Genomic DNA, 72,089 nt, shown 5'->3' on the forward strand with positions numbered 1-72,089 from the left:
TAATAATCAAAGAAGAAAATAATAACAAATCTTCAAAGGGAAAGGTGTGTTTACCATTTTTCGAGCAGCAAAATAGGACTTCAAGATTTCTTTGGTGTCTTGATCACCATCGGAGACCAATCTTTCAAGAACCCCGATTAGACTACCGCTTAAAATTTTTTACTAAAATAAAAATTTAACTCTTTACTCAAAAGTTTTTCCCTCTCCTTTGAAACTTGGTTTTCAACCAAAATGGTGGTAATATTTATAGGAAAGAACGGATATTTAATTCTTTTGATTCACCAATGTTGGAGAAAGAATTTAGGGGTGTTTTGGGAATTTGAAACTGAGGAAAAGGTTTATTGAGGGATAGGGTGAAGTGGAATTGTTCAATCTAGTACAAATTTGAATTTAAAAAAATAGAAAAAGGCCGAGGTTGGGGGAAATTGTACAATCTAGTACAAATTTTGAATTTTAAAAATAGAAAAAAGACAATGTTGAAGGGGAATTGTTCATTCTTGTATAAATTTTAAATTTCAAAATGAAAAAAGGACAAGGTTAAGAGGGAATTGTACAATCTAGTATAAAGTTTGAATTTCTAAACATAAAAAGGACAAGGTTGAGGTGGAATTAGGGATTTATGATTTTGAAGGAATTTTAGGAATTTGGCCAATTCTATTTAAGTTTTGGCCATATTGAAAATAAATTGGCCAATTGCATTGCAATTATTGCCAATTTGATTTCAATTGTGGCCATAGCTAATAGATTGACTAAATTAAATCAAAATTCAATACGAATTAATACCTCATTTAATCCCAAGCTTCTTGATTTAATAAAACCAAAAAAATATTTTTGGTCACGATCTGAACCGGGGCCCTGTCCGTAACGAGCATCCCGAACCATGAAGACCCGGGCGCCCTTGTCTCTCTGGTAATCATGCAGGATATTCATAAGTTATAATAGAAGATGCAGAATGGTAGATCATTACGGAAACATCGTCGTACTCTGAGTTCAATTAAACTATGAAAAATGAAATCCAATAACAACTACACAACATCTGAACTAGTCTGCAAAATCTCTACTACATCTGAAAATGACAACTATCTGAAACTGGGACAAGGCCCCCAGCAGACCTAAACAAAAATAAATAACATAATCTAAAAGACATAGGCCTTTTGTAATAAAGAAGGCTCACCAACTACACACATCACTGCTGTCTGAAAACTCTACGGCCTAGCAGGACCTCTGAACACAGCTTTAGACCCAAGGAGAAAGGGGGATCAATACAAATGTACTGGTATGTAAAGTAATCCAAAATAAAGCTTTTATATAAACAAAATAATAGAGAGTAATTTGTCCAAACATCATGCATAAAATAGTTTTCAAAAAACATGAGCATCATTTTGATAATCATGAAAACCTTTCTGGCAATGCAATTTCTGATCTTCGTATTACTTTTGAGTTAGGTGGTACACCCCTACAAGTCTAAAACCCCAGGCCTATATGGAGTCCGCCATTGACTTGATGGGGAAGCCCCCAACCCAAGTGTGATGCAAGGGTTGGAGTGTCTGAGTCTAATATGCCACAGGGCACTAAGCCAGCGTAATATAATATACCCGGATCGGCAAATCACAGTTCTGGGCAATGAGTTATCTGAACTCGTGCCTTCTTCGGGGGACCACCTAACATCTCTTTATGACCAATTTTATCCATTTCTAAACATATATAATTATGAAATCTTAAGTCATGAAAATCTAGTTTCTATGTTTGTCTGAGTCTTTTATGGCATTGTCTATTTTAGTATCGTCATAACAAGACTTGCAAGTCGTTATTCAAAGCCATAATGCATTAAGTATAATTCTTTCTTTAAAACTCAATTCTGACCACCCAACATTTGCAATAGTATGAGATGATTTCATGTTCCAAAACATAAGTCAAAACTATGCAAGAATTCTTCAAACATATGGTGGTCATGTGCTTTTGGCAAAATCATGCACTCTTTCATTATATGTATATTCAACATTTATCAACATGCATAACCCTCTCTTTTTATTTCAAAATCATATTCAAGTCATAGTATAAATCAAGACATTTCATATCGTGCTCTTCAAGATGCATTTCAAAACAATCCATAGTATATCATGAGTAAAGGAAAATCATAACAAGAGGGGAATTTTTCATGAGTCATGCTCTCAATTCAATCATCAATCTTTAAAACGCGTGCTTACATATATATACAATTTTCAATCAATTATGGAAAAGGTCTAAAGACCAAAACAATACTGTCAAAACTTCTAAAACATGATTATATTCATAAATCCAAAGCCCCATTCTTAAAGTCATGATTTTTATGCCCACGAGATTTTAGGAAAACCCCACATACCTTAATTTATAGCTCTTAAATGAACTCGTGCTTTAGGAATGATATTCGAATAATTGATGGGTGCTTCTTGTAGCCCTCGCAATGGGGATTCCGAATCTCGAAGAATTATTTAAAACCCATAGTGAAATCTTAGGATATTTGGGTTTTTAGTTTGAGACCCTAGAGAGAGTTTCTTGAAAATTTTTGAAGAAAAAATGAATAATATGGTCACTTCGGAGAAAAATCTCTTGTTTAAGCTGATAAGGGGGTAGAAATTACCCAATATACCCTTAATGAGACAGAGTAAAATATAACCAGGAGCCCGATTTTATGGGCCACCACGACGTACCACTATCGTGGTGCTCACTGGAAAATTACGAATGGGATTCTTGGGGTCACCGCGATGCAGAGCCATCGCGTTGTCCCATTGGTTGGGAACTGGAACTTTAGCGCGACGCGCCACAATTGTGCTAGGCTACTAGAATTTGACAATTGTTAAATAGATCCCCTCTGCGATGCACCAAGCACTAAAATAATGGTGTTTTATGACTAGGACTTAAATTAGCCATAACATCTTTCCCCGGTATTGGATTCTGGTGAATCTTATATCGACGTAAAGATCATTTAATTTTCCACACTACATAAATGATTAACATGGAAAATTTGTATAGGATTTATGGCTTTTTGGATCATCTACGCATAGAAATAACAGTTTTTATACTAGCCCAAAATGCGGGGTGTTACATTATTTCCCCCTTTGGATTAGACGTTCCAAAATGATGGGTAGGAACGTTGAAGCTTAAAAGTGTGAAATAACGCGGACATGATGTGTCTTCTAAGAAAGGATATAACTGATCTGAAACATTTAAACTCTTATCATGAAACTAAATTATGAACTGACTTGCCCGTACTTATTTTAAGGAGCTGATTCATGCTGAAAGTTTAGGATTTTCACTGAAGTGTTTATGTTCAAATCACACACATTGGATTTGGAAGTGATAACTTATGTAGGTACGAATCATGAGGCAACAAGATTTAGATCGTACAACGGTATTACTTTGTCTAAGCGAAAATAGCTAGAAAATTTAAGATAATGTGTTCAACTCTTATGAACTGAGTCATGAGTAAATAACTGAATGTGAAACATGATGCTTGGACTTAACTGAGTTCGCAACTTACACGGATGGAATAAATTATCTTTTGGAATGGTCATATGCATTGGACTTCAGATAGTAGGACTAGTTGAAAAGTTAGGAAACTGCAGCAACTTGTCTGCCTGACTATTAAGCTAAATTACTAGCTACACATACTTAAAACTTGTATTTAATTGAAGTATCTCTTAAACACTCTTTCTAAAGAAGTCCTAGTAGCATTAGGGAGCAAAGAATCTCTGACATGAGTTACACAAAACATCCAAATAAGGAATTACGACAATGATACTACTCTATGGCATGGAATATAGACATATAACTCGTAAACTAGGATAGAATTACCAAACCTTAAGCAATGGAACTTCTTACTTTCAAGATTAGCCACACTTCTAAAATATTCTCTCAACTATACTTTCCCCTTAAACACCATTCTCATTGATTCTACTTATTTTTTTCACATGGCCGCTGATATTTCCATCTACTAATGTCTAAACTGAGCTAAATCCCCTCATCATCTTCAAGCCTAACTCAAAATTACAAGACGCACCACATAATACTGTAGTACTAGTCCGAATCATAAATTTAGTACACTCTGCATTTCATAACTCTTCATCTCATGCCTAATTCTTCTTGCCATTCCAACACTCACCTTCAACTTCGTATTAGACATTCACACACACTCAAAGCATCCATCTGCATGTATACAGAAATGATATTCAAGCCTATCTTCATACCCACATATACACCTCTAAACAAACACTCATAAAGCTTTTTTCTCAGAATCCCTAATACTTCCATCCATAACAACTTCCCTGCACTACTCAAATGATACACATAAAATATTCTCAACTAACTAAACCATAAATTAAACTTCACCTCAAAATTCTTTCAACCTTAAAAGATTACATAAAACAAGCACACAACAATTTTTCCCAAATATAACACATAAAATTTCAACTAACCTTGACACGCATCAAGGACCCGGCTCAAATCTTACTCCACAATTACCGTCTTAACTCAAATAAACATACAACCATATTTTATCAACAAGAAATGTTTACTCTTTCCCATCTAAAAAACTGTTCATCATCACTATCTCGACCTAAGGGAAAATGTCACTGCAAATTGGAATATCGGGATCCAGAACATAAGGAGAGTACTAAGCATAACTTGATACCCTATTGAGGCGTGAGAAATAGAGCACTCACGGCATGGACTCATTAAAGACATCTAATCTGAGGATGTACCTGATATGAATCTGAATTTTCACTGATCTTTAAGAGTATCACATATGCACAAGAGTCATGAACTGCATGACCTGAATTTTTGGAATTCATAACTCATGGAAAGTGATTCTGACTGCTGAACAAACTGGGAACTCATCATACTAGGAACTAGGAGTGTACATTATTCCTTGTCATATGCGTGGACATGAGTTATGATCATGATGCTGAAACATAAAGCATGAGTATATATCGGAATAACTAAAGTAAACTGCTGAAATAAGAATAGTCTGAGCATCATTCTTTCTCACTGCCAATTCCACAACTTACTAGCACATCTATAAGCATCTGAAAACTTTACTTGGTTACTCGTTCTATCATCTCTCCCTTAGATTTAAGCCATTACTCTAAGTCTGTGAACCACTATATACACTTTGGTATAAACTAAAATTACTTTACTCTAGAGTCGGGGATATAACAATACACATAAAACTAAACTTACCCTGTAAGACAGTATTTTCATGTATAGTAACCAATGCTAATGCCTCCTTCTAAGATTCAACCCCTTAGGTTTATATAGCCCCAGAAGTCAAAATATAACATGTTAAACATTCACCACCTAGGATTCTTCAAACACTAATCATGGATATCTCCAAACCTTTGATAGATCATGCCACTTTTATCAGTCTACTAGCATCACGACTCCAAACTTATATTTCTAAACCATGAGAATCAAGATTATGCAAAAAGGCTCAACATCATTAATCATAACTCCAGAACTTAGCTATCAAGAAAATCACATATTATCTAACTAGTCTTTCTCTACCTAGAAGCTCAACGGTACAACTAACCATACAACATGCAATGATCCTTGAAAATAATGTAACCCCATAGCACCTTGGGCGTACTTCTTCATCATACTTACAACATCAGACTTGATTACAAATCAAATAAACTTAAGCCCTTGTATACAATGTTCGATCCTACTAGATCACTTTCACACAACTAACACCCACCACATCAATTAATTCTATCTACCTTGATCATAATTTACTATTCCAACTTAGTGTCTAGTTCTAGCTATGATGAACCATCACATCATATAATTTTCTTACATGCCAAAACATGTAGAAACATTAATCCTCCAAAACTTCATAATAGTAAGGATCAATCACAATCCTATGATCTATCTTACTTCAAATCTATTAACACATCTTCCTTCTACACATCCTTACTATCTACCCCTTTTATATAGCTAAACTTAATTCATGACTCCATAAGTACCAACTAAACTCCCTCTTGCAACCTCAGGGGTATTAAAATTAATACCACTCATCCACCAAGTTCCTTCATCAATAACCTCTAATTTCCTTGCTTGACAAAAACTGTCAATAACTCTTTTCATACTTCAAGTAAACAATAATTCACCTTAACTAATAACTCCTTCTCTACCTTACCTTCTACTAATCTAACACATAGGGAAGTATCACTTCATTACCAACTCAATCATATGCAAAAAGATTTGGCCATACATGTATTTAATAAATCTCCCTTACCACTTTTCTTGCCATTACGCCACTAAACCCAATTCCAACCAACACAAGAACAACAAGATGAACAAGTTTCTAGTGAATTGAAATAGGCCCCACACTGCTCCACTAGACTTTTATTTTGTGTTTTGAATAAGAAATAAGATAAATAATAAGGAAACTATGCTAGAGAATCAAAAGAGCCTCACACGGCTTCACTAGACTTTCAGTTTCAATGACACAATGATAACAAGATTACAAGAGATAGAAACTTGGCACACATCATTCCATGATCTAAGAATACACATCTTACTCTATATGTAAAAAATAAATCTGAGTCAAACACTCTCCTCATAGACTACCGTACAATCCACACATGCTACTAGCTACCATATTAGTCTATCACTATAAATGGTAAATTATTCTCAAACATTAGTTATTCAACTAAACATATTCATCTACACAAAAGTCACCCTCACTCTGATTTCTATCCTTGTGACTTCACATCACCAAATCTTTGTCCAATATCATTACCAATAGGTCTTGACACCGTCACTTTAACTTATACTACTACTCGGGTGGAAATACAGTTCCAACATTTTGCTACACATCATTCCCCTTGAAGCATGATGTCTGTAACATAAATTTTGAAAAAGACTGAATACTCTTAATACTGCAGGCTGAAAAGCATAATTTTATTAGAATCAAAGTTCACACTAGAATCAATACACCTTGGAGTACTAATGGGCTCTTCTCAATTCCTTGCACAAATTTTAAACTCTTATATGACTTAATCAGAAAGGACCTTACCGTTTAGACTCTAAGCTTCTGCACTTAAATTACCCCAATAATGAGACATATTTGAGCATATCAAAGTAAGAAAAGAATTGGGATAACTTTAATTCCGTATGGGTGATACCATAGCATGAATCAGAGTATGTAAGAGGAACATTCTGATGCCATAGCATAAACTAGAATATGAAGAAAGGGAAATATTTCTAAGGTCCTAGTAGCCTCTTGTTTATAAGTGTGGCACCCTACACACCCATAAATAAGACTCTACCCGATGCGATTTCACAAAAACCCTGGGACCATGAACCGTGCTTTGATACCAAGGTTGTCATGACCCAAATTGGGGCCCTGGCCCTGACAAGCATCCCAAATCATGAAGGCCTGGAATCCCTTGTCTCTCTAGTGATCATGAAAAATATTCATAATTTTTAATAGAAGATGCAGAATTGTAAATCATTATGGAAACATGGTCATACTCTGAGTTCAATTAAACTATAAAAAATGAAATCTAATATCAACTACATAAAATCTGAACCAGTTAGCGAAGTCTCTACTACATCTAAAAATTACAACTGTCTGAAACTGGGATAAGGCCCCCAGTGGACCTAAACCAAAATAAATAACACAATCTAAAAGACATAGGCCTTCTCAAACATAAAAGGTTCACCAACTGTACACATCACTGCTGTTTGAAAACTCTACGGCCTAGCAGGACCTCTGAACTAAGCTTTAGACACTGGGAGAAAGGGGGGTTAATACAAATGTACTGGTACGCAAAGTAATACAAAATAAATCTTTTATATAAATAAAATAATAGTGAACAATTTTTCCAAAAATCATACATAAAATAGTTTTCAAAACACATGAGCATCATTTTATAATCATAAAAACCATTCTGTCAATATAATTTCTGATCTTCATATTATTTTTTAGTTAGGTGGTACACCCCTACAAGTCTAAAACCCCAAGGGCTATATGGAGTCCGCCATTGACTTGGTGGGGAAGCCCCCAACCCAAGTATGCTGCAAGGGTTGAAGTATCTGATTCTAATACATCACAGGGCACTAAGCTAGCGTAATATAATATACCCGAATTGACAAATCATGGTTTTGAGAAATGTGTTTTCTGGACTCGTGCCTTCTTCAGGGGACCACCAACATCTCTTTATGCCTTATTTTATCCATTTTTAAACATGTATCATTCTGAAATCTTAACTCATGAAAATCTAGTTTCTATGTTTGTGTAAGTTTGTTATGGCATTATCTATTTTGGTATCGTCATATCGAGACTTGCAAGTCGTAATTCTGAGCCATAATGCATTAAGCACAATTTTTTCTTTAAAACTCAATTCTGACCACCCAACATTTGCAATAGTATGAGATGATTTCATGTTCCAAAACATAAGTCAAAACTATGCAAGAATTCTTCAAACATATGGTGGTCATGTGCTCTTGGCAAAACCATGCACTCTTTTATTATATGTATATTCAACATTTATCAGCATACATAACCCTCTCTTTTTATTTCAAAATCATATTCAAGTCATAGTATAAATCAAGATATTTCGTATCGTGCTCTTCAAGATGCATTTCAAAACAATCCATAGTATATCATGAGTAAAGGAAAATCATAACAAGAGAGGGATTTTTCATGAGTCATGCTCTCAATTCAATCATCAATCTTTAAAATGCGTGCTTACATATATATACAATTTTCAATCAATTAGGGAAAAGGTCTAAAGACCAAAACAATACAGTCAAAACTTCTAAAACATGATTATATTCATAAATCCAAAGCCCCATTCTTAAAGTCATAATTTTTATGCGCACGAGATTTTAGGAAAACCCCGCGTACCTTAATTTATAACTCTTAAATGAACTCGTGCTTTAGGAATGATATTCAAATAATTGATGGGTGCTTCTTGTAGCCCTCGCAATGTGGATTCCGAATCTCAAAGAATTATTTAAAACCCATAGTGAAATCTTAGGATATTTGGGTTTTTAGTTTGAAACCCTAGAGAGAGTTTCTTGAAAATTTTTGTAGAAAAAATGAATAATATGGTCACTTCGGAGAAAAATCCCTTGTTTAAGATGATAAGGGGGTGGAAATCACCCAATATACCCTTAATGAGACAAAATAAAATATAACCAGGAGCCCGATTTTATGGGCCACCGCGACGTACCACTATCGTGGTGGCTCACTGGAAAATTAAGAATGGGATTCTTGGGGTCACCGCGATACGGAGCCATCGCGTTGTCCTATTGGTTGGGAACTGGAACTTTAGCGCGATGCGCCACAATTGTGCTAGGCTACTGGAATTTGACAATTGTTAAATAGATCCCCTCTGCGACGCACCAAGCACTAAGATAATGGTGTTTTATGACTAGGACTTAAATTAGCCATAACATCTTTCCCGGGTATTGGATTATGGTGAATCTTATATCAACGTAAAGGTCATTCAATTTTCACACTACATAAATGATTAACATGGAAAATTTGTATAGGATTTATGGCTTTTTGGATCATCTACGCATAGAAATAACAGTTTTCATTCTAGACCAAAATGCGGGGTGTTACATTTATCCTAATAAATTATTTTTGAGAATAAACTATATTTAAATCAAGAGAGTAACCATTCAAATCAATTTTCAAGATAATACTTGATAATACTCCAGTTTTGATAAAAATGTTCATTCAAGAAACAAAATATATAAAATCTCGTATATATAAATACAAAAACATACAATCATCATTTAAATAAAAAAATTAACCCAAATAAATATTTTGGAGCCTATTTATTCAGATTAAATAAATATTTTAATTTTATTAAAAATTAAAGAAACTCAAGATTAACTTTAGTAATGGAGGACAAAAATTAGGTGTCAACAACTGACCCATTCCTTTGGATAGGGTGGATGCAAGTACCTTGTGCGAAGGAAGTTTGACATTTCTAATTTTTATTCGACTATAAATTCATTTATGAAAGAGATTGTTTTTCACATGAGTCTCATGGAGCCATGGTCGGACCCTGGTATCAGTTTTTCTATATATCTTTGGCTAGATGAGAACTTAGGCCACTTTTTCATAACGCTTGATTTTTAAGCATGATTTTTTAAAAAAATCACAAGCTATTCTAGTTTTTGAGTTTTTGAAAAAATCAAAAGGCTGAGGAATAAGGGGATTTGTGAGAAGGTTGGAAAGCAGTCGAGGTTTCAACATAGAGACCGGCCTATATATCCTTGAGACTCATGGAATCAGACTACTTGTAGTTCGACTCAATTGGTAGAAAAGATATTTTTTAGATGATCTTTGGTTTGGGATGAATGATAAGTCAATTGAGTTGCAAAAATGAGGCTTGCAACCTCTTAACCATGAATGTCAAGCTCTTCACATCTATTGGTAAGAATTTATTCGGATTTAATTTCCAAAGCTGTAGGTGTCCTACCACTTGAATTTAATGGAAAGAGAAGATCAACCATGGTTAGAAATATCCCAAAGTGAAGCTAAAATTGAAATATACCAAGTAAATTCATGACTTATAACAGGGGTGTGGTTTGATGGTGGTGGAAATCATCTTTTAGCATGCATGCAAAGAGTATGACACCCCTCTCTAGTCTATATCCTATTTTTCTGCTAATAAAACATTCTATGTTGTGTTGTACCCTTTTTGAAGTCGTTCGTACTTGTGGTTTTAATTTGAGATTTCATGCTTTCGAATAATCTCAACAATATCTTAAACAAAATGATTAGTAGTAAATGTAGCATTACACTAACGTAAATTGGTGCAAACCTGTTTGAGCATGTTGTGGTAAGATAGTCAATGAACTAATTCATACAACCTATTCTAAAAATATTATGCCACTTTGAACGGGGTGACAACCCAATATGTACCAGTAAAAGTGAATGACTTATTTTGAATATAACATGTAACTTTGACTAGAGTGACAGTTCAATGTGTCTCATTAAAAGGCAGATGACCCATTTTGAATGTAATATGCCACTTTGAATAGAGTGATGATCCAACATGTATCATTGAAGGGCAGACAACCTAATTTAAATGTAACATGCCACTTTAAATGTAGTGATGGTCCAACGAGTCTCGTTGAAGGGTAGACGATCCAATTTAAATGTAACATGCTACTTTGAACGGAATGATGGTACAACATATTTCATTGAAGGGTTAACGAACCAATTTAAATATAACATGCCACTTTGAATGGAGTAACGGTCCAACGTGTCTCACTAAAAAGATGATGACCCAATTTAAATGTAACATGCCATTTTGATTGGAGTGACGATCAAACGTGTCTCATTGAAGGGCAGATGAACCAATTTAAATGTAACATGCCACTTTGAATAGAGTGATGGTCCAACGTATCTTGTTGAAGGGAAGAAGACCCAATTTAAATGTAACATGTCACTTTGAACAGAGTGATAATCCAACGTGTCTCATTGAAGTGCAAACAACCCAATTTAAAAGTAATGTGCCCCTTTGAATGGAGTGACGGTCTAACGTGTCTCATTGAAGGGCGGATGACCACATTTAAATGTAATATCCACTTTAAATAGAGTGACGGTCTAATGTTTCTCATTGAAGGGTGGACGACCCAATTTAAATGAAACATGCCACTTTGAACGAAGTGATGGTCCAACGTGTCTTATTGAAGGGAGGATGACCCAATTTAAATATAACGTACCACTTTGAATGGAGTGATGATCCAACGTGTCTCATTGAAATAAGGACAACCTAATTTAAATATAACATGCCACTTTGAATGGAGTGATGGTCCAACATGTACCAGTGAAGGGCGGCTAACCTAATTTAAATGTAACATGCCACTTTGAATAGAGTGATGGTCCAACATGTCTCGTTGATGGGCAAACGACCCAATTTAAATGTAATATGCCACTTTGATTGGAGTGACAGTCCAATGTGTCCATTAATCACCTGCACTAAACTTATTAGTATCAAATAAAATATATGGGCAATAGTGCATACCTTGTTTTAGTATGCCACACTGAATGAGGTGAAAATTAATTATGTAGTAATATATTATGTTGAAAGAGATGCCAATCCATATAATAGCTTGTCACTCTAAAGAATATACCATCTAATAACATAATAACATGTCACTCTAAAGGAGGTGCCGATCAATAACATAATAATGTCATTCTGAAAGAGGTGATGGTTCATAACATGATAATATGTCATTCTGAAGGAGGTGACATTCTATAACATGATAACATGTCACGCTGGAGGAGGTGACAATCCACATAATAACATGTCACTCGGAAAGAGGTGACGATCCATAATAATATGTCACTCTAAAGGAGGTCCATAGCATAATAACATGTCACTCTAAAGGAGGTGAAGGTCCATAACATAATAACATGCCACTCTGAAGGAGGTGACGGTCCATAACCTAAAAACATGTAACTCTAAAGGAGGTGACAGTCCATAATATAATAACATATCTTGTTGAAAGAGGTGCCAATCTATAACATAATAACATGTCATGCTAAAGGAGGTGATGGTCCATAACTTAATGACGTGTCACTCTAAAGGAGGTGATGATCCATAATAATATGTCACGTTGAAGGAGGTGACAATCCATAACATAATAATGTGTCACTCTGAAGGAGGTGACAATCCATAATAATTTGTAATGCTGAAAGAGGTGACAATCATTAACATAATAATACGTCTCAAATAAAGCAATGGTCTAATGCATCTTTTTAAAGGATGGAAAACCAAATACAAGAATATATGTCCTTTTGAAATGGTGGACGACCTAAATATAATAAGATATACCACCTCGAATAGGATGACAATCCAATAAGTTTCGTGAAGGGTAGAAAATCCTAATATATAAGAAAAATAGAAGATGATTTATTGAACTTAATCCTTTGAACAAAAAATCCTCAATAGGACTTGTGCACGTCCTAAACTTCTGGATTGAATCCTCAAACTTTGAGAGGATTGGTTTGTGTTAGTTCATAGAGACAGTCTTGCATACATCACCTAGATAACTCAAATAACACTCATTAATAATATGATAATTTATTAAAACTAAGTTAAGAGTGCAACAGAAGATAAAGTCGTTTGACTCATTATGATTTGGAATAGTGTTTTGAGTGATATCCCCATATCTTATTCGTTCTGCTCAGTCATTTCCCTATAAAATTAGATAAATTGTTTGACATCGTAACGAAGTATAGAAATATAAATACAGAGAAAAAAGGAGAAGAGAAGTTATCTGGATTATTATGCAAAGGCCATAGTGGATATGGTAATGCCCTTTATCAAGCTTAACATTGTCAATGTAGTGACTTTATTGGGCCTGCATCCAAAGAAAAATTCTTTGTATTGAGATTATGACTGTGTTGGTTTTCCTTTCTCGCTTAATCCCCCTTGTTGATCATCAATTTGTAGGGTTGAAGTGTAGTCTTTGTGGAATTTTTGAGTATCTCCCTAAAAAATTCTGCCCTAGTCTAGTGTGGTGCTCACAAATTCTATTGAGGTACGAATCATACCAAACATAAATCCACCATAAGATAGAAAAACAATTTTTCTAAGGGATTGACCAAAGTCGATATAGGCAGCCTACATATTCCATTCTTGGAAATTCATGTCAAACAAAATTTGTATAACTAAAAGAAATACTTAATATTTTTTATAACATGACCAAAGCCAATACAGGCTGCCTATGTATTCCACTAGGAAAATCAAGTCATACGTAGTTCATTACAACTAAAAGTAGTGATTACAAGGAAATCAAACTTAAAATTGTGATTATAAGGAAAGTATGATTACAAGAAAAGAAAACGATAACTTCAATATGCAAGATAGAAGGATGTCAAAAGTGCACCTTTGAGAAAGCTTCATTCTTCTCCTCAACTGATTATGCCAATGAGTACTGTGCTTTTAGTCTTTGTGAAGCAAGCAAGTTTGATTACAGACACAAATTAGTCTCTCTCTAAAAAAATAAATAACACTCAGAAAGTAAAATGTTAGTTCATAAATTGACCAAAGTAATGAGAAAAATCAATCAAACATAGTCAAAGAAAAATAATGAAGCACTTTAGCACATAAATAATTTTTAACTCTTCCTAACATACTTGGGACCTTTTAAGCCAAAGGTAAGCCTAACATTTGAAGATGTTCCATTACCCCCAAAGTATTATACAAACTTCATTAATACATTAAACGGGGATACAAAATGAGGGAAAAGAGAAATACGTGATATCAAACCAATGTAGGGGAGAAAATCTAAACTAAGCCTTCTTGGAAGCCCTTCGATCTTTGAACTTCTTGAAATGTCTGCATATACTTTTGATAAAGAACTTCTTTGAATTAGAAAAATCTATCTAAATAAAACTCTCAAACCCAAGGGGCAATGGTCTGCACAATCCTGCATTATATCTTTTAGTTTAACATATAAAGAATGATCATTTGTTATGACTCGTGCTCAAATAGACGTAAGACAGATTTCCTAATGGGCCCAATACCCCCTCAAGTATTAGCTCATGCTAGGCTTAAAACTAAACAGGGTTTTGGTTTCGCTCTATCTTAGGTGTCTAGAATGGATTTCGACCAGGTTTCTAAGTGGACGACTTGGGTTTTGAAATATGACAACCATCAAATGCCTAACGTTCTAATAAACCGTCGTATTCCCAACACTTGATTTGGAATTAAACAATAGGGGCTGGGATATCCACAAAACCCCAAACAATTTATATATTTCAAATGGGAAGCATGCCATGAAATGCAATAGTTTAATTTCGTAGAATTTAAAAATATAAGCACAAAGAGTTCAAACATTAAACCACTTAGTCAACAAAGCTAATTCAAATTTTCGGTAAAAACCTAGTAAAAATCCCGAACAGTTTCGCCATTTCTGTTTTACCCTTTTTTTTATTCGAAAGGCTGGAAAACATTATTTTCAAATTTTAAAACTTTTACAAAAACGTAAAGAAAAATTCAAAACAAATTAAGAAATTTCAGAATAGCCACTTGATTTTTGAGAAAATATCAAGAAAAACTAAAAAATATTACTTAAAAGATTCAAAACAGAAAAAAATCTTTTATGTTTAGAGATTTCGATTAAATGGTTCCTATTAATACTCTTGAAAAATTGTTAAGGGACCAAGAGTATCTGCTAACTTGCAGTTATCCGGACTCTTTGAAAATAATTTTTTGACTAACTTTAAAAGGGAAAGTAAATTTTGAAAAGAAGTCAATTAAGAAAAATTTATTTTCAAGATTTGTGGAAAACAAATTTTGACGACTTAGCAGTGATTTTAAACTAAGTTTAAGAAAACTAAAAACAATTAACATATAAAGAGGAAAGGGAGAGACTAAAAGACTTATACCATTAGGTCCAAATCCATAAACCTTGTCCTAAGCTAATTTGGGCTTTTAGGTCATATTCATCTGCCATAATCTAAATACTTGGGGTTTTGGCCTATAACCTATCCTAAACTAGTTTTTAGACCTCTGATGTTCAAAATCAGTTTCACCTGTATTAAATTACAACTTTGGATTCGAGGCCCAAATGAATGAACAAATTGATAAATAAATTAATAAATAAAGAATAAGACAATAATAAAAATCAATACTTTTGAAGTATCTTTGCAATCTCATCAATGGGGCTTGACCCATTTTTCTACTTCTTCTTCTTCTTCTTCTTCTTCTTCTTCTTCTTCTTCTTCTTCTTCACCCGTACGTCATATAATCCACTTTGGACATAAACTTTGAACTTGACTCGGCGATGTGGGTGTTACTGGCCCATTATGAAATGAAAGAGGAAAGGATTCCATTTAGACTTCAAAATAGATTCATGCAAAGAACGGGATAAAAGAAAAATAATTAATATGTGTTAAAAAATTCTACACTTGATAGATAAATGACGAGATGGAAAAATAGTATTCTCAAGCATAAAGAAATAGTATATTATGATATCAAAAACAAATCAAATTATCCAACGAAAAGGAAATTAGCCTATTTCTGAAACAATCTTATAAAAATCGAGCCTAGTACAATAGAATCAACTAATTCCTGAAAAAAAAACATTGACTCACAAGTATAGTCGCCTAAAATTTTGACAAATAATTTCTATTGATTAACACATATTTGCACCAAATAGTATGATATTATATAGTCTAAGATATGTTTTAATTAAGAAAAGAAAAGGGGGATGGGTATAAGATGAGGAAATCTTTTGTGACCTCTCAAATATGAAATACAAGACATACTAATGCAACAACACTTTTCAATACCAAATGGTGTCAATCAACACATTTGAAGAAAATTCATGGTAGTATGTGAATAAAAATTGGACGTCTTTATGCACAAAAAATTTCAAAAAATAAATCAACAAGTGAGGTGAAGTTAATAACACATTTTAAACATGTTTGAGAAATTATATTCAAAGACAAGATTGGAAAAAATGTAAAAGATTAATTCTAGGAGAAAAGTGTCAATTTATGCCAACTCCTCTATTAATTCTACACCATTTCAATAAAATCTACAACCCTAACAACTTTTCAATATAAACAAGAGAAAATCAACGAAAGCTTTGCCCACGAAAATGAGTAAATCATGACTGCAAACATATATCAAAAGAACTTGGCATTAAATCGTCGCATATAATCATGGAGAAAAATAACTCTTTAATCAAAAGAATTAAGGATCGATAAAGGAGATAGATCTTAAAAGTAGCACTTAAATTATAATTTTTTGCATGTAAATGAGCCAACAATCATATGTATGCCAAAGTGATCAACTTCAACCTTAAATTTGGTTTTACAAATCAATAGGCCACAAACATAGCATACTATGATATGCCTTTAAAAAATAACACCAAATCTCTAGATTCAAGTAACTTACTACTTCAAATTGAGAAACAATTTCAAGACCCTTAACAATAGTAACTATTCTTTTCCGACATACAGGAAATAATTTTACATGCTAAAATCGAACTTATCCACCAATAACGAATTTAAACATGCATAAGTACATTTTTTAATCAAGCAAAGATTGAAATTTTATCCATCTAATTTATTAAGGCAAAACAAACAATAGTTACTATTATTTTTTGGACATAAAGGAAACAACTTTACATGCTAAAAGCGAACATATCCATCAATAAAAAATTTAAACAAGAGTACATATTTTAATCAAGCAAAGGTTGAAATTTTATCCATCTAATTTATTAAGGCAAAACAAACAATAGTGGCTATTCTTTTTTGACATAAATAAAAAAACTTTACATGCTAAAAATAAATATATCTATCAATAACTAATTTAAACAAGACATGAGTACATATCTTAATCAAATATAGGTCGAAACTTTATCCATCTAATCATGATAATCAAAGAAGAAAGTCAAAGAAACACATTCAACTATTGCTAGCTTATTTTGCACAATGAATGTAAAAATAGTCTTAATATTGATATCACAACATCCTATGGCCTTCAAGATCGTCTAAAAAAAACAATCTCAGCAATCAAAATTACAACTACGAAACTACGAAGAAGAAGATGAAGAAGAAAACAATAACAAAATATAAAAAGAAAAGGTGTGTTTACCATTTTTGGAGCAACAAAATGGGACTTCAATCTTTCCTCGGAGTCTTGATCACCATCGCAGAGCATTCTTTCAAGAACCCGATTAGACTACCGCTTAAAAATTTTTACTAAAAGAAAAATTTAACTCTTTGCTCAAATATTTTTTCCACTCCTTTGAGACTTGGTTTTCTACCAAAATGGTGGTAGTATTCATAGGAAATGATGGAGATTCAATTATTCTCATCCACCAATTTGGGAGAAAGCATTTAGGGGTGTTCTAAAAATTTAAAATTGAGGAAAAGGTTTGTTAGAGGATAAGGTTATGTGGAATTGTACAATCTAGTACAAATTTGAATTTCAAAAATGGAAAAAGGCTAAGGTTCAGGGGGAATTATACAATCTAGTGCAAATTTTGAATTTCAAAAATGGAAAAAAGACAATGTTGAGGGGGAATTGTACAATCTAGTACAAATTTTGAATTTCAAAATAGAAAAAGGACAAGGTTGAGAGGGAATTATACAATCTAGTACGAATTTTTTGAATTCCTAAATGGAAAAAGGACAAGGTTGAGGTGGAATTAGGGATTTAGGATTTTATCGGGATTTTAGGAATTTGGCCAATCTTATTTAAGTTTTGGCTACACTGAAAATCAATTGGCTAATTGCATTGCAATTGTAACCAATTTGATTTCAATTATGGCCATAGCTAATGGATTAACTAAATTAAATCAAAATTTGATATGAATTAATACCTCATTTAATCCTGAGCTTCTTGATTTAATAAAACCAAATAAATATTTCTCGAAATAAATTGTTTTTTAGAATAAACTATATTTAAATCAAGAGATTAACCATTCGACTCAATTTTTAAGATAATACTTGATAATAGTCCAATTTTGATAAAAAATATTCATCTAAGTAACAAAGTTTATATAATCTCATATATGTAAATACAAAAGCATATAATCATCATTTAAACGAAAAAATTAACCTAAATAAATATTTTAGAGATTATTTATTCGGATGAAATAAATATTTCGATTTTATTAAAAATCAAAGAAAATCAGGATTGAATTTAGAGGTGGAGGGAAAAAATTAAGTGTCAACACCCATCATTAATTCTTGAAATCTTGATTTTCTTTCTTAGATCGGTCATCAGATACCAGATTAGGAGCATACCTAGCTAACCGAGTAAACTTAACAGAATACTCCTTCACACTCATATTTCCCTGCCTCAAATTAATAAACACTTGCACCTTATCTTTTCTTAACTCCAAGGGAAAAAACCTATCTAAATATGTTGTCACAAACTCTTCCTATTCAACAAGCCCTGCATTTTTTTCTTTATATCCATTTCACTGCTTATACCAGGTGTGAGCGATATCCTGCAACTGGTAAGCACCTAACTCTTCACTCTCACTAGAATTCACACCCATAATATTAGTTACCTTCTGAACCATGTCGAGGAACACCTGTGGAATCTCATCAAACTTAGATCCCAAAAATAGATAAGGGTTCATTCGGCTAAAGTCATAAATCTAAGCCGCGACAGTATTAGCCACCAGAACGGCTGGAACGAGAGCCAACAGGTTATTCTGGGCTGCTACTGAATGTGATAAAGTAGTGAATGCAGCTCTAAATTCAACATAGAAGATATGCTCATTTAGGGGATCTTCCTGAACAGGTGGAGGTACAGGCTGATTCCCATTTCTCCTTCCATTATTTTTTTGGGGAGGTATGTTCTATAAATGGAAAAAATATTAAACTAGAAAGAGGGTTTAAGCTGAGCTCATGCTGACTCGCACAACATGAATACTGAAAGAAGGCAAAATTTTCCTAAAATGTCTTATAGTCTCTTTTCCATAAGCGTGTCATGCTTCACACCAATTCAAATGACTCTAATCAATGCAACCTTCTAACTCCCTAGGACACTTTAAAATATTAGGATCTGATACCAAGTTTGTAATACCCCGAGAGTACACCTTGGATGCCCTGGGAGTACACCTTGGACATTTTAAAACCTTAGGCTTTCAGACGAGGTTAGGGATTTGTTTAGCTAGTTGAAAAAGTAAGCCAACACGGTAAGCCTATGGTGTGTTATTATCTTTTTTGGGGATGGGGTCTAAGGCACATTGCTTTCTCTCTTGGAGTAAGCGGCGTGGCGCTTTGATTTTTACTTTAAAGAGAGGGGAGTACCTCATTGGTCTCTCCCATCCAGCTCTTTGATTAATAAAATCAAGGGGCAAGTAAGTCTTTTACCCTCATCCCATTTCATCTATAACATGATTTGGGGCATCCATAGGGGCATTATTTTCCCTTATCTCTCAAAATTACTCTCAAGAAAAACCCTCCTCAATCCCTAATAAAACCCAAGCTCTATCTTAAAAAATCCAAGAGTTCAAGCTCCCAAGTCAAAGAAACATTCAAGAACCTAGCAATTGAGGTATGTGGGGTATTCATAATGGGTCCCTTTCACCCATTAAGCCCAAAAACCTTCTCTTTGATTAAAATATGGTTTCTTACTTTATTATGAAGTTTTATATATTCAAAATGGGTTAAATTTATGTTTTTCCATAGTAGTTGAACTCAGTTTTATTTCTATGAATGATCCTATGAAAGGTTAGGTTAATTCATGTTTTAAACTATAATTTCCCATGTCATGTTCAAGTAAATTTCATGTTGCACTATCAAATCATTAATTTAGCCTTGTGATTATGTTGTTTCCTCATGTTTAATACATTCCCAAGTTCAAATTCACGATTCTCACTAGTTTGGTGAAATGTTCATATTTTGGGTTTTTGAACCATGATTCCATGACTGCATTTTTAAGCTTTGATATCATATTTTTTAATTAGTCAGTTCTAGAGGGTTATGAACAATAGATACATATGTGTTTTACATGATTTTAGATTTTTAAGTAATAAGTCAGTTAAGCCATGAATCTTTTCATTACACTCAGATATTTATGATCATGATAACACTATTAGAAATATATTCAATTAAACTTAGTTTAGTTCAATAGCAGTATCAGTTCAGTAAGGAGTAGGATTTAGTAGGGAGATCTATCTTAAATCCCTATGTGAAAGATTGATATCCTAAGTTAACAACCCAAAATCTCACCTAAATCAAGCAATTCTAACATGATAACATGCGTTAGAAGTTGCAATCAGTGGAATAAAGTATTAGTAGGGAGATCTATCTTAAAAATATGGATGAGAGAGAGAGAAACAGAAAGAAAGAGATTGAGTTGTGTGAGAGAATATAGAAGTTAAATAGCAGGAAATAGATTCCCATTTACCCCTTTTTAAACTGCCAAGGGACTACCATAGCGACCTATGGTGTTCTATAATAATGCCATTGTGGAGAGTCTCTGTTCGCTGTAATGGTCACCCCTACAAGGTTTTTAGTGTTCATTTTTTACATAGTATAATGTATCATTGTTAAATCATTTTCTCCTGATATGATGGATTTTTGTATGAACCTAAGAAAGTAATTTATTTTCCAAGTTATCCTTGTGCATGGAGGATTAATTGATTCAAATATAATACCAATTGCATATATTAAGTATTCTAGAATGCCTATAGGAAGACTGCTAATTATTATTGGTTGATATATGTGAAATATTAGCCATTGTAGTATTTCTTTGAACATGGTTTGACCTATTAATCCTCATCACTGGTGTCCATTTGGAAAAATAGTTGGGTAATTGGTATCTTGTGTAACGACCCATTCCATTGTTAGTAAAAATACCAATAATAAAGTGACTAAATTTGAACATTTTGTACCTAGTTAAATTCAAGTGGGGATTAGTCATTATTCAATAAGTAATAATTTTGGGAACAAGATGAAAATGGGGAACATACTACCATAGGGTCGCTAAAATGAGCCTGCTGTAATAGTGGCTTGCTCACTATAATCGTGGAAAGATAGTAAACAAGTGTATTAGACCCTCCTTTGTTACGTTTTGTTGAAATTACAGTTTACTTTTCCTAAAAGTGTTCCTTGGACTATTTTAAACTAAAAATGACTACAATGAAGATAAAAAGCTTTAAAAGAAGGTGTCCCATATATTTTATCATGGATTATCCATCAGGATTGCTAGAAAATAAATAAGAAATGAAAAATTTGATGTCTTGGTAAGCTTGGTTATGAGTAGTAGATTGTTAATAGAAAACATATATTTCATACAAATTTGATGGGAGACATTATGTTTATGATTGGGGGAATGGTGTTCGGATGGGTAAAATTATAGAATTATGCAAAAAAATAAGTTAATTGTGTGTTGATATGTTAGTATAAGCATTCCCTGATGGGTGTTATGCATTCATATTACCTCCATGATGAATAATAATGTTAATTATATGATTGTAGGTAGTGATAATGAGAATGTATGATCTTGTAATATAAAGATCCAACATAAGTACCTTAAAAAGGGTGATATTAAGGTTGTACTTCTATTTAATGAATGATCGTATTACTCTAATAGGATATGGAAATTGATTATGATAAAGGAATGTAGTATTGTAACTCAAGGAATCTATGAATGATGTGCCTAAGTGTGATAGATAATAAGTGTAAAGGTGTATGTCTAGATTTAGAACTGTAAAGATTGAATACAACCTAGTGGTTGAGAAATTGATTAATGATGTGACATTTCATAAACTGATAATGTGTTGAATGAATGGGTTACTAGTTAATAAACATAGACCACCAATCTTGATATAGGTAGAAAAGGTTTTGTTGAGTGAATTAATCTAGGATATAGTTGAATTAGAGTTTTGGACTCGATTTGTTTGCATATATTCTCTTAAATTGAATGCTTATTGTTTGGTATTCAGACATTTTTATGATGGGCTATTATGGTTGTGAATGCTTGAATGAATAAGCTTTATGGTGAATGAACTTAAGTGAATTACATGTGATTTTGAGTGTATTTTTTAATTAGATGCACTGTATTTATCTTGAGAGAGAGTGAAGTTGGAGTCGCCTATTGACATATTATATTTTTTGAGAATTAGGTGCCATGCCGATACAAATACTATATTTATACTATTATTGAGGTTTAGTTGTCAAGAAGATGGATATGGATATTGATATTACTATTATTATGAAGGATGGGGTACTGCACTAATATGGTACATAGACTTAGAATATCCCCGACAGGTCATGGCTATTGGGTAAAAATAAGACCCTTGGTGTGTTTTTACAAACTAAAGAGCGACATGCAAAGAAAATATAAGTATATATTTGAATATAAAGTTGAGCTGCTCATATGGACATGATTCCACATTATGATTATGGATGTAGGTGTTGTATGATTTATGATGATTGATTTATGACTGGAATGTTCTCAATTGATATTGTGATGGACGTTGTGGAGATTTTGGAGTTCTGGGCTATGTGAGGCATGTGTTTGTGATTTATGTATCTTGATTCTTCTTTGTGACTTATGTATCTTAATGATTTTTGTGATGTATGTATCTTGATTGTTGTCGTGATGTGCTATTGGTTTGTTGGGAGAATAGAAGATTGGGGTCGGTGCATGGTGACTGTTGTATCCCACGACACACGCAAGTGCATGTTGTGCACCCAAGTAATATAGTGGACTTAGGAAAAGCCAAGTATCGATTCCATAGGGACTAGTGCTAAACAACAATCTTGTTTCAATCGTATTTTGAAGATTAAATAAGTTCTAAGGTAACCACAAAATTTTGGGAAGTTAAAACTAAATGTAAACATAAACAATACGATAAATTAATTGTTCTTGAACAACAATAGGGAAAAAAATCAAGGTTAAGGCACTAAGAACTATCATACTCCATTATATATCTTCATTGATTAGGTTAATTTTCCAGGTTGTTGTTCCACGAGGTCGATATTATGAAGATGGCTTTCTGAAATGCTCTCAATTATATAACTTAGCCCCACAACTATATCGTTTAGTAGGGATGTGAGAAATAAGTTAAATACATTCATATTTTATGCTTTAATTGAACCAAATAGGCACTTAGGTACTGTCACGACTCAAACCAAGCCCTATTCATGATAGGTATCTCAAGTCCGCCAAGGACCGGAGACCACTCCCACTAGCCTAGCTAACCAGAACACAATATAACTAGCAGTGGATGAGTTCCAATCATATGAAAATATAGACATGAGTTCCAAACAGATACCAGATAAATAAATAAATAACAAGAGGGATCTAAGAATCCATAAAACAACCCACCCATACTTTCTCCACAAAATCCCCTAAACTATTTTGAATATCAAACTTGGTCAATACATGCCCCTGACCATGATAGTGACAATGATAATGATAATGTTAACGTGAACTTTTTAATTCTAAAATATGGAAAGTAATGGATGGAATGATAAAGCTTTCCATAGGATAAATCTCACCACTTCACTACAAATCAAACGACGAGCCCGATCACCTAACATTCCACAAGTCAACAAAAAACCCCTAGGACCCTACATCATAAAAGCATGTAGGGTCCAGGGCTGATTCGCGGGGTGAGAACTAGCATACAACTCAGGAAAGGATAAAATAATTCCATTTCAAAACAAAATACGAAACTAATGTACATGTTCACATACATGAATACAAGTATATAATGATGTTGTGATTGGATATCAGGATTAGCATGAAGTTTAAAATTGTTAACCTGGACTACGTAGCTTTGTCTGTCCTATAAATACCCGCGGTCTAAATAGGTTTGACTCCCCTTAGCAGAAGGGCCCTAGTGTGTGTTAGCCACACAAACCGAAGATATCCAAGAAAGGCCAGGGAATACCCTGACCACATGCCATTCCAGGATACATGTATGGATATATCAAGTGTGAACTGTGCACACGGTCATCATGACCCCCACGCCAGCAAACATGGGGTCAAGTATTGGTCCACTTGGGAGCTCCATCTTTATGCTGAGCTACAAAACACTCTTTAATCCAAATAAAAATATTTTTACACATAACCCATCCATTAAGCGAAAGAATCACCCATCAAGGCATATTTCTTTGGTATAATCACACCAACTATGCTTCCAAGCTTATTTAGTTATACAATTTCAATTATCCATTAACCCTCAGGGCATTCCACGTCCCCCATTCTATTTTTAAATAAAAAAATGGCCATTAAGGCCTTCTTAAAACTATTTATGTTCCATTAACCAACTATGCAATGCAATAGTTTAGATAAGGGGGCAAAACCATATTTCAAAGTCAATTATGCAAGTAGGTTGAGGTTAATACCAATTCCAAATCATGTTTTATAAGATAGAGCAATGATTCAACTCTCTTTCAAAACCAATTCCATAAAATCGGAGGATACCCTGACCTCCATCCCAATTGCCATACCCATGCTTATATTTAGTTCAAAACTATTAATTAAAGCATGAAAAATAATTCCAAAACATGGGAAAACCAACCTAGTAACATTCATTAAAATCCCTCAACCCATCATTCAAACCCTCAATTTTAAATCCACATAAACCATAATAAACAAATGCATTTTTACATAAAATGAGTTAGGGAAGAGATAAATGCCTGAGACACCAAGAATTTTGAAAAAGAAATCACCCTTTGAGCCCTAGATGACCAATCTCTTGGAAAAACCTAATCGCTATTTCTTAGAGATTAGTGAGAGGTGAGAGGTTTATTTGATATGTGTTGGGTAATAGTGGGGTCCCAATGGTGTTTTATGGATGTGGTTTATAGTTTGGGAAAGAGGGAAATAACCAAAGTGCCCTTACTTAGAAGTGCAGTAAAATGATGCCAGTCGTTATGGGTCACATCATGACTCATGACGAATTGATACGAGTCTTAGCCTGGACTCGTTGTCTGGAAGACTCTTAGACCCCTTCACTGGTTTGGTCACGAGTCACACCCTACAACTCATGAACTTATCTTATAACTCTTAATAATCCAGTCATTACATAAACAAAAACTTCGGCATTCCTTACTGGTTTGCCTACGACTTGAGCCCTATGTCCCATAATGAGTCTTGATGACTAATTAGGTGAGTTGTTACTTGGGAAATGAGCACACAAGTGAAGAAATTTTTAGAGGGAAAAATCTGAAGTGTTACATTCTCCCCCTCCCCTCGGAGGACCATTTATCCCCTAATGATGAATCAAGGCATCCATTAGCATTTAATAAGACAAAATTCAAACCCAAGATTATGAACTAAAATTAGAAAATAAATGAGTGTAGGAAAATGATGCATATCTTAAGCAGAATTGTCCAACTTGGAGAACAATAATGGATACTTGAACTTTATGTCCTCTTCATCCTCCCAAGAAGCATCCTCTACCTTTTTGTGCCTCCAAAGGACTTTCATCGAACATTCTAATTCCTCAAATGATGGACCTTCCTATCAAAAATCTACTGGAACTTTCTCATTACAGAAGGAATCTGAAATACCAACAACTAAATAGGCACAACCAAAGAAGGATCACCCATACACTTCTTCAACATTGATACATGGAAAATTAGATGAATAGAATCTAAACTCGATGGAAAATCCAATTCATAAGAAACATTGCAAACTCTCCTCAAAATCAACTATGAACTAACATAACTGGGAATCAGCTTCCCCTTCTTCCCAAACCTCATCACTCCCTTCATAGTATATACTATCAACAATACCTAATCACCAACCTCAAACTCCAACTCTCTTTATCTAACATCTGGGTAGGACTTTTGGAGACTTTGGTCACCCTTAAGCTTATCACTAATTGCCTTTACCTTATCAGTGGCTTGGTTAACCAAGTCAAGACTAATTAATCTACTCTCACCAACCTTAAACCATCCAATAGGAGATCTACACCTCTTAACATAAAGAGCCTCAAAAGGTGCCATCCTAATACAAGAGTGATAACTAGTATTGTAAACTAACTCTATGAGAGGAAAATGGTCCACCACGATACATCAAAAATCAATCACAATGGCCCTTAGCATGTCTTTCAAAGTCTTAATGGTCCTCTCCCCTTGTCCATTTGTATGTGGGTCGAATGTAGTTCGAAGTTTCATTTGTATGCCCAAGCTTTTCTGAAATGAATGCCAAAAGTAAGAAGATTACTGAGCACCTCAAATTTAAAATAATGGAAACTGGAGCACTATGTAATTTGATAATATCATGAATAAACCACTTATCATTATCTTTTCTAGAGTATGTTGGGATGATAGCGGAGTCCTACTGGTGTTTTATAGATGTGGCTTATAATAGGGGAATGCGGGAAATAATGGAAGTGCCTTACTTAAAAGTAAAGGAATATGATGGTAGTTTTTAAGGGTCACATCATGACTAATGACGATTGGTTATGGGTCTTAGCCTGGACTTGTAGTCTAGGAAAAATCTTAGACGTGTTCACTGGTTTGGTCATGAGTCACACCTTACGACTCAAGACCTTATCTTATAAATCTTAAGGGTCCAGTCGTGACATGAGAAAAAACCTAGGCATTCCTTACTGGTATGCCTACGACTTGAGCCCTATGACCCGTAATGAGTTTTCATGACTCATTAGGTGAGTTATTGTAATCTCCCCATCCCCTCAGTGGAGCATTCATTCGCAAATGATGAATCAAGGCATCTATTAGCACGATTGTACGACAAAATTCAACCCCCAGATCAAGAACCAAAATAAGTAAAGAAATGAGTTTAGGAAAATGCTGCATACCTTAAGCAGAATTGTCCAACCCAGGAATAATAACGTATACTTGGACTTCATATCCTCTTCATCCTCCCAAGTAGTTTCCTCCACCTTTTTTCTTCTCTAAAGGATTTCATTGAGCATTCTTAGTCCTCAGAGGATGAACCTTCCTATCTAAATTCTCAACTATAACTTCCTTATAAGACAAGGAATCCAAAATACCAACACTCTTAATAGGAACAATCAAAGAAGGATCGCTCACACACTTCTTCAACATCAATACATGGAAAATTGGCTGAATAAAAGCTAAACTTGAACATAAATATAATTTATAAGAAACATTGCACACTCTCCTCAAAATCAAGTACGGACCAACATAATAGGCATGCGCTTATTTTCTTCTTAAACCTCATTACTTTTTTCATAGAAGATACCTTCAAGAGCACCAAATCGCTAACCTCAAACTCTAAATCTCTTTGCCTTATATCTAGGTAAGACTTTTGGAGACTTTGGGTTGCCTTAAGCTTATCCCTAATCACCTTGACCTTATCCATGGCTTGGTAAACCAAGTAAGGACCGAACAATCTAGTCTCACCCACCTCAAGCCATTCAATAGGAAATCTACACCTTGTACTGAGGTGTGAGCAGATACTAACACATTTTAGGCTTTTAACTGAGAATAATTGCAAAATTTTAAGCAACTTTTGTTATTATTTTATTATTTTCTCTTTTATATTGCAGTAAAAGTCAAGATGCAAGAGAACCAGCAATAATGGAAGTAAAAGAGTTGATTTCTGAGTAAGTAGAGAGGGATGTGTAGCTGACGACTTGTTTGATACATTGTCACCTGTGAGAGTAAAGATCTTTAATCTGTGATTTGTTTCCATAATTAGGCTGAAGTATTTAAGGCATAATTTGGGGTTTTTCTAAGCATCTTGAACTTCACATTTTCATCAAGTTTTCTCTGCAACATTACAGTTTACTTTTGGAGAAATTATTATTACTTTTTTTGGGATTTTCTACTATGATATAGAAGGAGAAACACTTGTTGATATTCGTCATTCTGTAATTTATCATCTATCGAAATATGAATACAACTGGCGTTGTTGCTTTCTACGTTATGAGTAGCTAAATTCCCTTAACCTGAGTTGTGGGATCTATAGGTTTGGGTTATAACTAAGTGTTCAAGATTCTAATGGTGGTAGAATCTTCTTGTTAATTCCATTATTTCATATTCTGACTATTGGTTGCAAACAATAGGCCTTGCTTACTAGTGATTTTTTTGAGATAAAAAATCAACCCTAGTAAGAAGCAAATTATCAACAGGGACTTGGAAATATCAAACTTCCATTTAATAATTAATGTTGTAACAAGATTAATTAACTTAAGATAACATCCTTTTATGAAATATTAATTCCCTAAGTTTGAAAGAATTAGGTTTTTAAATGTCTAAATAGGTTGAGAAACATTTAGACATAACTTCGACAAGGATAGTCTATTGTTCCTACCTACAACAAGAATCTTGAAACGTTACTAGCGTCTGTAAAATCCCAACACCCATAGTGAACATAAATCTGGTTTCCCTTATCATATTGATTTCAAACACTGAATTGAGAAGTAATTATTTGCTACCGTTCCAAAAAACCCCGTTCATAGGAAACTGCTAACTATCAGTTGATTAACCTATAGATAACTCAAAGTCACACCATATTCCCTTTAGGATTCGACCCCAACCTAGTTGGGTTATATATTGACAACAATCGCTTATATTCTCGTAAGAAAGGTGCATTTTGATTATCACCTACCATAAAGAGCCTTAAAAGAAGCCATCTCAATACTAGAGTGATGACTATTATTGTTAGCGAACTCAATGAGAGGCAAAAGATCTACCAAACTACCTATAAAATCAATCCCACAGGCCCTTAGTATTGTCTTCTGAAGTCTGAATGGTCCTCTCCTCTTGTCCATCCATCAGGCGGTGGAATGTAGTGCTAAGGCTCACTTGTGTTCCAAAGCCTTTCTAAAATGATGCCAAAAGTGAGAAGAGTACTAAGCACCTCGGTTTCAAAATAATGGAAACTGGAACACTATGTAATTTGATAATCTTATAAATAAACCACTTAGCATAATCTTCTCCAGAGTATGTTGGGATAATAGTGGGGTACCACTTGATTTTTATAGATATGGGTTGTAATTGGGGAATGAGAAAAATGACTGAAGTACCCTTACTTAAAAGTGAAGAAAAATGATGCTAGTCATTACGGGTCACGTTATAAATCGTGGCAACTGGCTATGAGTATTAGCCTTGACTTGTAGTCTGAGCAAACTCTTTGACCCCTTCATTGGTTTGGTCATGAGTCACACCCTACGAGTGATGACCTTATCTTATGACTCTTAAGGGTCCAATCATGACATAAACAAAAACTTGGATATTCCTTACTGGTTTTCCTATGACTTGAACACTACGACCCGCAATGAGTCTTCACGACTCATTAGGTGAGTTGTTACATAAGCAGTGAGAACACAAGTCAAGAAATTTTAAGAGGCCAAAATCTAAGCTATTATATTATTTACCCTCCCCCGGAGGATCATTCATCCATAAATAATGAATCAAGGAATCCATTTGCATGATTATAAGACAAAATTCATTGCCAAGATCATGAAAAAAATTATAAAAAAAAAAAGTTTAGGAAAATGCTGCATACCTTAAGCACAATTGCCCAACCCGAGGAACAATAACGAATACTTGGAATTCATGTACTCTTCTTCCAATGGACTTTTACAAAATATCCTTAGTCCTCAGATGATGGACCTTCCTATCTAAATTCTCAACTTGAACTTTCTTATAAGACAAAGAATTTGAAATACCAACACTCTGAATAAGCTCAACGAAAGTAGGATTGCCCACACACTTTTCAACTTTGATACATGGAAAATTGGATGAATATAAGCTAAACTCAAAGGCGAATCCAATTCGTATGGAACATTGCACACTCTCCTAAAAACTAAGTATGGACCAACATAACAGGGACTGAGCTTCCCCTTCTTTCCAAGCCTCATCACTCCTTTCATAGGAGATACCTTCAAGAATGCCCAATCATCAACCTCGAACTCTAACTCTCTTAGCCACACATTCGTGTAGGACTTTTTTCTACTTTGGACAGCCTTTAGCTTATCCCTAATCACCTTTACCTTATCCATGGCTTGGTAAAACAAGTCAGGACCAAATAATCTAGTCTCACCAACCTCAATCTATCCAATAGGAGATCTATACCTCTGACAGTAAAGAGCCTCAAAAGAAGCCATCCCAATACTAGAGTGATAACTATTATTGTAAGAGAACTCAATGAGAGACAAATAATCGACCAAACTACCTATAAAATCAATCATATAGTCCCTTAGAATGTCTTCTAAAGTATGAATGGTCCTCTCTTCTTGTCCATCCGTCTGTGGGTGGAATGTGGTACTAAGATCAACCTGTGTGCCCAAGCCTTTTTTGAAATGACTACCAAAACTGAGAAAAGAATTGCTCACCTTGAATTCAAAATAATGGAAACTGGAGCACTATTCAATTTGATAATATCCTGAATAAACCACTTAGCATAATCTTCTCTACAGTATGTTGGGATTATAACGGGGTCCCAATGGTGTTTTATGGATCTGGGTTCTAATTGGGGAAAGAGAGAAATGGCTGAAGTTCCCTTACTTAAAAGTGTAGGAAAATGATGCCTAGTGGTTATGGGTCACATCATGATTTGTGACGACTAGCTACGAGTCTTATCCTTGACTCGTAGTCTGACTAGACTCCTAGAACCCCTTAGTGGTTTGGTCATAAGTCACACCCTACCACTTATGACCTCATTTTTTGACTCTTAAGTGTCCAATCGTGACATAATAAAAAACTTAGCCATTCCTCATAGGTTTGCCTACAACTTGAGTCTTATGACCCGTAATGAGTTTTCATGACTCATTAGATGAGTTTTTACATGGGCAATGAGCACACAAGTCAAGAAATTTTCAAAGGCAGAAATTATAGGTGTTACATTCTCCCCCCTCCCCCAGGAGGATCATTCATCCCTAAATGGTGAATAAAGGAATCAATTAGCACAATTATAAGACAAAATTCAACCCCAAGATCATGAACCAAAATAAAAAAAATAAATGGGTTTAGGAAAACACATACATTAAGCACAATTGTCCAACCCGGAGAACGATAATGGATACTTGGACTTCATGTCCTCTTTAGCCTCCCAAGTAGCTTTCTCCACCTTTTGGTTCCTCCAAAGGACTTTCACCGAACATCCTTAGTACTCAGACGATGGACCTTTCTATCAAAATTCTCAACTCAAACTTTCTCATAAGACAAGGAATACAAAATACCAACACTCTTAATAGACACAACCAAAGAAGGATAGCCCATACACTTTTTCAACATCGATACATGCAAAATTGGATGAATAGAAGCTAAACTGAAAGGCAAATCCAATTCATAAGAAACATTACACACTCTTCTTAAAATCAAGTATGGACCAACATAACAGGGACTTAGCTTACCTTTCTTACTGAATCTCATCACTCCCTTCATTAAAGATACCTTCAAGATCACCCAATTGCCAACCTCAAACTCCAACTTTCTTTGCCTAAAATCCAAGTAGGACTTTTGGCAGCCTTACGCTTATCCTTAATAACCTTTAGCTTATCCATGGCTTGGTAAAGCAAGTCAGGACTTAAAAATCTAGTCTCACCATAAAAAGATCTACACCTCCTACCATAAAAAGCCTAAAAATTGACATCCCAATACTGGAGTGATAACTATTATTGTAAGTGAACTCAATGAAAGGCAAATAATCCACTAAACTACCTCACAAATCAACCACGCAGTACCTGAGTATGTCTTCTAAAGTTTGAATATTCCTCTCCAGTTGTATATCCGTTTGAGAGTGGAATATGGTGCTAAGGTTCACCTGTCTGCCCAAGCCTTTCTGAAATAAATGCCAAAAGTGAGAAGAGCACTATGCACCTTAAATTCAAAATAATGGAAACTGGATAACCATGTAATTTGATAATCTCCTGAATAAACCACTTAGCATAATCTTCTCTAGAGTAAGTAGTCATTACAAGCATAAAGTGAGTAGACTTTCTTATCCTATCCATGAGGACCCAAGTTGAATCCTTCTAATTTTAAGTCTGCAGAAAACTAGTAATAAAATCTATGTTGATTATTTACCACTTACATATGGGCAACTCAATTTCTTGAGATATGTCACCAGGCCTCAAGTGCTCAACCTTCACTTGCTGACAAACCATTTACTTAGCCAAAAAATTTGCAATATCTCTCTTCATTTTGTTCTACCAATAGATCTCTTTCAAGTCATAATACATCTTTGTCAAACCCGGATGAACTGTATACCTTGACTCATGAGTCTCAGCCAAAATCCTTTACCACAACGCATTAACATCCGAAACACACAAGCTATCATGGTACCTTGAGATACAGTCACCACCAGTCTCAAAAGCCATAGCCTTTTTTTGACCCACATCAGCCTTAATCTGCATAAGAATATGATCCACAACCTATTTTTCCTTCACCTCAGCACCAAGAGATGATTTAACTACTTTTTGAACGATCATTCCTTAATTTTTGAAGTACAAAAGATGAACTCCCAAATTAACCAACCGGTGAATATCCTTCACCAATCCCCACTTATCCCTATCCACATGATACAAGCTCCCCATATATAACCTACTAAGAGCATCAACAATTATATTAGCTTTACCTCGATGATAATGAAGGCTCTTATCATAATCCTTGAGCAATTCTAGCCACCACCTTTGCTTGAGATTCAATTCCTTCTCAGTGAACACATACTGCAAGATCTTATGATCTGAATAAATGTTAACATACACCCCATACAAATAATAGCGTCAAATTTTCAATGCATACACAACACTCGCAAAATCTTTCTCATGAGTCAAATAATTCCTTTCATGGAGCTTCAGCTTCCTAGAAGCATAGGCCACAACCTTACTATGCCAATCAACACACAACCCAGTCCCATGCAGGAAGCATCGCAATAAACCACAAAATGATCAGTACCCTCGGACAGATTCAAAACTGGAGTAAAAGACAACTTATTCTTCAACTTCTGAAAACTACCATCACAAGTATCATACCATAGAAACTTTACCTTTTTTGACTCAACTTAGCTAATGGAGCAGCAATAGAAGAGAAACTTTCCAATATACGACTAGGGAGGGGCCAAACTGTACCTTGGATAGAATGTTATCAACCTAAACTGATCAACATATGAGAGGATGGGTACTACACTATACCATATCATATAAGAGGTATGCTCAAACTGTACCCTATCTAGAATCTCAAACATAGGGAATTATCTAAAGGTTCAAAGCCAAGGTGTTTTAGAGACATCCTGGGTTAAGGCACTAATAAAAATAATACTCCATTATATAACTTCATTAGTTAGGTTAATTATTTAGGTTTTTGGTCCACAAGGTTTATATCATGACTATGGCCTTCCGGACTACTAATCAATTATCAAACTTAGCCCCACAAATACATTTTTGTGTATGGAGGTGAGAACTAAGTTAAATGCATTCATATTTCATCCCATGATTGAACCAAATAGTGCCCTTAGGTATATTATTCATAAATACATATCATAACACCATTCAATTGAGATTATGATCCTGTTCTATATATCACACATTCTGTTTTATCATTCCTTATTTTGGGCTCATGATAGAATTACACATGTATTATAAAGGTCGTAAACCCTTAAAATAGTGATAAAAGGGATAAATAAACAACCAACAATGATAAATAACCAAAATAAATTCAATATACAACAACAGTAGTCATGTTCTTGTCCTTAATGTCGGAAGTGGGATTTTAGCTCCTCATGTACATACATGTAATCATAATAGATGAATCCACATAAATTCCAAAAGAAAGCTAAAGTAAATGAATAAAAATCCTATTTTAAGCCTTATCCATCATGTCTCCAAGTCCTAAGGTCTTCTATGATATTTACACTAATATTTAAGTGTCCTATTTATACTAGGACAAGATTTGCCATTTTTGAGTTACCTCCATGCCACTCCCTTATCGCGTTGGCTAGGAAGTGTGGCAGCTTATATTAGGCTTAGATATAGGAATTTTCATTCCAAAATGTAACCAAGAGTTTTACATGCCCTTATCATGGTGCATAGGGTCTGTTGCAAGTCAATGAACCCAGAAATTCCCAATTTTGTTTTTCCTTGTTCCATGCATTTGTCCTTCAAGTCCAAGCTTTGTGGTAGATTTTCCTAGTGATTTACATCTGCTAAATAAAATATATATCATCTTTATCAATTTTAAAAGCTTCCTAAAACATCAAACACCACAATTTAGTGTCCGAAACACCATAGAGTCTAACACGATGAACTAGAAAGGGCATAGCTCAAGCTAAGAGTACTAGTTTTTGCGTTTGAACTTAAACTTAGTGTTTTGCCTCCAAACTCATTATGAACACACCTTAATAACTATAAACACATAACTCAATATTAAGATGCTCATTTATCTAAGTATTACATAATTAAGCATAATAGAAGTCCTCAAAACTAACCTATGTAAGCGTAGATAATGACACTTAGGTGCATAATCCACCTAAGATCAGTGACACTGTACCTAGTATCTACTTTTTAGGTCATTATTGATGTTGATATTTAGTGTATATACTTATACATTATGTGTAAATACAGACTTATTGGTTGATCCCTAAATTTATTTATAGAGAGGTTGGACATGCTAGATCATATTTATGGAGTTAATGATCTATAGAATTGCTTGATGAAATATTGGGTTGTGTCACGACCCAACTAATCAAATAGTGACAATACCTACTCTAATCCACCTAGATAGGAGAAAATTACCACCCAATAACATAGATAGAGAAATTATAAAAGAAAATCATTAAACCTTCTAATTATTATAAAATTGGTAATATTTCTTTATATATATTGATGAATACTCTATCTAGAAGTCTAGATAGGTATAGGGGATATTAAAATACAAGAATAATAAACAAGACCAACCTTTTTTCAAATGGAATAAGAAGATGGAAGAACATAGATAACTCTATCCCGATCAAGCAATGAAACCTAAACTGACCCTTCAATAAGTTATACCCCAAAAAGGTTTTAGCAAGGATAACATCAACACAACTATATGTACTAGTAAGCATTATTGACCAACCCTAGTTAAATCACATAATCACAACATAAATATATAAAATAAAGAATGAACTTAATTAATAAAGTAAATCAAATTGACATCTCATACTCCTATTAACCACTCTTATGAGCTATACTCTAGCCAATGGAACCTCACCTACTTCTTAACAGTTTGAACTAGTCCACAATTCAACCACCATACTATATTCAAATCTAGTTTACTACTCTTCAAAAAATTATGTCATTTCTATATCATTTACTCCAATTATGAACCCAAAATTACATAGTTACTATGGACCTCCTAGACATTCATCACTAGTCAATCCCACTCATTCATAATCATACCCATGGGAATACTCAACAATAAGGCACAACACACATATTCACCTTCTCATACATATTAATTCTCAATTAGTAGTAAAATAACATATTAAGAATATAACACCAAACCATGATTACTTAACATAATCACATCGAGTATAATAGGTAAGCATAAAATAGATACAATTATTAACAAGTTCAATACCATGACTCCTAACATTAAGCTAAACTTTATTACCATTACCTTTTATGGAGCTTCAACAAATAATTACATAAACCAAGTATAACAATAAATAAAATAGCTTAGGGTCTAAATAACAATAGTATTATGAATCAGTTCCCTAAAGGAACAAAAATTAGCAAAAACAATACAACCCTATAATGACCTCTAGGTCAGTTCCTCAATATATGACTATTTCAATCATTTTGAGCCTTCCTACAGAAACTATAAATCATTTATGACCTATCAAATCTTTTGATTAGGTTATCAAACAGCTTGACTGGGTTTTAGGCTCATTTCCCTAGTTTGAAGCTTTTGCTATTTAGGAATTTGTAATTCCCCGAGACTACCCCCTAGACGTCATATAGTATATAGGATCATAAGTGATCCCAAGCTAACCCATGTACTATCATGATACTTGAGCTACTAATTTAAAATATATAAAAATGGCAGTAATAAATGAAAGAGATGTCTTTAGCTAAACATGTTTAAAATAAAACTACTTGAAACTATTAAAACTCTGGTTATACAAAATAAAACTAAAATAAAATACATCAACTCTACGGACTATCTATGAAACCTCTACTAATACTAACTGTAGGTAGCCGGGATATGACCCCCAACCATCCCAAATTAATACGACTAAAAAATGTTCAAAGCAGAATGGACTCGAGTCCTCGAGACAAGAGAACTCATTTCAAATACCTTGGGTTTGGACCCTTAGAAAATTTACTAGATTTTTAGATTGTGGACATCATACAACTTATGGGTACCAGTCGTATGATAGGGTATGGTTGGTATGATTTTGGTCGTATGCTAACCAGGGTTGTGGGATAGATTAGTTTCTAGAACGGGTACGACTTGGTGGGTATGAGCCATATAGTTGGTGAAGGGTCATATGGTTTGGTTTTTTCCTTCACTTAATCTGAGACTCAGTAACTTAACTTTGATCTGATTAGGAGTGGACAACCATGAGCCATAATTTAGGGTACGAGTCATGCCAGTGACTCGTATGGCAGAAAATATTCCAACTTTGATTCTATTCCGTCAGGGATATGGTTTAGGGGTACTGGTTGTACAATTTGGGTATGACTTAGATTTGGATAGTTGTATATTGGATAGTTTTGGTTCCAAGGAGGAGGCCTAGGGTACGAGTAGTGGGTACCACTCGTATTGAAGGGTACGATTAGTATAGAGTAGTTGTACCATTCTGCGTGACTTTTAAGTAGTTTAAGTTGGGGGTAATCTTGACATTTCCCCACTTAAACTCTTAAGGACCCATGACTTATATAACTATTGGGGCATAATTTACCCTATTATCCTAATCTTAAATACTTAGAAACACTCTCCGATTCTGTTTAAGGCTCTTGGGTAAAGTAAGGCTCGGGTTTCATCTAAAGGATCAATTTGGGGCTTGTACAAGTGATTTCTCTCCATTATCTTTATAATCTAAGGCATGTACTCCTTCCTAATTATTATTTCCAACTAAAGGCACATTTTATACAATGTTTTCATGGCATGATTATCGTATGGTTTTGGGGTTTTCAAATATATGTTGGGTTTTTTGTATTAAATGCTTGATTATGGTTTTCCTATGTGTCAATTATGTAACTACATGCTTTAATGGTGGTTTGGACAATAGGTTACATGGGAATAGTTAATTGGTAATTGCATTTGGTTTTGGAAACACTATGCCCCCAACATGTTTAACAAAATGCCTATGATAATGCTTTTATGATATTATTTGAAATTTAATGTAACTATTGGATGGTATGGTTTGGTAATGGAACCCTAAATGGTATACATGGTTTATAATGGTTAAATGTTAGGGTTTAGTGGTAATGGTTATGGTTAATTAAACTTCCTTGTGGGGTAAAAGAGAATCCTTTAAGAAAACATGTTAATAAACAACTTGTGGTGTACATGAGATTCCCCAAGCAAACATAATAATCGAACACTAGTGGGAAACAAGGGATTCCCCCAAGTTAACTTGATAATGTAATCTATGGGTACATGAGAATCCCTTTACATAAAAAAGTTGTCTAAGGACATTGCTTGCCAGCTATAGTTGGTATGATGATGCCACTACTCATAGCCTTGGTTAATAATAATGGAATAATAGTTTTGTTGGGTGGTAATTATTTTAATTGGGCTACAATAGCGGGGTGTGATAGTTAACCGTAAAGGTGCGAGTCCAATGGACGAACACTGGGAACACAAGTTTGTTGACATGAGGGTTGGTCATAGCGACCACATATGATACTATGAGGTGCATGGGAATCCTTTAAGTACACTGTACATATGTATCCTAGAGAACGAAGGGTACTCGAGAATACCCTACTCTTATAGTATGTTTGATTTTTGCGACATACATATCGAGACCTATTCTAGGGGTTACACTGGACCCATAAAGCCTGTGGGTTATTTTAGGATGGTTAAGCTACACATACCAAGGTTAATAGTTTTAAAGGCATGCGAAACCCAGCTCCCTTTTCCAGTATGGTTGTATGTATATATATGCATGGTTGTGTGCATATGGTTGGTTTATTTGGATTTTTTGGATGGAATTATTTTATCCTTGTCATGAGCTCATGATCGAGTTCACTCGCTAACCCGTCTTTAGGTAACTGTATCTCTATGCAATGTAGGAACCAGCCATTCTATTCCTTATACTTTATGATCAGACTCAGGATATGTTATTAGAATGAAGAGGTGAGCTTACATATTTGGAAGGCTCCATTTTAAATCATGGATGTCTTTACTTACATTGGTCATTTTATTGATATTGGTTTTGGAAATGGTTTGGAGCATGTCCCAACTGAATATTGTTTTTTCTTTTAGTTAGAGGCTTTGTGTGACTCCTATGGGTTGGAATAGGCCGTGTCGGTATGGGCGTTATCCTTAATATTGGAATTGGTAATAGGGTTGATACCATTTGACTGAATTTATGATTGTTCCATCCTTTTATGTAATATTTTAGATAGGAACTTGTTTTTTATATTGGTTTTAGTTGGACTTGTTTGGTTTGGTCACGATTATAGACCTATCCTAAAGTCTGGAATTGTAAAACGTACTACCTTGTTATACCCTTGGAATTCATCCAACTCATGTATGTGTAACGCCCTGAGTTTGTAGCTCAGATGCTACACAGTGCTTATGACCCCAAGGGACCACAAGCTAACCCATAACTGATATCTCCTGTGAGCACTGAAACATGATACTGTAATAAATGCGGAAAATAGGCTGAAATAACATAAAGTTCAAAAGCTATAAATACTGATAAAGTGTATCAACTGAAATAACAATCTATAAAAATGAATATTGTCTAAATACTAGTCAAAAAATCCTCTAATCTGAAACTGTCTGAAAGTGGAGTTAATGGGACAATCCCCCAACTAACTCCATCTACTGAACTACTAAGTCTACTAAATAATAAAATAAAAGAATATCCTCGACCGATGAGGTCTCACTGCTAATCAACTGTTGCTGGTAGAATCTAAATCTATCTATTCATGGTCGGGAACCTAAGCATCTGAACATAGGATATGAGACATCATAACACAAAGAAAGAGTATGCGTTAGAACGCCGAATGTACTGGTATACTAGATGATGTAAGGCTGAATGCAAGGGTTCATATGCATGAACTATAACTGACTGAATGATAAAGAGTAACTGAACATGAGAGTACATGGATAATATAAAACTACTATAAATACTGAGTATGCAATACTGTGCGTACATACATATACCATAACTGAGCTTTTCTAAAGCTATGTACTGAATTCTGATAACTAAGTGACTGATAAGCTAAGTTACTAATACTAATTGACTCTATCTGATCGTCTTGATTCTGTAGACTGAACTAAGTTATATTCTGAAGAATGAGACTAAAACTTTTAGAGGTAATCATCGAACCAACATGCCCCAAATAAGATAACTTTATTGGGGTCCAATCTATAACACCAATTGAAAATGTGTCAATACTGTGCCATGGGTAAAAACAAGCGGAGAGTTACTCTCATCTAGTATGTAAACTAATGAGAAAGGTGGAACCCTCATCTAGCAGGTTAGAACACCTCATCAACCATCAAATGGAAGTTTTGATGTCTTAGCCTACGCTATGTAGTAGTTCTGGAATGCAAAGATTGCTTCTAAAGATCATACCCTCTACTGGAAGGTGAGCCCCCATCCTTGGGTTCACTTGGTGCTGAATTGTACTCCCAACTGAAAGACACTGAACTGATTATACTAAACTGAACTGGACTGATACAGAGATTACTGAGTTTTCCTGAGTTCTATAACTAACCAAGTTCTACTGAGTTCCATAACTGACTAAGAGTAGTACTGATTATGACATGACAGATACTATTCTGTGACTGACCCTGGCTCTAGGTAAAAATCTAAATTGTTGGGTATTAAATACCCCCAGGACTCGATAGCATGAAAAATAAAGCATAACAATGTACACTAGTCTATAATTCATTTATAAAGTTATTTTATCAAACACTTGTAGGGAATAAGCTTATACATATATTAACATGTCATGATTTCATCAATTTATTCATATGGACATTCTATCAAAAACTTAGGGAGTACAACTTAATGCACATAATCATGGATAACATATAAGCATGGCAATTTCAATGCCGAAACTTGTAAATTCATGGATTATAATATGGGAATTATACAATTTAATATCACACTATTCAAACTTCATGGAATCTACAATTAATCATAGATTGAAACTCAATTAATATCGAGATCATGAATACAATCCAATTTCAAGCATGTAAATCATGAATCATAAATTTTGAAGTTTTAAAATGGATTCTTGGACTCTATGGGTGAAAGGTCATTAATCCTAGAGATGTATACCTAGCATACCTTGGAATTTTGTTCTTGAAGGTTCTTAGAGAAATTCTTGAGATTTACCTTGGTTTCTTAGAGCTAGGGTTTTGTATCTTTAGAGAGAATGCTTTCTTTCTTGTGATAAGTTAGAAAATAATAATATAGTAGGCTGCTTAGGGCATTAATCCTGTGTTTAGGCTGATTGAAATTAGGCAAAAGACCTAAAAGCCTTGTAAATTATATCTCAAAATTAACTGAAAAATCCATATTACTACCCTTGGCACAACACGGTGCTGTCGCGCCGTCTCTCTTGAAATTGACAATTGGGAAAATTCATGATGGCACGATGTGGTGGAATCACATTGCAATACTGGATGGGACCTGGAATCTTGGCGCGACGTGGTACAATTGCGGAGCGCCACTGGAAATTGACAAATATGAAAATGAGCTATGGCGTGATGTGCCAATATCCCAGAGCAATACTAGAAAATGACCATTGCCATTTTTGCACACTCTGTGATACACTACTAGCCTGAATGAAGGTGTTTAACAAAAACTTAAAATAACCATAACTTCTTACCCGATTGTTGGATTTATGCAAATTTTATATCATTTGAAAGCTAATCTAATTTACTACATAATGATAGGATCTAAACTGGAAAATATTGAGTATTTCAAAAATTTTATATTCGATAACTCATGGACTGAGAGTTAATCTAAGTTAAGAAAATATGGGGTATTACAATATCTCCCCCTTGGGAAAAATCATCCTCGAATGAGAATCATTAAGCTAAGAAATGATGATAGACTGAGTTTATACACTTAACATAAACAACTGGAGCATGACTACATAACTAAACTACTGACAAACTAAGTTTGTATACTGAACATGCATATCTGATGCATGGAATATATGACTGAAGCTACTGATAAGCTGAATTTTTGCACTGAACATGCATATCTGATGCATGAGTACATGATTAAACTGATTCATGAATGCATGACTAAATATGCTATGGTAACTGATACCAAGTTCAGAACTATATCTGAACATGGAACTGAGTAATGCTAAGGAAGACTGCTACCTTAAGCTAGATCTGAATTTGTGGAGAAGAGGTGAGGATACTTGGTTTGCATATCTACTTCTACTTCCCAAGTAGCTCACTCAATGGACTGATTCCTCCAAAGAACTTTGACTAAGGGAACTTCTTCGTTCCGCAGTATGCAAACCTGATGATCGAGGATTTAGACCAAAACCTCTTTGAAAGAAAGATGGTTCTGAGTATTTACGTCCTCTAAAGGAACTATGACTACTGGGTCACCAGTGCATTCTTTACCAAGGAGACGTGCAATACTGGATGCACTGAAGCTAGATCTAAAGGCAATTCGAGCTCATAAGCTACCATTAATAAATGACTGAGAATTCTATAAGGATCGACATATCAAGGACTGAGCTTTACCTTCTTGCTGAACCTCTTCATCCCCTTCATGGGAGAGATTTTCAAGAACATAAAATAACTGATCTCAAATTCGAGATCTTTTTTCCTCATATCTGTATATGATTTCGGTCAGCTTTAGGTAGCCCTAAGCATTTCTCTGATTAACTAAAACTTCTCTAAGGTATCAAACACTAAGTCAGGACCTACTACTATGGCCTCACCTACTTTGAACCAACCGATTTGAGATCTACACCTCCTACCATAGAGAGTTTCAAGTAAAGCCCTTTAAATACTAGAATGATAGCTGTAATTATATGCAAACTTGATGAAATGCAAGTGGTCATCCCAAGTACCCTTAAAATCAACAAAGCATGCTCTCAGCATATCTTTTAGTATCTAAATAGTCCTTTATGCTTGATCATCTTTCTGAGGGTAGAAGGCTGTACAGAGATGAACTTGGGTACCAAGACCCTTTTGGAATGCTTTCCAGAAATAAGAGGTAAATTGAGTACCTCTTTCTAAGATAATAGATATTGGGACTCCGTGTAACCTGAATAACTCTCTGATATAGAGTTTGGTGTTGTCCTTGACTAAATAGAAGGTGTGAACTAGAAAGAAATAAGCTAATTTGGTTATCTTATCTACGATAACCCATATAGAATCATGCTGATAATCAGTACGAGGCTAACCCATCACAAAGCCCATGTCACTTGTTCCCGTCTCCATGTAAGAATACTGAACTCCTGTATGGACCTACAAAGCTTCTATTTCTCAATTTTATTTTGCTGACATGTAGAGCACTTAGCTACAAACACAGCAATATCTTCTTTCATCCCACTCCACCAATAGATCTTGTGCAAGTCACGGTACATCTTAGTAGCCCCTATATGAATAGTGTAATGCATACCATGCTCTTCTTCAAGAATTCATTACCTTAAGTCATCTACACTAGGCACACATAGCCGACCCTAGCAATGTAATACACCATCTCCCTCTAGGGAGAAAACCTCTACTTTCTAATCTCTGACTGTCTATTTTAACTTCACTAGATCGAGATCTCTATCCTATTTTCCTTTTACCTCAGAAACTAGATAGGATTCAAAACTATTCTGAACCCATATACTACTTTCTACTGAATCGACTAAGTGGACACCTAGTCGGGCAAGCCGATGAACTTCCTAAGCTATCTTCTTCTTACCATCCTCAATGTGAGCAACACTACCCATAGACAATCTACTGAGAGCATCAGCCACTATATTAGCCTTTCCCAAATGATAAAGAACACTCATGTCATAGTCTTTCAATAACTCTAACCACCTTCTCTGATAAAAATTCAACTATTTCTGAGAAAAGATGTACTGAAGGCTTTACGGATCTATGACCAGATCAACATGTATCCCATACAAATAGTGCCTCCAAATCTTTAAGGAAAACACTATAGCTGCTAACTCAAGATCATGAGTAGGGTAATTCTTCTCTTGGGGTTTAAGCTGTTTATAAGCGTAGGCTACTACCTTACCTCACTACATGAGGAAACAACCCAAACCTACTCTGGATGCATCACAATACACAACAAACCCATCTAAACCATCTGGTAGAGTCAAAATTGGGGTTGAGGTAAGTCAAATCTTAAACTCTAAAAAACTCTTCTCATAGGAATCTGACTACTGAAACTTGACTTTCTTTTCAGTCAATATGGACATGGGGGATAGAATAGACAAAAACCTTTCAATAAATCAATGCTAATAGCCAGCTAAATCCAAGAAACTCCTAATATTTAATGGAGAGATAGGTCTAGGCCAGTTTCTCACCACCTCGGTCTTTTGAGGATTAACTCTAATGCCATCACCGGGAATAATATGACCAAGGAATGCTACTAACCTTAGCCAAAATTCGCACTTAGTGAATTTGGCGAACAACTGATGAATTCTGAGAGTCTGAAGTATGATTTTGAGGAGATCTGCGTGATCATTATCTCTATGTAAATAGACAAGAATGTCATCGATTAAGACTATAATGAACATATCCAGGTACTGCTTGAACACGTGATTCAAGAAGTCTATAAAGGCTGTTGGGGTATCTTTCAGAAAAAAGACATGACTAAAATCTCGAAGTGACCATACCAATTTTGGAAAGCTATTTTTGGAATGTCATATTCTCTGACTCTGAGATGATGATAGCCTGATCTGAGGTCTATCTTAGAAAAGTATCTAGCACCCTGAAGTTGGTCAAACAAGTCATCAATTCTGGGAAGTAGGTACTTATTCTTGACTGTGGCTTTGTTCAACTGATGGTAGTCTATATATATTATGAGGGAAACGTCTTTCTTATGGATGAATAAGACTACTACGCCCCATGAGTAGATACTGGGTCTGATAAAACCCTTATCTAGTAGATCCATTAACTATTCCTTTAAATCCTTGGGTTTTATTGGTGCCATTTGTATGGCAGAATAGATATAGGCTGAGTATCTGGAAGAAAGTCTATCCTGAAGTCTATTTCCATAACAGGAGAAATTCCAGGAAGATCTTCAGGAAACACATCAGGGAATTCATTTACTACTGGAACTGACTAAAAACTGTGAGTTTCTAAATTAGAGTCCTTGACTCACATAAGATGATAGACACACCCCTTGGTTATTATTTTTCTCTCTCTAAGGTATGAAATTAACTGATTCTTAAGCATTGTAGTACTACCCTTCCACTCAAGGACAGGTCATTTGGAAACTGAAAATGAATAATTCTATTTGTATAATCAACTGAGGCATAGCATGAATTGAGCCAATCCAGTCGAGAATGACATCAAAACCTATCATCTCTAATTCAATTAAGTTTACTGATGTAACTTTTTGGGATATCATAATTGAACAGTTCCTTTATACCCATTGGGCTATGACAGACTGATCCACTAGGGTAGAGATTAAGAATGGTTTTGCTAAGATTTCTAGTTTGACTTTAAAGTCAACTTCTATGTAAGGAGTTAAAAAAGATAGAGAAGCTCCTGGATCTAATAAGGCATAAAAATGCAAATGGAAGATTTGTAACGTACCAGTAACCATATCAATAGAATTTTCCTAATCTTTTCTGGACTGAAGTACTAAAGCTTATTTAAGCATTTCCCACTGGTGGCACTAGAAGTGGCACCCTGCTGATTCAGGTGACCGAATTGAACTTGGGGACGATTATACTGACCCCAAGAACCTGATTAAGGACAATCTCTGACTCGGTTTCCTGGCTTACCATCCCCAAAACAAACATCACTGCCAGCTCTGCAGACACCCTGATGGTTTTTGCAACAAGTCTGACAAAGAGGATTTGTTCGAGCTCTACTGACACTACCCTAAGAATTAGAGCTTGGTGCCCTATCTTTGTTACTATTTTTTAACTTAGTGACTAGAGCACTAGAAGAGGAAAGAGCTATAACTAAAAGATATGGGCAAAATTGGGAACGATTACCGCCTTCTAACTTAGGCAGATTAAAATTAAAGCTACCTATTCTAACTCTCTTATTTTTCCCTTCTCCCTCACTCTCTCTCTGATATTAGCCTCTTCTATATGCTAACCATGGACCATAATCCTGGATAGGTCCATCTCTTTAATTAACATTGTTGTTTTGCACTCCTTAACCACATTATCTGACACCTTAGATATGAACTTGCTTATTCTAGACCTATTGTCTGCCACTACATGGGGAGCATATTTGTCTAATTGAGTAAACTTGAGGGAATACTCTTTCACACTTATACTATCATGCCAGATGTTGATGAACTATAACACCTTGGCCTATCTTATCTATAAAGGAAAGAGTCTATCTAGAAAGACAGTAGCAAATTCTTCCTATTCTATGGGTTCTGCATATGTGACCTTGTCTCCTTCCACTACTTAAACTACATATGAGCTACATCTTATAGCTGATAGGTAGCTAACTCAACACTCTTACTGGAAGCCACTCCTATGATGTCTATGACTTTTTGAACCCAATTAAGAAACTCTTATGGATCCTCTTATGACTTAGATCCTAAGAATAGGGGGAGGATTCATTTGGGTGAAGACCCAAATCATGGTTGTAGCAGTATTGGCCACTGGGTTGGTTGGAATAACAGTTGATCATTCATTCTGAGCTGCCACTGAATTGACTAGAGTAGTGAATACAACTCTGAATTCAATATGGGAAGCATATTTGTCCAGGGGATCTGCCTGAACGAGCAGGGGTGCTAACTGATTTACAGTTCTTTATTCATTAGTCCTTTTGGGAGGGCATGTTTTGTAAATGATAGGAAGAAATGGATTAGACTGTGAGTTTAACTTGAGCTCACGCTCATGCATATGACATGAATACTGAAAGAAGGGAAACTTTTCCTAAAACATCTCATAGCTTCCTGTCCATAAGTGTGGCGTGTTACATATCTATGCACAAGACTCTACGCGATGTGTCTTTCAGACTTCCTAGGACTCTATTGAGCCTTAGGCTTTGTTACTATATTTGTAATGCCTCGAATCTGTACCCGGGATGCTACACGGTACTTATGACCCTTAAGGACCATAAGCTAACCCATGACTGATATATGTTGTGAACAATGAAACATCATAATGTAATAAATATAGAAAATAGGCTAAAATGCGATAAGGTTCAAAATCTATAAATACTGATAAAGTGTATCAATTGAAATAACTATAAAATTTAATACTATCTAAAAACTAATCTGAAAAGCCTCTAATCTGAAACTGTCTGAAAGCTAAGTTAATTGGAAAATCCCCCAACTAACTCCATCTACTAAACTATTGAGTCTACTAAAATAATGACATATAAGAATATCATCGAATGATGAGGACTCATTGCTAATCTACTACTGCTGGCTGAATCTAAATCTATATATGCGTGGTTGGGAACCTGAGCATTCAAACCTATGATATGAGATATCATAGCACAAACAAAGAGTATGCGTAAGTACGTGGAATATACTATTATGCTAGATGAGGTAAGGCTGAATGCAAAGGTTCATATATATTAACTGTAACTGCCTAAATGATAAAGAGTAACTAAACATAAGAGTACATGGATAATCTAAAACTATTGTAAATATGAGTATGCAATACTGTGCATATATATACACACTTTAACTGAGCTTTTCTGAAGCTATGTACTAAATTCTGATAACTGAGTAACAAATAATCTAAGATACTGATACAGATTGACTGTATCGGTTAGTCTTGATTCTGTTGAACTATATTGACTTCTATTTTAAAGACTAAGACTAAAACTTTGGGAGGTAATCATATAACCGACATGACTCAAATAAGATAACTATGTTGGGGTCCAATCTATTACTCCAATTAGAAGGGTGCCAATTTTGTACGACAAGTAAATACAAGCTGAAAGTTATCCTCATCTGGCAGGTACTCTAATAAGAATGGTGGAACCCTCATCTAGTAGGTTATAACACCTCATTAACCCTTAACTGGCAAGTTTGATTTCTCAATCTATGCTGGCTACATAGTTCTAGATTGCAAGGATTAATTCTAAAGGATAACACCCTCTACTAGCAGGTGAGCCCCATTTATTGGGTTCACTCGATTTTAAATCCTACTCACAATTTAAAGACACTAAACTAATTATACTGAACTAAACTAGACTGATACTGAGATAGCTGAGTTTTTCTAAGTTCTATAACTGACTGAGTTCTACTGAGTTCCATAACTAACTGAGAGTAGAACTGATCGTGACATGACTGATACTATTCTGTGACTGACACTAGCACTAGGTAAACAACTAAATTGTTGGGTATTAAATACCCCAGGACTTGAGAGTATGAAAAATAAAGCATAACAATGTACACTAGTCTATAATTCATTCATAAAGGCATTTTATCAAACACTTGTAAGACATAAGCTTGTACATATAGTAACATATGATTTTATCAATTTATTCACATGGACATTCTATCAAACACTTAGGGAGCACAACTTAATGCACATAATCATGGATAACATATAAGCATTGCAATTTCAATGCCTAAACTTGCAAATTTATGGATTATAACATAGGAATTACACAATTTAATTTACTTTCTATTCAAACATTATGGAATCTATAATTAATCATGGATTGAAACTCAATTAATATCGAGATCATGAATACAATCCTATTTCAAGCATGTAAATCATAAATCATAAATCTTGAAGTTTTAAAAATGGATTCTTGGACTCTATGGGTTAAAGGGACCTATAGATGAACACCTAACATACCTTGGAATATTTGTTCTTGAAGGTTCTTGGAGAAATTCTTGAGATTAACTGTGATTTCTTGGAGCTAGGATTGTGTATCTTGAGGGAGAATCTTTCTTTCTTGAGATAAGTGAACAAATACTAAGATAATAGGCTACTTAGGGCTTTAATCCTGTATTTAGGCTGACTGTAATAAGGGAAAAGACCTAAAAGCCCTTGGAAATTAAATCTCAAAATTAACTGAAAAATCAGAATTTCTACCCCTGGCACGATGTAATGCTATCACGTCATGTCTATAGAAATTGACAACGGAGAAAATGTACGGTGGCGCGACGTGGTGGAATTGTATTGAAAATCTAGATAGAACATGGAATCTTGGTACAATGCGGTACAATAGCAGAGCGCCACTAAAAATTGAAAAATGTGAAAATAAGTTGGGGCATGACATGCCAATACTGCGGAGAAGCACTGAAAGGTGACCATTTCCATTTTGGCATACTCCGCGATGAACTACTGGCCTAAATGATGGTGTTTAACAACTAAAACATAAAATAGGCATAACTTCTTACCCGATTATTAGATTTAGGTGAATTTTATATTGTTGGAAAGCTAATTTAATTTCCCATACAATGGAAGGCTCCAAACTAAAAAAATATTGAGTATTTAGAAAATTTTAGATTTGATTACTCATGGACTAAGAGTTAATCAAAGTTAAGGAAATATGGGGTATTATAATATGCGTATTTGGAGGTTGAGTTGGGTAACATGGGTGGTACCCATTCCTTGTTGGACTTAGGATGCCCATTATGATAAGACCCCAGTTTTGGTCATTTCAAGTTGGTATCAGAGTTTTAGGTTCATGGTCAATTGGGAGTTCACAAAGTAATGTCAATTATAGTATCTTTTAAGAGTGTGTAGTGTACCACACTCATAAGAGAGAGGTTAAAATCCATTTAGTAATGTTTTACTTTCTTGGTATTCTATTTTCAAGCATTGAGTCTAAGTTCTGGAATCTTCTCTAATCTTGGGTTGTTCGCTTTCCAGATCATGCCTCGATGATCTGAGATGCAAGGTAACTCTTTTATGCTAACTGGGGATAATATTGATAGGACACATTCTACTTAGAGTATCTATACTCAATATAGGGGTCTCTTCCCTGATTGTTCTAGAGTTTCACTAGTTTCTACTAGTCCTTCTCAAGGTAAGATGACAAATGCATAATTTTTTCAATCGATTTAGATTATTGCTCAGTTGGCTATAGCTCAGGTTGAACAAAATATATCTGGTGTTTTATCTACAGAGGCCACAAGGGTTGGCTAGTTTATTAAAATGAATCCCCCTACTTCTACTAGTGTGAAGTTGGAGGAGAATCCTTAGGGTTTCATGGATGAAATAGGGAAAATATTTAGGGTAATGTAGGCCACGAATATGGAAGGGATGAATTTTGTTTCTTACCAACTTAAAGATATGGCATTCAAATTTTAAGAGGAGTGGGATAGGGTGAAAGGTGATGTTGAGAAGTCAACTTTGTGGGATACTTTCTCTAATGCTTTTCTAGATCACTTCATTCCTTCGGAGTTGAGAAAAGCAAAGATGGAGGAATTTGTTAATCTGAGACTAGGAAAAATGTTGGTCAAGAAATATACCTTTGAATTTCATCAGCTATCTAGGTATACTCTAGAATTGGTCTCTGCCGTGAGGGCTAGGATGAGAAAATTGACTTTTAGACTATCTCGAGATTTGATCCTTGAAAGAAAGACTACATTGCTGCTTAAGGATACGAATATTTCTAGTTTGGTGGTTCATATATAGCAGGTGGAGGAGGAAAAGGGAAAACAGACTAGGTTTGGGTAATGGCAGGGTAAGAGGTTTAGTTTATTTGAATAGGGTGGTGCTCAATAGAAAGATAGTTGGGATGACGGTAAGTGTCCAAAGAATAAGTGGGGGGTTCTAGTTCCTTCTCTTATGCTAGTGATCCTTACCTGAAATAGTTAGGTAATAGGACTCAATAGGGTGGCAATAATTTTCGGGTATAGGGTGCTGAATCTCAGGCAAGTGGGGCTCAGTCGGCCCCATAATGCCCTTCTTACTAATTCTATGGTAGGTTGCACTAGGGTTTTCTTGATGAGAGGAGGGATAGATGTTACAAATATGGTTAGCTAAGTCATATACTTAGAAACTGTCCAACTTATAAGGGTGCTTTGGGAGAGATTAAGGCTTTGACTGCTTCATTTTCTGCTCTTGCATAAAAAGGTGCTTTGTCTGCATCAACATCTACTTCAGGCACTAACATAGGTCAGAATAGGTTATATGCTCTTGCTACTCGATAGGAATTTGAGGCATCACCTGATGTCATGACGGGTATGTTACAACTCTTTTCTAGTAATGTATATTGTTTACTTAATCTAGGTCCCATCATCTCTTATGTGACCACATTTGTGATTATGTATTTTTGTTTTGATACTAAGGTAATTTCAGATCCATTTTCTATTTCTACCCTGATAGGTGACTTTATGGTTATTAAAAGAGTCTATAGGGGGTATGTGGTATTTTTTTGTAGTTAACAGACTTTGGTGGATTTGCTTAAACTTGATATGATGGATTTTGATGTGACTCTAAGCATGGATTGATTACACTTTTGCTACGCATCCTTAGATTGTCAAATTTTAAAGTTGTCTATAGGTTCCCTGGCAAACTGGTTATTGAGTGTGGGGGTGGTTCCCTAGCTCTTAAGGGGAGGTTTACTACTTATCTTAGAGCTCAGAGATTAATTTCTAAATGGTTTCTCTATCATTTGGTCTACGTTAAATATTCTAACTTGGAGGGAACTTCTTTACACTCATTTCTGGAGTTAAATGAGTTTCTTGAGGTCTTTTTAGTGATCTTCTCGATGTTCCTACATATAGGGAGATTGAATTTGGTATTGATTTGGTTTTGAACACTCATCCAATATTTATTACTCCTTATATAATAACTCCGACAGAGTTGAAAGAACTCAAGGAGCAACTTAAGGATCTTTTGGATAAGGTTTTCATCCATCCGTTCTTAGACAGATGTCTCAGTCTTGATGAAGAAAAAAGACTTCAGCTTTACAGAGCGTTCGAGTGGTTTGTGATGCCGTTCGATAAGGCACCAGCCACGTTTTGCACCCCTTGGGGTGCTCCAGTATTATTCAAGAATAAGAAGGATGGTTCCCTTCAGATGTACATTGACTATCGACAGTTGAATAAGGTGTTGATTAAGAACAAGTATCATCTTTCAAGGATAGATGACTTGTTTATCAGTTGCCTGATGCCAAATTCTTTTCTAAGATTGATCCTCGCTCTGGGTATCATCATCTTAAGATTAGGGAGGTGGATATCCCTGAGATGACTTTTCATACTTTGGATAGGAACTTGGAGTTCTTGGTTATGTTATTTTGTTTGACTAATGCCCTGATGGTATTTATCGATTTGATGAATAGGGTTTTCAGGAAGTTTTTGGATCTTTTAGTCATTGTGTTCGTTGATGACATTCTAGTTTATTCTAAGAGTGAGGTGGATCATGCTAATCACCTTTTTATGGTATTGCAGACCTTTAAAGAGCAATAGTTGTATGCTAAATTCTCCAAGTGTGAGTTTTGGTTGCACACTATTACTTTTCTTGGTCATATTATTTCTAGTGAGGGGATCATGGTCGATCCACAAATGGTAGAAATGGTTAAAAGATGGCCTAGACCTACGACTCGAACCGACATTCAAAACTTCTTGGGGTTAGCTTGGTATTATAGATGGTTCGTGGAATGTTTCTCAATAATAGATACCCTATTGACTAAGTTGACTCAGAAGAGGGTAAAATTTTCTTGGTTGGATGCTTGTGAGGGGATTTTTGAGAAGTTGAAGGATAAACTAAATTTGGCTCTAATTTTGACATTATCTGAAGGCAATGAGTGGTTTAGGGTTTATTATGATATGTTTTGAGTGGGACTTAGTTGTATTTTGACACAAAATTAAAAGGTAATTGCCTATGCTTCCAGGCAGTTGAAGGTACATAAGAGGAATTATCGTACTCATGATTTAGAGATTTTAGAGGTGGTTTTTTCATTTGAAAATTTGGAGGCATTATTTATATGGAGTGCACAAGGACATTTTTCTGATCATAAGAGTCTATATTATACGTTCACTCATAAGGAGCTAAATCTCAGAAAGAGCAGATGGTTGGAGCTACTCAAGGACTATGATATAAGTTTTCACTACCACCTAGTAAAGCTAAAATGGTTGCTGATGTTCTTAGTAAGTTGTCCATGAGGAGTTTATCTTATGTTGATAAGGAGAAATAGGAATTGCTGAAGGGTATTCACCGCTTGGATAATCTTGCAGTTTGTCTCTTGGACTCTGAGAAAGGTGGTATGATGGTACAGGGAGGGGTTCAATTATCTCTTGGTGCAGATATCAAGGAAAAGCTAATGCTAATCCCATTTTTATGAAAATTATGAGTTATGTTAGTGGGCAAAGGGTAATGGTGTTTGAGATCAGTGGTGATAGTACCTTGAGGTACCAAGGTAAGTTATGTCTTCCCGACGCTGATGGTTTACGACAAAGGATTTTTGTTGAGGTACATAAAATGCCCTATGTTGTTAATCCTTATTGAACAAAAAACTTGCATCATGATATCAAGGAGATGTATTGGTGGAGTGGTACAAAAAGTGATATGGCTAATTTTGTGGTCAAATATATGGTGTGCCAACAAGTTGAAGTTAAGTACATAAGGCTTGAGAGGTGTATTAGGAAATTTAGTTTCTTGAATGGAAATGGAAGGTAATCAATATGGATTTTGCTATCGGTCTTCCTCAGTCTCAGAACCAATTTTATTTGGTTTGGGTCATCATGGATAGGATGACAAAATCCTCTCACTTCTTGCTGGTACAGACTAAATTTTTGATTGAGAACTATGCATAGTTGTATCTTCAGGAGATTGTTAAGCTTCATAGGGTACTTATTTTAATTATCTTTGATTGTGGTATACAGTTTTTATCTCACTTCAGGTGGACTTTTTAGAAAGAATTAGGGACTAAGATTAGTCTGAGTACTATTTTTCATCCGCAGATGGATGGGCAAGTAGAGAGGACTACATAGACATTGGAGGACATACTCCAGGAATGTGTGATTGATTATGGTGGAAATTGGATTGGGCATATACCTTTGGTAGAGTTTGCTTACAATAATATCTATCATTTTAGCATTGGGATGGCCCCTTTTGAGGCATTGTATAGTAGGATGTGTAGACCTCTAATTGGGTGGTTTGAGCTTTGTGAGGTGGATATGTGTGTCTTTGATTTGGATTATCAGGCTGGGAAATAGTAAAGGTGATTTAAGATAGGCTTAAGGCTGTCCAAAGTCACCAAAAGTCCTATATAGATGTATGGCATAGTGACTTAGAGTTTGAGGTTGGGTATATGATGTTCCTAAGGGTATCTCCCATGAAGAGTGTGATGCGGTTGGTATAAAGAGGAAACTTAGTCCCCGTTATGTTGGTCCTTATGTGGTTTTGTAGAGGGTTGGTAACATTGTGTATGAATTGGAGTTGACTTCTAGTTTTAGCTCTATTTATCTAGTATTTCATGTCTCAATATTAAGAAAGTGTCTTGGTGATCCTTCTTTAATTATTCCTTTGGAAAGATTGGGTATCTCGTATTCAATGTCTTATGAAGAGGTCCCAGTTGATATATTAGATCAGTAGGCTTGTCAGTTATGGACCAAGGATATGGCCTTGGTTAATGTTCTTTGGTAGAACCACAAGGTGGAAGAGGCTAAGTGGTAAGCGGAAGAGAACATAAAGTCCAAATATCCGCATTTATTTTCTGCTCCTAATATTCATGCGAAAGAAATATGTTCTTGATCATATATTTGTTTTCTAAATTTTTTAAAGGTTGGAGTGATGCTTTATAATTCAAATAACTTGTGCTTGTGTTTGACCTACCTTGTCCATAATTCGGGGTTGAATAATCCTAGTGGGGGAAACTGCAACACCTTGAGTTTGGACCCTTAGAAAATTTCCTGGATTTCTCAATTTTGGACATCATACGACTTGTGGGTACCATTCATATAATAGGGTACGTTTGGTATGCTCTTGGTCATATTCTAACCGGTATTGGTAGGTGGGTTGGATTGGTTTCTGAATGGGTACGACCTATTAGGTACGAGTTATATAGTAGGCGAAGGGTCGCATTGATTAGATTTTTCCTTCACTTAATTTGAGACTTAGTAACTTATCTTGGATCTGAGTATGAGTGGTTCACTATAATCCATAAGTTAGGGTATGAGTCGTATCATTGACTCATATGGTAGACAGTGTTCCAACTTTATTTGATTCTATTCTGCCAGGGATACGATTTAGGGGCACTGATTGTATTGTTTGGGTACAACTTATTTTGGGTAAGTTGTATGCAGGACAGTGTTTGGTTCAAGAGGGAGGCCTAGGGTACAAGTTTTTGATACCACTCGTATTGATGGGTATGACTAGTATAGAGTAGTCGTACCACTCTATGAGACTTTCAAGTAGTTTAAGTTGGGGTAATCTGGACCTTTCCCCACTTAACCTCTTAAGGCACTATGACTTATATCACTATTAGGGCATCATTTACCCTATTATTCTAATCTTAAACATTTAAAAACTCTCTCTAATTCACTCTAAGGCTCTTGGGTAAAGGCAGGCTAGAGTTTTATCTAGAGGATCAATTTAGGGCTTGTATGAGTTATTTCTTTCCATCATCTTCATAATCTAAGGCCTGTACTCCTTCCTCATTGTTAGTTCTAACTAAATGCGTGTTTACACAATGTTTTCATGGCATGATTATTGTATGGTTTAGGGGTTTTCAAATATATGTTCGGGTTTTGGTTTTAAATGCTTGATTATGCTTCTCCCATGTTTCAATAAGTAATTGCATGCTTTACTAATGATTTGGACAATTGGTTTCATAGGAATGTTTAATTGGTGATTGGATTTGGTTTAGAAAATAAATTACCCCAAACATGTTTGATAAAATACCCATGATAATTCTTTAACTATATTACTTGACTTTTAATGGAACTATTGTACGGTATGGTTTGGTAATGGAATCCTAAATGGTATACATGGTTTGGAATGGTTAAATGGCAAGGTTTGGTGGTCATGGTTATGGTTAAAGGTGACAAATGGGAGGGTTGGGCTGAATTGGACAAGTCAAAATGGGCAAAAGCAACAACTGGGGTCATTGCCCAATCCGCCAAAAATATAGATGGGCTAAGATGGGTTAAGCCAAGATAGGCTAAACAATGGATTATAGCCCAATCTACCCAACTTAACCCATCATTGGACAAGTTATCATTCTAGTAGCAATTTAAGTTAGAATGATATTTTTAATTGTCTTTTTATATTTATATTTATATTATTATATTATTGTTTTCACGTAAAAATAACATATGAAAACCAAAAAAAATAAATTAATAAAATCATTTATAGGTACATTTAAAACAAAACATTGATGACAAATAAGATGACAGAGGTGAAAAACAGAAAAAATATGATTTTTTATAAAATAAGTTTTAAAGATTTAATTTTTTGGGTGTGGAGGGAGGGAGGGTAGTGGGTGGGCTATGAAATTTTTTTGAATTTTTTCTATAATGCAAATTAAAAAAAAATAAATTTAGGAGGGGGACTAGGTGGGTCTTGGTATGAAGGAGGGAGGGGGTGGGGTATGAAAAGATTTATTTTTAGTAAAATATTAAATTTTAAGAAAAAATTAATTTTTTAGGGGGGTGGGGGTAAAGGTTCTAATTTAGGGAGCTGGGGGTAAGATGTTCATATCCTCCACCCTATGGTTGGGGGTATGTCCCAACTAGATACTATTTTGCTTTTGATTAGAGGATTTATGTGACCACTATGGGTTGGAATAGGCGGTGTTAGTATGGGTGTCATCCTTAGTATTGGCATTGGTATTGGGCTGACACCATTTGTCTGAATTTATGATTGTTCCATCCTTTTATGTTATCTTATGGACATGAACTTGGTTTCTATATTGATATGTTATGGTTGTTGGTTGGTATTATATGGTTTGACTTGATTGCGTTGGTCACTTTAATAGCCCTATTCCAGAGTCTGAAATTATAATAAACGCTACTTTGTTAGACGTTTGGAATTTATTTGACTCAGGGTTTGCGTATTTGGAGGTTGGGTTGGTAACGGGGGTGGTCCCCGATCCTGATTGGACTTGGGATTCCCATTATGACAAGGCTCTAGTTTGGGTCATGTCATCATCATTTGGTGGCTGGAGCTGTGAACTATCTGATTATGATATATGGACTACATTTGGTACCTAAATCATGAAGGAATGTAGCCACAAACACATACATCTAGTCAGGAATGTACTGAGTGTATGAGGGTGAATGCATAAGTAAAATAGAAACTGAATATACTTTCAAAGCATGCATGCTAAATGTAAAATGACCCCACCTTGGTCATGAATAAAATTAGATGATCAAAGATTATCAAACATAATGATAAAGCATAATGTATAAGCTTAGTGAGTCATTACACTTAGTTTATAAAATCTTTACTTCTGTTCTTTATTCTGGGAGATTCTTATAATCGACATAAACCATGTGAGCTATCATGGAGTGCAACATCTTACCCATGTTGGGGATAGTTTTTCTAGCCTTTCCATCGGAATAAAACCTTAAGTGATCACTAAACTTCATCCATATTTGGAAAAGAAGACACTCTCCGGTGAGGGTTTTTAAACTTACAGTGGCTCATAGTTTTTGAAAATTAGGATATTCTCATCCACAATCCCTTCTCGGTGCTAAATACTTCTCCCAAATATACACACACACACACACACACACACACATATATATATAGGAACTCATACTTAGGAAATCCACTATAAAATAACATATGGGTTTGTAACTAGAAACTAACTATGCATCTTTTGCTTAAATCATACTAGTGGGTTAAGCTATGGATTTCTAATCGTAATTGAGGTCATAAGATCAAAGTTAAAATTTAACAAAGTTGTAAAACTTTTGAACTTAAACTCATAAGATTAAACTTCTTAAAACTCACCATCTTGTAGATATGTCTTGAAATTGATGCATTCTTGTATAGAAACTCATAGCAAAATATTCTGCTCAACACTCAATTTGAAATGTTTCATCAATTCATCAAAATCCAAGTCAAAATAATTGAAATCATCTCATAATAGAAATCATCCAAGTCAAAACATGACCAAAAGCAAAATCTTATGCACTTTAAACTTTAAATTCACATGATAGTGTCATTACTTCAAGAATGCAAGGATTGGGTATGAACCCTAATTGAAATCATTAAAATCCAACTTTAAAAATCAAGTTTTCAGGCACAAGTATGAAAGATTATCCTTGCTCAAACCTCACATACCTCAACTAGATGGATTCTTGAAGAAAGCATGAAATTAAAACGTGAATTCTTGAATGCTTGGGGAATAAATCTTGAATTTCTTGTTCTTAGGAAGAGGGGAATGGTTTATAAAGGTGTCAACTGATGAAAAGTGGGCAAACACTACCCTTTTGGGCCTTTAATTCGTCCTTTGGGTGCTTGGGGGTAAGGTGGAATGACCAAAACGCCCCTTGGGATTATACTTATGAATGCAGAAAAAACATATCCTCTGCACTGCGGAGGCTAACGTGGAGCCTAATGTTTGCATCACAGAGCTATCGCAACCCTTACTATTTCTCACGAAAATATTCATAATTTTTCGCTCGGGTATCAGATTAATCAAAAATTTGTATTGTTGGAAATCTAATTTAATGAAATATAATTTGGTGAGTAATATTTAAGAAGTTATACACGTTCAAATCTTACCCTTGTAAGATTGAATACAAAAATTTAGCCGAATCAAAGGCTCTTATCTCAACTTTGCTCTAAGTGTTTCCAATGAACAATTTTCACCTCATAAGCACTCTTAGCACTAGGATAATGATAATGGAACTTAAATTCACATGGTAATCCTTTGGATTAGATTTTATACACGTAGAAATGTGGTTTGAATTCTATCTCGAAATTGTGGGGTGTTACATTATCTCCCCCTTAAAATCATTCGTCCTCGAATGATGAGTAGGAAATTATTGAAACTTTATAAGTATGTAATAAAGCATGTAACATTACATTAGGAACTTTACATCAACAAAACATGCATATGAATCAAAAGAAATAGACTTCATGGCATTACCAAGTACATTATGTAAGCACGAATCATGAGACAACACAACTAAGGTCGCACAAGGGGCATTACAATGTCTGAGATGGAATACTTAGAAAACTGAGATCATTCACTGAATACTTATAAACTGAATCATGACAAAATATCTGAGTCAGTGATACATAGCCATACTCAGAAACTTCGGATAGTAAGACCAGATGGAAAGATGGAAACCTATAGGAGCTTACCTATCTGATTGCTAAACTAAATTGCTGGCTTTATGGACTAAATCAAACTGAAAGTTTATGCTCAACCAGAGTATTTCTTCAACATTTTTGCTAAAAAGAGCTAATAACATAGGGGAGCAAAGAATCTTTGGTATGATCTAAGTAAGTATCTGAATAAGGAATCGCAACATGGATACAACTCTATAACATGGAACATAGTCCTATGAAACATAAGCTATGATAGAATTACTAGGCCTTAAGCAATGCAACCACTAACTTTCAAAGCTTAGCCACACTTCTCAAATACTCCCTTGACTATAATTTTCCCTTTAAATACCATGCTCATTTGATTCAACTTATACTTCTCACATGTGATTTGATAACTCCATTTACTAAAGTCTGAGCTGAACTAAATTTTCTAACCTTGTTCAAGCCTACTCAAAGTTACAAAGTGCAACACATAACACTGTAATACTAGTCTAATCCATGAATTTGATACCCCATGTGTGTTTCATAGCTCTCATATCAAGAATAATTCTTCTTACCACTTCAACTACTAAATTCAACCTCTTACCAGGAATTCCCTAGCGCATAATGCACCCATTCACTTATATACCAACATGACATTCAAGCCTATCATTATAATCACATATGAACTTCTAAGCAAATAATCCACCAAAGCATCTTTCCCATATTATCTAATATGTCTATCAATAATAATTTCCATGCACTATCCCAACAAAAACACAAACAAAATTTTACTAACCGTAACATATACTATAAGCCCTGCCTTAATATTCCTTCAAATTTATAGCCTTAGATAAAACAAAAATACAACAATATTTTCCTTATGAGGAACATTTACTCTATCTCATCTAAAAAATTGTTCATCACAACTATCATTTTATAAGGAGAGGTCATTGAAAGGTTTGAACATGAGGACCTGAAGCATGAAAGAATACTATTCATAACTTTGAAACGTAACTGAGGCCTGAGGAATAGAGTATCAAAGGCATGGATTTATCAAAGAGATATAAAATAAGGACATGCATGACATAATCTGAATTTCACTGGTCATTAAGGGTGCACCATGAGTTATGGGAACTGAGCATACTATAACGCATTAGTACCTGAGTCATAAGCTGCATGTCCTGAGTTTGGAGTTCATAAATTAGTGAAATATGGTTTGTACTTCGGGATGAACTAGAACTCCTTATACTAGGAACTGGAAGCATACATGATTCTATGGAAAATGCATGAATATGAGATATAATCATTGAGCTGACATATAAGGCATAAGTAGATGTTATATTGACTAAAGTACAAAAATTTTTGCTGAGATAAGAATGGGTCTGGCATCTTCCTCCCCTACAAATGTTCTATAATACACTGGCATTGCTACTAGAATCTGAGAGCCTAACTTAGTTCCTTGTTCTATCATCTTCCCCTTAGATTAAGCCATTATTTTAAGTCTGCAGAATCCTTTAATAAACTGTAAGCTGAACTGCAACCACTGTACTCTAGATTCGAGGTATAACATTACACATAAATAAGAAACTTACCCTAAAAGACTATACCTGAAAGTGTAAAACTCACTGCTAGTATTTCCTTCCGAGATAGAACTCTTAACTTTCAATAGCACCAATAGTCATCATATAACAACTTAACCCTGACTAACTTAGAATCTTCATGAGTATCACCATACCCTGAGTTCTCACTATCAAGAATATCAACTCTTCTTTCTGTTAGCTCAATCCTCCAAGATTTAAACTTACATTCTAACACTTAACATGGATATTCCCAAACTTTTAATGAACGATACTAACTTCATTCTTAAACACTCCCTTAATATATACCATCAATATATTCTTACACCCTTTAGTAATCATCAAGATATTCTTACACCCTTCTTGACAACATACTTTCCTGATTAAACACATAATCTTCTTCTTTTCCTTCATAGCCTACTAGTATCACATCTTTAAACTTATATTTTCCCCTTAAACCATGAGAATTGCCATTACACCAAAATACCTAAAATCAATCACCTATAAACCATAACTTAGCTAGTAAGAACATCATATTCTACATAATTATCCTGATTTGCACTTAGCAACTCCAACGTATTATCTAAGCACACATATTGTAAAAAATTTAGAGATACACCTCTAAATCACCCCCACACCATCATACTTCATCTTGAATCAATAAACTTAAATTCTTGTATACACTATTTCAAGCCTACAAGAGTGCTTTCATATAGCTAGCATCACTAACCAAACACTCTTTATTTCCACCTTGATGACCATCTACTATTCAAACTTAGTGCCTAATACTAGACCTGATTAACCACCCAACTTCACATGCTATTCTTTCTTGGAATCTATAAAATAAAATATCAAGAAACACTAGTCCACTAGAACCTCATAATAACCATATTTGATCATAATATTATGGTCTACCTTATTATATTCTATTAGCGCTTTCTCCTACACAACATTACTCTTTACCCATCAGTATGAGTAAATTACATTCATAGATCTGTAAGTTTCAACTAATTTCTTTTGTACAATCACACATCATAGCCTATAGTAACAATCCCTAACAACCTAATACTTTAATTAATAACCTATACTTTCCTAATGCAAGAAAATACAATCTAGAACTTATTTACTACTTCAAGCATACTCTAAGATACCTTAACAAATAACTCCTTCTGTATTTTCTACCATAAAATCTTTCACTACGACTTATGTTAACACCCAAAGACATATCACCTCAATCCTTACTTAATAACATACATAGATCCCCTAATATACTCTTAACCAGTTGCTCTCTCTAACTTTCTTGTCACTACAATTGTAAATCCATACTTACAACTCTAAGGATAGTTTACTACTTATGAATAATAACACCTTAAGTTACACTGTACTTTAATAAAAACTATATTTAACAATCTAGGTACATACTTTCTCCTATTATTAGCGTTATATATATTGAAGGGTTAATGAGGAATCTGAATACATATCATATTCTGTCTTAACTGCACAAATCTTATGGATAATGACATAAGTTTTCAACTTAAGGGACTTATAACATACTAGCGAGTCAAGCCCCTTGAATGAATGATGAAGTTATTGATAGTAAATTTTAGAGCATCCTCTCGGGAGAAAGAGAAATTGAAATCTAGTACTCGTGTTATCTCATAAAGTCAGAATAATAGAGTAGCACACGAATTGAAGTTTCTTAGAGAACAATTTTACAGCATAATCTACAGTATGAAAGAAAGAAAACATTTCTTAAATATCCAATAGCCTCTAAAAGAAAAACACAAATGCCTTAGTACAATTCTGCAAGACTCTACTAAACAAGGTTTCACAGACACCCTAGGACACTTGAACTTTATTCTCTGATATAAACTTTGTGATGCCCCAAGACTACCCCCTGGACATCACATGGTGCTTAGGACCACAAGTGATCCCGATCTAACCCATGTACTAGCACAATTCTTAAGCTACTAATTTAAAATACATAAAATATGACGTAATAAACGAAAGAGATATATTTATCTTAACATGTTCAAAACAAAACTATTTAAAATAATTACAACACTGGTTAGACAAAACAAAACTAAAATCAAATACATTAATTCTACTTACTGTCTATGAACCCTCTAATAATACTTACTATAGGTAGCCGGGACATGACCCCCAACCATCCCAAATCAATAAGACTAAATAAAAATATAATGTTGAAAGTAGTATGGACTCGAGTCCTCGAATTAACAAAACTCATCACCTGTTGGCTGGAATTTGTGAACTGTCTGCTTATGATATGTATACTACATCTGTTACCTACATCATGTAGGAATGTAGCCACAAATACATATATGTGGTCAACACTTTGGAATGTAAAAAGTATATGAGGGTGAATGCATAAGTAAATAGAAACTAAAAAGACTTTCAAATCATGCAAGCTAAGTGTGAAAGGACTCACCTTGATCATGAATAAAATTGAAAGCTGAAAGATCATAAAATATGATAATAAGGCATAATGTATAGGCTTAGTGAGATATAATACTTAGTTTATAAAATCTTTATTTTTTTCTTTCTTGTGGGAGATTCTTATAACTGACATAAACCATGTGAGCTATCATGGAGTTCAACGTCTTACCCATGTTGGGGAGAGCTATTCTACCCTTTACACAGAATAGAACCTTAACTTAAGTGATCACAAAACTTAATACATATTGGGAAAAGAAGACACTCTCTGGCGAGGTCTCTTAAACCTATACTGGCTCGTAGTTTCCAAAAATTAAGACAGGCTTATCCACATTCCCTTCTCAGTGCTAAATATATGTCGTAAATATATATATGCACTCATACTTAGGAAATCCACCTTCAAATACCATATGGGTTTGTAATTAGAAACCAACTATGCATATCTTTCTTAAATCATACCCAATGGTGAAGTTGTGGATTTCTAATTTTAATTAAGATTATAACATCAAAATTAAACTTTAACCAAGTTGTAAACTTGGTAACTTAAACTCATGAGCTTAAATTTCTAAAAACTCAACATCTTGTACTAAAGTCTTGAAATTCATGCGTTCTTTCATAGAAAAATATTATGCCCAATACTCAATTTGGAATCTTCCATCAATTCAACAAAATCCAAATCACGTCATAATAGCAATCATAAAAGTCTAAACATGAACAAAAGCAAACTCTTATGCACATTAAACCTTAAATTCCCATGATAATGTCATAACTTCAAGAATGCGAGGATTGGGTATGAATCCTAATTGACATCATATAAATCAAACTTTAAGGGATAGAAGATTGTCCTTTCTCAAACCCCATATACCTCAACTAGATGACTTCTTGAAGAAAGCTTGAAATTGAAACTTGAATTCTTGAATACTTGGGGAAGAAAAATTGAATTTCTTATTCTTAGGAAGAGGAGAAGGGTTTACATAGGTGTTAACTGATGAAAAGTGGGAAATTAATGCCCTTTTGGGGCTTTAATCCATCACTTAGGTGCTTGGGGTCATGGGGGAATGACCAAAAATCCCCTTGGGAGCACACTTACGAATGCAGGAAACTTATCCTCAACATTGTGGAGGCTAACACGGAGCCTAAGTTCCACTCCGCAAAGCTATTGTGGACCCTTACTATTTCTTAAGAAAATACTCATAACCTCTTGCTCGGGTATTGAATTAAGGAAAAATTTGTATCGTTGGAAAGCTAATTTAATTATATATAATTTGGTAGGTCTTGATCTTTAATATTCTATATACTAAAAAAGTTATACACATTAAAAGACGACCCTTGTAGAATCGAATACAAAAATTTGGCTGAGTCAAAGTCTCTTAGCTCAACTTTGCTCTTAGTGTTTCCTATGAACATTTTTCACCTCATAAGCACTATTAACACTAGGATAATGATCGTAACACTTATATTCACATGAGAATTATTTGGATTAGAGTTTATACACATAGAAAAGATGGTTCAATTCAAACCCAGAAATGTTGGTTGTTCCATTAGCGCCATTGGGTCCACTTTAGCGGTACCCATGCCAAACTTCCAGATTGCTTTAGCGGTTGAGATGCCACTTTAGTGGTTGAGATGCCGCTTTAGAAGTAGGCACTTTAGTGTCACCTAAGGGATTTTTAGTCCCCTTTTCCTACATTATTTCCTACTATTTATTTCACCATTTTCACACTATTTTGAGTACTAAAAGAGAAGAAAAAGTGGGCAATAATTCATTTAACCTAAGATAAGCTAGCCTAGCACTCATTGTTCATTTTTCATTAATTTATTATCAATTTCCATCCTATTTCATAGTGAATTCTTAGATATTAGATCTTTAATAATTTGGGCCGCGATTTTTGCACTATTTGTGCTTAACTTTTGAGCACACATTTCTTTTCCTTTGAGGGACCTCAAGACAAATTCGATTTTGGATTTAATTTGTGAGCCTCAGGGGCTCATTCTTGATCAAAATTTTGAATCAACCCTTTATATAGCAATATAGATCTTGTTTTACTCCTAATGATGGGTAAATTACTACTTTGATAGTGTGGTGGCATTTCCAGATTGTAGATCAAATGGATGATTTGTGGGCAATTTGAGGATTTACGATTCGACATTAAGGTAGGCTTTTGATAATCATCTTCATGAGATAGTGTATTATATATGTTCCATTTTAGAAAGGGATGTTAGGATTTTTTTTATAGGTAGATTGCAATATCTTAACCTAAATTATGCATTTTGAGAATAGAAGGGTGAATCGACCCTTAAGATGAACTATCTGTTATGCCTATAGGATCCTATTACCCTAGCCTACTAGCATTTTAGGCATAGTTGAGGCAAATAACCCTATAGTATAAGGTTTACTTCTTGACTCGATGGATTATCATGGTTTCCCAGATTATGGTATTATGGTTATGCTGTATATAAATATTATTAGACCCAGGATTGTGATTAAGATATTAGTTTAGTTTTGGGTGAGTGATTTATCCTTATAAAGGATTTAGTCTATCTACATTTAGATTCTTATAATTGTATTATTTGGATATTGGTGATGACATGCATAAATTTGGTACATTCATGCTCACTTAATTGTATGATTCCAACTAAAATCATGATTTTGCTACAGTTTTCCTAATAAAGGATTTATTCACACTTTTCACTTTAAAATAAGTTATTTCATAACGGGAATCATACAACCTTAGTGGAGGATTTATGAGCTTTTGAAACTAAAATTGATATTTTAGAAATGTGACCAAGATAGATTTTGGTCCATGATTTTACCACTACTATTTACTTTGGCTGAGAGATATTCAGAACCTTTCTACACTTTTATGATGATTTAGTCTTGAAGTTTACCCTGATAATGGATTTATAGACTTATACATTTTAGACAAAGTTAGAGTTTGTGCATTTATATATATATATATATATATATATATATATATATATATATTTGTATATATATATTTATAAACATATCTCCAATATTGGACAGAGTAGATTGATGATGATAATGATTATTTAAAATCTTAGATCGGGAATAGGTTAGTGTAAAGGATACTCTCAACTATATAAAGAAAATAATTGTGGAATACATAAAATAAAGGAGCAATCACATAATATAATCCCAAAACCTCATGGTATCAGTACAATATCTTCTAATAAAACAAGAGTAAAAAAGTAAAATATCAAAGGAATTACAATGATACAACTTATCTCTAAGTACAACACAGAGACTAGTCTAATACATAAAATATAGGTAAGTAATACTCCAAATGTCAGCAGCTCAGTCTAAGTCTACAAACCATGACTGCTTTTCATATTGCCCACATCAATAGCGATAACTCATACTATGATCTGCAGGCTGCAAAAGTATAGCATAAGTACCAAATGAATGGTTCTCAGTATACGAATGAAAACTAAGCTCTAACGATAAAGAATATATATATAACATATAAATAGGTTGGAAACTACACCAAAAGTTCAACAACCAAATAAATAGCCAATGATATAATATGGATAAACTATGCTACTCATGTTCAAGAAACTAACATATAAGGGTAAGAAAATATCAAGGATGAACTACCCTATTCCAGCTATACTCAGAAATCTCAACACATTACCATGTATCCCTGACCAATATACGAATAAAGGATGAAAGAAGATTATGTAGCAATATAAAAGGCAAAGGAATGAATATACAATATGAACAAATAAATGAAGGGATATAGGATAATACCATAGCTACATATAGTTAGATATACATATGTATAGATATAAGGTCAACTCAAAGTACAACCTAAATTATCATGTCTTCATTTTAAGGCCTCGTTATAACCCTATCATGATTTAGCACTATCATACTCAGGGTTTCTAATACATGTATCTAAACATAAAATAAACATCTATAACAATGTGATCGTAAGGCAGAAAAGGCCAGAAACATACCTAAAATCTCTATATTGAACATATGACCTATATATCATAGCTAGACGTAACAATAATCATAATAATGAAAATAACAACATCAACACCGACACGAGTAATTGGCTATTTCGGACCACCAAATACCTAGCAGAGCCTATGCATACCCCCACTGCCCCAGGATCAGAAAGTTAAATCAACATACAGTAATACAAGGTATATTTATCACACATATCTAAGAACCCATAGCATTCTAGCAGATAGATATAGGCGCATACTGGTGATTGGCAATGTGCATACAATAATGAATGCAACAAAATCCATAATACCATAACCATCTTCATTATAATGAACCTCCAACCTTACTGGGTATATATATAGTTTCCATACATAGAGCTAACCGGACTCGAATCGTTAGATGTATACATAGGCACATAAGTATCATCATCCTTTGTTCTTTCTAGGTATATCATCATAATATTCTCAAGCCTTACCGGATATCAATATCATCATTATAATATAATCTGTCCTAGCCACATATCATCAGATCATCATAAAATCCTCTGGCCTTAATGGGCATCATTGTATCATCGTAATATCATTTGTCCTTGCTGGGAATCATCATATTGTCATAATATCTAAGTTAATGTCAAATAATAGAGAGAAAGCCATATGAGGGATAAAGTAAAGTGCAAGCCCTACAAGGGCTAAAGTAAAGAACAAGACCCACGAGGGCTAAAGTAAATAATCATGAAAATACAATATAAGTAGAGTATATTTAGATATTTCATCATTCGTCATCAATATCACATTATTAATAAAAATATACATAATAGATTCGTGGACTCAAGTTGTGGCTAAAAAGAGTGTAAGTTCATAAATTCATTTCCCGAATATTCTTTAGGACTAAATCATTATAAAGTGTAGAAAGAGTCAGAATATCTCATGACCATAGTAAATAATGGTGTCAAATCATGGACCAAAATCTGTCTTGATTAATTCCGTAAAATATCATCATTAACCTCTTTTATGTATACAAATTATCCATTTAGTTGGGAATCTATTATCATAAATAAATCTATATTTAAGATGAAAACTGAATATTAATCTCTTATTTAGGAAGAATAGTCATAAGATCATATTTCAATGAGAATCACATCAATTACCAATATAATGATGATGAATGTACCGAATCTATGCATGCCATCACCAGTATTCAAATATTGGAATCATAAACATCATACCATATCTTCCTCCATCCTATTCTGGAGAGATGTGCATATAAACACACACACATATACATATATATATATATATATATATATATTCATAAGCTACAACAATATCCTTTACAAGGATAATTACTACCCAACTATCTAAATCATATCGTAATATGGCCTTTGGCCCAATAATGTGTCCGTAGTAATCATATCTTCATAATCACAACCTTAGGCCCGCATATATAATCGGAGATCATGTCAATAACCATGTCTATAAATCATATTATATCAATAGGCCATAACATATTCATGAGTCATAACATCTTTATAAGCTATGAAACGTATCTCTAATCATCTCACATATAGGAGGCATCTCACTTCTAGGAGGCATAATGCATAAATAATGTATAACTCATAACTATGAGGTGTATCACATCTATATGACATCTAAAATCTATTGGTCATCTCTAATGGCCCAATATCATTTCTATAAGGACTATCATGGCCATAAGTAGTTAGTCATTATTAAGGGGAAAATACCATTATCGACACCTAATTTTTCTCTCCACGACTAAGTTTAATTTTGAGTTTCTTTAATTTTAAATAAAATTATAATATTTATTTTATTTGGATAAAATCTTTTCAAAGTATTTTATAAAGGTAATTTTGTCATTTTAAGTAACGATTAAATATTTTCATATTCATAATTTAAAAATCGTATAATTTTGTTACTTGAATAATTATTTTATGGAAAATCATATTTTAATCGAAGGCTATCTTGAAAATTTATTCAAATGATTAAAATCTTGATCCAAATATGATTTATTCTAAAAAATAATTTATTTGAAAAAATAATTTTTTAACCTTATTGAATCAAGAAGCTCAGGATTAAATTGGTTGTTAATCAATTTCAAATGTTGTTTTAATTTAGTGAAATTTATTAAATTGGATCTTAATTAAAATCGATTCAGTCATAGTTGCAATGCAATTAATCAATTGAATTTTAGTTAGGCTAAAACTTAAATACCATTGTCTAAATTTCCATTTGCTGTCTATTTAATAAGTAGCCTAAATAGCCATTTCCCTTAAATATTTATCAGCCCCTTCCAGCCAAATAGTAACATTGTCAGTAGCCCAATAATAGTATTTAAACCCGGCCTATCCCCTTTCTTAACTATTTTTCTCGACCCGATTAACAACAAACAATGATAATATCAGCTTTCAACAACAAGACAATACAAAAAATTAGCAACCAATGCTAACAATAATTTTTAATAGCATAACAATCAAAAATGAGCAACTTCTACCAGTGAAAACAACTCTACAAACCCGACCTTGACCCGATAGCTCTGACCCAGACATTGACCCAACCCAAAACTTCTAATCCTGATATTTGAAATTCAGTCTCAGTACTAAAATAGTACATATTCTATCTTATTCAACAATTCTCATCCACCATTTAAAAATCCAAAAAGACAACCCTTAAATCTTTTCTTCCACATTGGTTGATTCAAAGAATTTAACTCTCATCCTTTCGTATAAATACTACTACTATTTTTGTAGAATTACCATGTCTCAAAAGGGTTGAAAAAAGCATTTGAGAAAGATTCAAATTTTTAGTAAAAAATTTTATAGAAGCTTCGACTAATCAAAATTCTTGAAGAATTGCTTTTTGGTGCTAGTCGAGATTTCGTAGAAGGATCGAGTCCTATTTTACTGCTTCAAAATAGGTAATACTTTATCCTTTTTAGTTTTTGTATTTTATTCTTCTATTTTTCATCCTTCTATAGTCACATTAGTGTGTGATTCTTTTCATCATATTGCTAATAGTGTGCTAGGATTGTTTGTTGTAGAAGTCTCGAAAATCATAGGATTTTTCGTATTATGGCATTGTTATGTGATTCCTCTAAATGGTTGTTCTTTCTTTCATTTTTATGACTATTGTTAGTTTAATTCTTCTCATTTCCATTTTGAAGATGCTTATTAGCTCTAAATCGTTAGTTTTGAAGATTGTTTGTTTTTCCTTTTTTGTGTTTCAGTTCCGTTGACTGCATATTCATAATGGGAATATATGTAAGAATTTTTCTTATAGGTTGTTCTATATCTTTGATTAGTTGTTATGTTGATTTAGACTTATTTATGAGTTTTTTCTTGTTATTTTTGTAATAACCTTTAGGTTCAATCTGTACACATTAGAAGTATAATCGAAGTCAATTTAGTTAAATCTGCATTTGAAGTAAAGATTTTGTTAAGTCTGCTTGGTTTACAATGTATATGAGGCCTAACGAAAATTGAAAGTCTTGACATTGAGGAATCAAAATTAAAGACAGGACATTCATGATATGTTTCCGTATTTGAAAGTTCTTAATACGGATCTTGCAGTGGGCATCGTCTATTCATAATAAGTTTTATTTTCTTTCCTTTCTTAGTTTTTCCGATTAAATTTATGATAAGAAGGTGAAGTAAGTTGTAGCATGGCTTATTCTCACCTTTTGTTTGCATGACAAAAGAAACGAAGACACAGTAACCTTTTCATAGGTTCTTGTGGCATTATCGACCCACCTTTAAAAGTCGCAGTCCTCCTTTTTGTTTCTTTCTTTAGGTTGTGTGTATCTGGAAAGCATTTATAGTGTCCATTGTCTTATATTTCCTATTTTTTATGATTCTCTCTTAAATAAAGGGCTAGAAATGAAGCACAGCTTCGCAGTGGGGTATTTCATCCTCAAGAGTTGTCGATCTAAGACTTTCAATGAATAATGGATCTTTACTCATCACTTTCTGGGTTGACAATATAAAGTTCCAATTGTTGCAAACGAATTGTTCTTTTTACAAATTAGTAGGCAACATGTCGCAATCTATTTTAATTGTGTTTGATTTTTTTTTTGTAAGACCATGCAAAAGTGACTCTTTTCTACAATCGATTGAAGACCTTTGAAACACAACATCAAAGTTCAGTCTAGTATGCTAAGAACTGGAAAGACAAATTTTTTATTTTGAGTTAGTTATAAAATTAGAATTAAGACTGGGATGTCTACATTGTGACCTATTATCATTCTTCAATGTTCTTGACTTGGTGCCTTTTTTTAGTCAAATACTGATTCCTTACCATCATTCCATTACATGTGAAAGGTATAGTTCTTAAAAGCTATAGTCTCTTATTGGTCATTTGCTTCAATTAGCTTCGGTTCAATCGTAATTGCACTTGCTTGGCTGAAGTAATAGTGACTAATATTTTCTTTCTCATATTTTAAAATTTATGTTCTATTTAAAAGTCAAGAATTCAGCTTGTGTTATCCCTATTAGCTATGTCTATTATTTAAAGTGGTCTATGACATGAATGAACAAAATTTTAGGGAATGCCTATTTCTAGTACTATGTTGGATTTAATTTTTGTCGGGAAATATATTCAAGAATTCTCACCTCCTTCCGTTTTCCAGTGGTTTGTTATTGGTCAAATAATCTTGGGGGTCATTATTAACATTATTATTATGGTTATTATAAATTGGTTCAGTTCATGTTTAACTTGATGTGGCATCTTGTTTAATTCATAGGTTTGTTTTTTCTTCTTCATTCAATTTCATAAATTGCGAATTAATTCTTATTATTTTTTTTGGTACATGTGAAATAAATTCCGGTCAATGTGTTTGAGTCCTAAACGGACTCTCTCCATTTTGCATTTCATAATGGGGCAATAAGGCCTATCTCATCTAGTCGATCATTTTTGAAGAAATAAGTCATTGTCAGTGGAGGAAAATGGGTCAAAACCCATTGATGAAGTCGATAAGATTTGGAACCTTGAAAAGTCTCAATTTAATTTCTTTTATTATGTTGTATTTAGTTATTTATTCATTCATTTGGGGCCTCGAAGCCAAAATTGTAATTTTATATAGGTGAAATAAATTTTTGGGCTTTCAAGGTCTGAAAACTAGTTTAGGACAGGTTATGGCTC

This window comes from Capsicum annuum, chromosome 6, assembly GCF_002878395.1.
Source record: "Capsicum annuum cultivar UCD-10X-F1 chromosome 6, UCD10Xv1.1, whole genome shotgun sequence".
Lineage (NCBI taxonomy): Eukaryota > Viridiplantae > Streptophyta > Magnoliopsida > Solanales > Solanaceae > Capsicum > Capsicum annuum.